Consider the following 72089-nt stretch of genomic DNA (forward strand, 5'->3'; position numbering starts at 1 on the left):
AAAATCAACTCATTATTAGGAGTAATTCTATAAAAATATCTTTCAGAGAATATTTTGACAGGTTTTCTAGTAGAGATAGGGAATAAAACATGGACAAAGATAGAAAGGATTATGGTTAGATGAAAAGGAACTTTGCAAAGTATCAGAAATTTTAATCATTACAACTTGTTACAGTAGAATCTTATGAAAACGTGATATGGTTTAAAAGTCTATCAAAAATGTTTTCCTAATGTTTCATAATGTATGTATGTTTATCAGCAATTCATAGCAATCTGTATTGGCAAAGTATAAATATGAAGATATCACAATCATCTTAAAAAGCTTGGAATAACTTTCACTGTTTGTTGTTATATTTGGCACTACAACATGAAGTTTATATTAACATTCGTGGTGCCAAAGCTTTTTTGCAGGCAGATGAGATAGCATTATGTATTTAATGATATCTTGAAAGTATATTGATGATTGCATAGCAACATTTATATGGGGAGACAAGCATTTTTAACCTGCTGTCAGATTAAACCAGTTGAGGAAAAAATGTGCTTGAGTATTCCACTGTTACTTTGTTATGTCTTTGACATCGAGTTTCTGAACAGCAGAATTCAGTGACTTATAGCCTGCTCTATTTTAGATGTTTGTAAAGAAATATATGATTCAATTAAGTTTCCCAAAGCTTATTTTTGTAGACAAAATACATTATCAATTGCTGGATGTCTGTCAACACAAGTATGAAGTCATAGTTATAGTTCACTCTCACTTGCACACGCCAGCTCTTTTTTTTTTTAAGGATTTTATTTTATAGAGCAGTTATAGGTTCACAAGAAAATTGAGCTGAAGGTACCAAGATTTCCATGTACCCTGTACCTCCACACATGCATGGCCTCTCCCGTTATCCACATCCCCCCACCAGAGTGGTTCATTTGGTACAAGTAATGAACCTGCACTGATACATCATTATCACACAGAGTCCATAGTTTACATATAGGGCTCACTCTTGATCAAACATTCCATAGGTTTGGCAATGTACAACGACATGTATATAACATTATAGTATCTTACAGAGTAATTTCACTGCCCTAAAAAGGCCCTGTGCTCTGCCTCTTCATCTCTCCCTCCCCTGTACTAACTCCCTTTAAAGGGTGTAAAAAATAACATGATAATCTTTCACACAGCCATGGTACAAAAATAAGAAAGATAAAATGGACTAGGAACCAAGATGGCGGAGTCTCACTCCCTCTTGCAAGAACACCATAATCACAACTAGCTGCCAGACGATCATCGATAGGAAGACACTGGAACTCACCAAAGAAGATACCCCACATCCAAAGACAAAGGAGAAGCCACAACGAGATGGTAGGAGGGGTGCAATCACAGTAAAATCAAATCCCATAACTGCTGGGTGGGTGACTCACAGACTGGAGAACACTTATACCAGAGATGTCCACCTACTGGAGTGAAGGTTCTGAGCCCCACGTCAGGCTTCCCAACCTGGGGGTCCAGGAACGGGAGGCGGAATTCCTAGAGAATCAGACTTTGAAGACTAGTGGGATTTGATTGCAGGACTTTGACAGGACTTGGGGAAATAGGGGCTCCACTCTTGGAGGGCACACAAAAAGTAGTGTGTGCACTGGGACCCAGGGGAAGGAGAAGTGACCCATAGGAGACTGAACCAGACCCACCTGCCAGTGTTGGAAGGTGTCCTACAGAGGCGGGGGTGGCTGTGGCTCACCATGAGGACAAGGACACTGGCAGCAGAAGTTCTGGGAAGTACTCCTTGGCGTGAGCCCTCCCAGAGTCCACCATTAGCCCCACCAAAGAGCCTGGTAGGCTCCAGTGCTGGGTCGCCTCAGGCCAAACAACCAACAGGGAGGGAACTCAGCCCCAACCATCAGCAGTCAAGCGGATTAAGGTTTTACTGAGCTCTGCCCACCAGAGCAGCAGTCAGCTCTACCCACCACCAGTCCCTCCCATCAGGAAACTTGCACAAGCCTCTTAGGTAGCCTCATCCACCAGAGGGCAGACAGCAGAAGCAAGAAGAACTACAATCCTGCAGCCTGTGGAACAAAAACCACATTCACAGAAAGATAGACAAGATGAAAATGTGGAGGGCTATGTACCAGATGAAGGAACAAGATAAAACCCCAGAAAAACAACTAAATGAAGTGGAGATAGGCAACCTTCCAGAAAAAGAATTCAGAATAATGATAGTGAAGATGATCCAGGACCTCGGAAAAAGAATGGTGGCAAAGATCGAGACGATGCAAGAAATGTTTAACAGAGATCTAGAAGAATTAAAGAAAAAACACCTAGAAGAATTAAAGATCAAACAAACAGAGATGAACAATACAATAACTGAAATGAAAAATACACTAGAAGGAATCAATAACAGAATAACTGAGGCAGAAGAGATAAATGACCTGGAAGACAGAATGGTGGAATTCACTGCTGTGGAACAGAATAAAGAAAAAAGAATGAAAAGAAATGAAGACAGCCTAAGAGACTTCTGGGACAACATTAAATGCAACAACATCCACATTATAGGGGTCCCAGAAGGAGGAGAGAGAGAGAAAGGACCAGAGAAAATATTTGAAGAGATTATAGTTGAAAACTTCCCTAACATGGGAAAGGAAATAGCCACCCAAGTCCAGGAAGTGCAGCGAGTCCCATACAGGATAAACCCAAGGAGAAACACACTGAGACACATAGTAATCAAACTGGCAAAAATTAAAGACAAAGAAAAATTATTGAAAGCAACAAGGGAAAAATGACAACATACAAGGGAACTCCCATAAGGTTAACAGCTGATTTCTCAGCAGAAACTCTACAAGACAGAAGGGAGTGGCATGATATACTTAAAGTGATGAAAGGGTAGAAACTACAACCAAGATTAATTCTATCTGGCAAGGATCTCATTCAGATTCGATGGAGAAATCAAAAGCTTTACAGACAAGCAAAAGCTAAGAGAATTCAGCACCACCAAACCAGCTCTACAACATATGCTAAAGGAACTTCTTTAAGTGGGAAACACAAAAGAAGAAAAAGACCTACAAAAAACAAACCCAAAACAATTAAGAAAATGGTCATAGGAACATACATATCAATAATTACCTTAAATGTAAATGGATTAAATGCTCCAACCAAAAGACACAGCCTTGTTGAATGGATACAAAAACAAGACCCATATATATGCTGTCTACAAGAGACCCACTTCAGACCTGGGGACACATACAGACAAAGTGAGGGGATGGAAAAAGATATTCCATGCAAATGGAAATCAAAAGAAAGCTGGAGTAGCAATACTCGTATCAGATAAAATAGACTTTAAAATAAAGAATGTTACAAGAGACAAGGAAGGACACTACATAATGATCAAGGGATCAATCTAAGAAGAAGATATAACAATTATAAATATATATGCACCCAACATAGGAGCACCTCAATACATAAGGCAAATGCTAACAGCTATAAAAGAGGAAATCGACAGTAACACAATAATAGTGGGGGACTTTAACACCTCACTTACACCAATGGACAGATCATCCAAAGAGAATATTAATAAGGAAACAGAAGCTTTAAATGAAACAATAGATCAGATAGATTTAATTGATATTTATAGGACATTCCATCCAAAAACAGCAGATTACACTTTCTTCTCAAGTGCGCACAGAACATTCTCCAGGATAGATCACATCATGGGTCACAGATAAAGCCTCAGTAAATTTAAGAAAATTGAAATCATATCAAGCATCTTTTCTGAGCACAACATTGTGAGATTAGAAATGAACTACAGGGAAAAAAACTTAAAAAACACAAACACATGGAGGTTAAACAATACATTATGAAATAACCAAGAGATCACTGAAGAAATCAAGGAGGAAATCAGAAAATATCTAGAGACAAATGACAATGAAAACACAATGATCCAAAACCTATGGGGTGCAGCAAAAGCAGTACTAAGAGGGAAGTTTATAGCTACACAAGCCTACCTCAAGAAACAAGAAAAATCTCAAGTAAACAATCTAACCTTACACCTAAAAAAACTAGAGAAAGAAGAACAAAGAAAACCCAAAGTTAGCAGAAGGAAAGAAATGATAAAGATCAGAGCAGAAATAAATGAAATAGAAACAAAGAAAACAATAGCAAAGATCAATAAATCTAAAAGCTGGTTCTCTGAGAAGATAAACAAAATTCATAAACCATTATCAGGACTCATCAAGAAAAAGAGGGAGAGGACTCAAATTAATAAAATTAGAAATGAAAAAGGAGAAGTTACAACAGACACTGCAGAAATACAAAGCATCCTAAGAGACTACTACAAGCAACTCTATGTCAATAAAATGGACAACCTGGAATAAATGGACAAATTCTTTGAAAGGTATCTTCCAAGACTGAACCAGGAAGAAACAGAAAATATGAAGAGACCAATCACAAGTAATGAAATGGAAACTGTGATTAAAAATCTTCCAACAAACAAAAGTCCAGCACCAGATGGTTTCACAGGTGAATTCTATCAAACACTTAGAGAATGTTTGAGCTAACACCCATCCTTCTCAAACTCTTCCAAAAAATTGCAGAGGAAGGAACTCTCAAACTCTTCCAAAAAATTGCAGAGGAAGGAACACTCCCAAACTCATTCTATGAGTCCATCATCACCCTGATACCAAAACCAGACAAAGATGCTACAAAAAAAGAAAATTACAGACCAATATCACTAATGAATATAGATGCAAAAATCCTCAACAAAATACTAGCAAACAGAATCCAACAACACATTAAAAGGATCATACACCATGATCAAGCGGGATTTATCCCAGGGATGCAAGGATTCTTCAATATATACAAATCAATCAATGTCATACACCATATTAACAAATTGAAGACTAAAAACCACATGATCATCTCAATAGATGCAAAAAAAATCTTTTGACAAGATTCAGCACCCATTTATGATAAAAATTCTCCAGAAAGTGGGCATAGAAGGGATCTACCTCAACATAATAAAGGCCATATATGACAAACCCACAGCAAACATCATTCTCAATGGTGAAAAACTGAAAGCATTTCCTCTAAGATCAGGAACAAGACAAGGATGTTCACTCTCACCACTATTATTCAACATAGTTTTGGAAGCCTTAGCCACAGCAATCCGAGAAGAAAAAGAAATAAAAGGAACACAAATTGGAATAGAAGAAATAAAACTGTCACTGTTTGCAGATGACATGATACAATACATAGAGAATCCTAAAGATGCCACCAGAAAACTACTAGAGCTAATCAATGAATTTGGTAAAGTAGCAGGATACAAAATTAATGCACAGAAATCTCTTGCATTCCTATACACTAATGATGAAAAATCTGAAAGAGAAATTAAGGAAACACTCCCATTTACCATTGCAACAAAAAGAATAAAATACTTAGCAATAAATCTACCTAAGGAGACAAAAGACCTGTATGCAGAAAACTATAAGAGACTGATGAAAGAAATTAAAGATGATACCAACAGATGGAGAGATATACCATGTTCTTGGATTGGAGGAATCAATATTGTTAAAATGACTATACTACCCAGAGCAATCTACAGATTCAATGCAATCCCTATCAAATTACCAATGGCATTTTTTACAGAACTAGAACAAAAAATCTTAATATTTGTATGGAGACACAAAAGACCCCGAATAGCCAAAGCAGTCTTGAGGGAAAAAAAACAGAGCAGGAGGAATCAGACTCCCTGACTTCAGACTATACTACAAAGCTACAGTAATCAAGACAATATAGTACTGGCACAAAAACAGAAACATAGATCAATGGAACAAGATAGAAAGTCCAGAGGTAAACCCACGCACCTATGGTCAACTAATCTATGAAAAAGTATTCAAGGATATACAGTGGAGAAAAGACAGTCTCTTCAATAAGTGGTGCTGGGAAAACTGGACAGCTACATGTAAAAGAATGAAATTAGAACACTCCCTAACACCATACAGAAAAAAATAAACTCAAAATGGATTCAAGACCTAAATGTAAGACCGGACACTATAAAACTCTTAGAGGAAAACATAGGCCGAACACTCTATGACATAAATCACAGCAAGATCCTTTTTGACCCACCTCCTAGAGAAATGGAAATAAAAACAAAAATAAACAAATCAGGCCTAATGAAACTTAAAAGCTTTTGCACAGCAAAGGATACCATAAACAAGATGAAAAGTCAACCCTCAGAATGGGAGAAAATATTTGCAAATGAAGCAACTGACAAAGGATTATCTCCAAAATTTACAAGGAGCTCATGCGTTCAATATCAAAAAAACAAACAACCCAATCCAAAAGTGGGCAGAAGACCTAAATAGACATTTCTCCAAAGAAGATATACAGATTGCCAACAAACACATGAAAGGATGCTCAACATCACTAATTATTAGAGAAATGCAAATCAGAACTACAATGAGGTATCACCCCACACGAGTCAGAATGGCCATCATCAAAAACTCTACAAACAATAAATGCGGGAGAGGGTGTGGAGAAAAGGGAACCCTCTTTCACTGTTGGTGGGAATGTAAATTGATACAGCTACTATGGAGAACAGTATGGAGGTTTCTTAAAAAACTAAAAATAGAACTACCATACGACCCAGCAATCCCACTACTGGGCATATACCCTGAGAAAACCATAATTCAAAGAGTCGTGTACCACAATGTTCATTGCAGCTCTATTTACAATAGTCAGGACATAGAAGCAACCTAAGTGTCCATCAACAGAAGAATGGATAAAGAAGACGTGGCACATATATACAAAGGAATATTACTCAGCCAGAAAAAGAAATGAAATTGAGTTATTTGTCATGAGGTGGATGGAACTAGAGTCTGTCATACAGAGTGAAGTAATCAGAAAGAGAAAAAAAATAACGTATTCTAACACATATACATGGAATCTAAAAAAAAAAAGGTTCTGAAGAACCTAGTGGCAAGACAGGAATAAAGATGCAGACATAGAGGGTGGACTTGAGGACACGGGAAGGGGCAAGAGTAAGCTGGGACAAAGTGAGAGTGTGGCATGTATATATATACACTACCAAACGTAAAATAGTTAGTGGGAAGCAGCTGCATAGCACAGGGAGTTGAGCTCAGTGCTTTGTGACCAACTAGAGGGGTGGGAAAGGAGGATAGGAGGGAGACTCCAGAGGGAGGAGATATGGGGATATATGTATATGTACAGCTGATTCACTTTGTTATAAAGCAGAAACTAACACACCATTGCAAAGCAATTATACTCCAATAAAGATGTTAAAAAATAAATAAATACGTTTTCAAAAAAGCAACCTATTTTTTCTGTAGTCTATCTCCTCACCCTACTTAATTTTTCTATATAGCATTTAATGTTATCCATCACTGTATATTTATTGATTTTATGTCTCCTCACTGGAACTAAGCCCTTTAAGCTAAGGAGTTCTTTTTGTTTACTCTGATGGGACCACTGGATATGATGTAGTAACCACCACATATTGGGAAGTCAATAAAACTTTAGCCAATAAATGAAAGAATTAATAATTGACACAAAAATATAGTTTTTTTTTTCTGTCACTTACAATTGAATTTATTAGAGGGCTCTCATAAGGGGGAGTACAATGTTATTCAATATCTGCAACAGTTTACCTAATGGTAGAATAGTCAGGTTCTTAGAACTGTTTAGTTTAGGATTTATAAGTTTTATTCAAGGTGTAATTTCAAAGCATAACTCAGGAAAAGCCATCCTTTTGTGGTAAGGCATGGGGGAAGTTTATGCAAAACAATGTGATCTAATTTGTGTCTTTATGCAATTCCAGCTTGGTTCTTGCATAATAAATAAATTAGAAGAATGGCTGATGATGCCCTTTATATACTGTCCATAAATTTCTCTCAAAGGGGTTTTTGATCAAAATTTGGCAATAAAAACCTGAGGTTACATTTTATGTAAGGACTTGGGAACTTAAAATATAGTATTAAACCCACTCCAAGAAGAAAATGGATTACAAATCATATAAATATATATGATTTAAAATACTTTCCATAGCTTTGAAGTTTCAAATTCAAACTTAAAAATGATTGCTATCTTTTTAATTGTCTACTATGGTTGAGTGCATTCCCCATAGATCTTAGCTAACTATTCAACAGCAAAGACATCTTTGTAGGAAAGACTAATATCAAAAATGATGTAGACGGGTAGAGGCACTGTATACCTTACTTTATTCCATGTTGGCACTGCTTCTGAATTTTAAATCTAATCTTAAAAGCTCCTCAAAATTCTAAGTATGGAGTCTCTATATAGCCTGGTAGAAGTATGCTTTTTAATTCTAGATTTGATTATTAGAAAAATAAATATAAAATTAAAAGTCACAGATTTTATGAAAAATGGTATTTCTCTTTCCACCTTGCCTTTATACATTTATTCCTGATTCTTTTTTAATATAATAAAGCCCTGAAGGTCAGTATAATATTTATTATGCTAGTTTTCTTATTGTGGGGAGTAAAGAAAAAAGCTGTCATTTTTTCCCCAAATGGCCCTATTTCTGGTTTAGTCAAAGAAGATAAAGCTTTGGAATTTATTCTGACAGTTAAAATGATTATACTTTTAAATCTAGATTAGATAGGAAGTCCAAAGTTTTTCTTAAAGTAGGTTATTTCTTTTACAAGGCAATTAACGCTACAAATAACCTATCAGTATTTAATGGTGGATCCCAATGATCTAAAGAAACAGAGAAATGATGGTGATGTGTGCTGAAGATACCATGGATGATTGCTTTAAATTTTTAGTCAATACAGTCACAATACTAACTTGATATTTTGTTAGTGTGTTCCTTTTAAATAGTACTATTTTTATAGTTAGCAAAAATATTGAAAGTGATTGTATTGTCCACATTTTGTTATTTTTTAAACAGCAGTTTGTTTGTTATGATATTCAATGTAACATCAGTTTCATGAGATGCATCACAAATAAGGACGAACTCTATAAGAGTGGTAATATGTACACTATATTCCTCATTTTGGAGAGTCACCTCTACAGTAGCACGTTAAATGTTATTGAAAGTTATGTAGCTATTCCAAATACCGAAAGCAGACAAACCACTTTACATTTCATGAAAGTTGTTATCTCCATTGCAATGCAAACTGGGAAATGGGAATAAAGAGAGGCTTCCTCTCACATACATTTTTAAAAAATATGTACAGTTGGCCTTTGAACAACACAACGGTTAGGGGCACATTGATTCTCCACTCGCTGGAAAATCTGCATATAATATTACACTGGCCCTCTGTATCCAGCATTCCACACCCACGAATTTAACCAACCTGGAACTAGGTAGTACTACAGTATGCATTTATTTTTTTTACAAAACACATGTAAGTGGACCTGTGCAGTTCAAACTGATGTTGTTCAAAAATCAACTGCATATACACACACTTGTTATACTTGCTGAAGCCCTACTCTCTTAAAAATAAAAACTAAATAATATTGTTTTCTAATAGAGATGTGTATTTGAAATATATAGCCAACAGTAAGAACAGCTACCTCTTAGAGAAAATTCAATGTGCATTAGGTATGGCGCAAAGTTCTTAAAATGTACATCAGAGTTCAATCTCCTTGCAACTCTAACAGATGAAGGAACTGAGGGAAGGGACACTCAGCTACTCATTGACAAAGACTGGATTGATTGACATCAAATTATTATTTCTAAACAGTACAATATGTAATCTCTAAAATCTCAGATAAATCCATTAATTCATCATATGTTTATTGAGTGCTTACTATATAACAGGTACTGTTCTAAGTGCTGAGGATAGAGCAGATGCTACTTTAAAATCTAATAATAAAACTGTGAACAAAATTAAAAACTCTAGTTTTTGTGGCACTTAGTGGGGAGAAAAATACAATATGATGAATAAATACATTGTAGAGTATTTTAGAAGATGATAGAAGCTCTGGAAATGAATAAAGCTGGATAAGGGAGATCAGGAATGAGAAAAGAAGGGTAGGGGTGGGAGGAATGTAATCTGGACCTTAGAAACTTATTATTCTAATTTACAGAATGAAAAGTTAGCAGTCACTGAATCATTCAGGTTACTCTTTCTTATATTATCCCTTATTCTGATAGTAATCTAATTTATGAAGCAAAGAAAGAGCAGAAAAAAGCATAATCTTATTTATTTTCACTGGTAAAATATATAATATAAATTCACCATTTTAACCCTTTTTAAATGTACAGTTCAGTGGCATTAAGTACCTTCACATTATTGTGTAACCATCATCACTATACATTTCCAGAACACTTTTTATCAGAACATTATTATCATCACAGAAATTCAGTGTCAATTAAACAACAATGCACCATTTCCCCTCTCTTCAGTCTTTGGTAACTACCATTTTACTTTCTGTGTCTGTGAATTTGGCCTATTCTAAGTACCTCATGTAAGTGGAATCCTACGACATTTGTCCTTTTGTGTCTAGCTTATTTTGCTTAGCGTCATATCATCAAGGTATCATCTATGTTGTAGCATGTATCAGAATTTCATTCCTTTTTAAGACTAAATATTTTTCATGGAGCTTTTCTCTTTTATTGTCTTCTAAGTTTTATAGTTTAGCTCTGAAGTTTAGGAATTTGATCTATTTTTAATTAATTTTTGTATATAATATAAAATAAGGGTCTAAATTTATTCTTTGTAATAATATACCCAGTTTTCCTAGCAACATTTGACTGTGGTTTTTTTTTTTTTTTTTTGCAGTACGCGGGCCTCTCACTGTTGTGGCCTCTCCCGTTGCGGAGCACAGGCTCCGGACGCTCAGGCCCAGCAGCCATGGCTCACGGGCCCAGCTGCTCCGCGGCATGTGGGATCTTCCCGGACTGGGGCACGAACCCGTGTCCCCTGCATCGGCAGGCGGACTCTCAACCACTGCGCCACCAGGGAAGCCCTGTTTTCCCTTTTTAATTATCTTGGAGCCTTTGTCAAAAATCATGTAATTATGTATGTGAGGATTTATTACTGGGTTCTCTATTCCATCCATTCCATTCATCTTCAAAGTTGTCTTTATGCCAGTACTATCCTGTTTTGATTACTGTAGTTTTGTGAAAAGTTTTGAAACCAGGAAGTATGATTGCTTTCACCAACTTTTTTCTTCCTTTTCAAGAATATTTTGACTATTTAACATCCCTTGAGATTCCATATAAATTTTAGGATGAGCTTCTATGTATCTGCAAAGAATGTCATTGGGATTTCAATAGGGATTGAATCTGTAAATCCCTTTGGGTAACACTGACATCTTAACCATATTAAGTCTTCCAGTTCATGGACATGGGAATGTCTTTCCATTTATTCATTATTTACATTTAATTACTTTCATCAATATTCTGTAGTTTTCATCATACAAGTTGTTCACTTCCTTGATTAAATTTATTCCTAAGTAGTTTGCTCTTTTTGATGTTCTTGTAAGAGGAATTGTTTTCTTAATTCTCTTTTTGTAGTTTTCATTGTTTGTATAGAGATGCAACTGAATTTCGTGTGCTGATTTTGTATCCTGAAACTTCCTGAATACATTTCTTAGGTCTAACTATTGTGTCTATGTGTGTTTGTGTGTGTAATCCTTAGGGTTTTTTTATGTGTAAAATCATATCATTTGAGAAAAGATAATTTTACTTCTTAATTTCCAATTTGGATGCCTTCTATTTATTTTTCTTGCCTAATTGCTCTTTTTGAAATTGCTGATTTTAATTGTCATGAAATGCTTGGAGAGATCATGACTCAACTGCTTTCCTTGTTTCGAAGGAAGCTCAGCCTGACAGCCTATCCTGCAAGTTTTGGACTTTGTCCCCATAACTGTATAAGCCAATTGCTTAAAATAAATCTCTCTATATAAACACATCGTATTGGTTCTGTTTCCCTGGAGAGCTCTGACTAATACAAGCTCCAAATTTAGACTGGAGGCAAAGTGGACAACATGACAGCATAATCAGGGCAAATAGTAAATGCAGAGACAATTCTGCGAGGCATGGTGATGCTAATACAGAGAGCAAGAGGTGATAGTAGTAAACTCAGACTAAGGTGGGAAAGGACAGCAGGCTGTGTAATGTAGGCTATTACAGCAGGCTGGAGACTAATTGGTGTACTTGTGACAGTACTGTTCAATTAAAGAGTGCAGAGAAAAGTCAATTTAATACATAAAGCAGGATTATCAAATAGAATAGTGGCTTATAGATTTGATACAGCTAGAAACTGAGTGAGTTTATTATATGCTCAGCAGGTAAATTCTCCTATGTAAGTAAAAAGGATATTAACAGGATAAACAAAATGATGAGAAGCAAAGAGTACATTCAGAAGATCCAGTACCTATATGAGATAAATTCCAGAAAGAAAGCATAGTGTAGATGGAAGAACGTAATTGTGAAAGTAAAATTTAGAAAAACAAATTAATGATCTGAAAACCCCCACGAACCTACAAAATGAGAGTCTACCAATTACAAGACAATTAATGGAAAATAGTAAATCCTTTCCAGTACACCCTCCTCACAACTTACACACACACAAGCAGTGTAAGAATTTGCTGAACATTTTATTTTTAATTTTAAGGATAAAGGAAAAATCCATAAGGCTAAAATATACACACGGTGACTTTATTTCATTGTGAAGAAGTCACATTTGTATATAAAGTTGAAAATAATATATAATGACTCCAATATTCAAGTGTTCCTAAAATACTGGTTTTAAAATTTTGTCTTTTTCATTATCTAGTTATATCTACATCTCTATTTATCTAACTTTGTAGTTTGTTATTCAGTTTCACTTTATTTTTCTTTTCTATTAAATTCCTAAAAATGATATTTAGTAAATATATATATGTACATATATTCCATACCCAAGAATAATCAATGTAGGCAATATTCATGAATATTGTTTCCTGAGCAAATAGAAAGGATTTATTTTCTTTTTATATTTCTCACTATTACTTATTATTATGATCATTATTTGCTTATTATTTCACATTTTTTTTATTTTAAGCATTTATTCTTTGTACAAAAACAATTAAGTCATTATTCTTTGGAGGAAAATGTCTTATTGGAGAAAACCAAAGTTTTACTCAAAAAAAAAAACTTTATTAGTCCATAAAGAAGAGACTAAGAATGAAACTTGAGAAGCTACTTTTTATTCTTTTTTTTTTTTTAAATATTATTTATTTTGGCTGCACCAGGTCTTATTTGTGGCACGTGGGATCTTCATCGCAGCAGGCATGCCTGCAGGATCTAGTTCCCTGACCGGATAGAACCTGGGCCCCCTGCATTGGGAGTACGGAGTCTTACCCACTGGACCACCAGGGAAGTCCCTGAGAAACTACTTTTTAAGTAACAAAAATCATAACAAAAATATAAATGATAATACTATACATAAATATCATAGTAAATTATTTAAAGTATAGTAAAACAGCAAAAATAAAACAAATCTTACAACTGTTTCTGAAAAGGCTAAAATTTCTCTAAGGCATAACAAACCTAAAATATAAAAATAACTGTAGGAATTTTAAAAAATCAATGTGATAATTTCTCCTCAAAAAAGTAAAAACGTCAGTGATTTTAATGATTCAAGGGTAAAGTCTTCAATATTTTTAATGTATGAATTAATCTGGTAGTCAAATTTTAACAGTGCCAAATAATAAGAGAAGGAAGGAAAGCATTCCTTTCATTTAAGGTAGCATAAATACCTCCAAAACTTGTCATATATTGTAGAGACAGGTAGAGAAATAGACAAAAAGAGAGCTACAGAGAAATGTCCTCAAAAATTCCCAAAAATATGAAAATAATAGTTCCCATATGATCTTTTTAAATAATTCAATAACAGATCAACAGACAAAATAGCATGATTATCTCAAGAACTACTGTCAGGGTCTGTCATACCTGTCCTTCTGTAAACCCACCTACTTACTGGTATTAGTAATGATTTCTTGTAGATGTTAATTGAAATTTAATTTTGTGGAATTTTCAGGTAAAAACGAATAGTCAAACAAAATGAATATGACAAACAAAAAACCCTTTTGTTTGTCATAAGTGAATAAAATGATTTTTCTACATTGTTAACATTGTAAAGTTGGGATCAGTAAAAATATAAAAGTCAAAACTAAGTCAGGTCTAAAGTAATCAGGTGAACCATATCAGCTAATGATGATGTGATCCAGGGCACAGCAGAGATGTGTTTCTTTTCACTCCTGCATAGTATTCCATTTCCAACTGAGGCCTCATCAGAATGACCTTTACTCTCCATAGGTCTACCAGCAATCTATTCATGACCATTTAGGTACTCTCCAAGAAGCCTGAGACTTTCTATAAGGCTCTCCTCCTCTCCTTCTCAGCCCTCATGAGAATCACCTTTTACAGTTTATTCATGGCACTGGAGCCTTTTCCTAGCATGTGCCTCAAAACTCCCTCAGTCTCTGCCCATTACCCAGTTCCAAAGCGGCTTCCACATTTTTAGGTCTTTGTTACAGCACCTCCACTTTTCAGTACCAGTTTTCTGTCTTAGTCTGTTTGGGCTGCTAAAATAAAACACCACAGACTGGGTAGGTTATAAACGGAAATTTATTTCTCACAGTTCTGGAGGCTGGGAAGTCCAAAACCAAGGCTCCCAGCGTGGTCACATTCTGGTGAGGGCAGGGCCTTCTTCATTGTTCATAACTGGCACCTTCTTGCTTTGTCCTCATATGGTGAAAAGAGGTTAGCACGCTCTCTGGGTCTCATTTATAAGGGCACTAATCCCATTCATGAAGGCTCTACCCTCATGACTTTAACACCTCCCAAATGCCTTACCTCTTAATACCATCACATTGGACATTAGGATTTCAACATGTGCATTTGGGGGTGCAGGACTCAAACACTCAGACCATAGCACACTGTGAATGTATCACAAATCATCTATCCCTTGTATTGGTGATGGAGACATTGTTGTTTTCAAGCTGGGACATCTGTGAATTACACAGTTATAAACATTACAGTTCATTTCTCTTATTTTGTACAAGAAATTGCTGGTTCCTCAAGTCTACATACGTAAAAATTAGTAGATAATGTCAGAAAGTTCCCCAAAGCACTTATATCAATTTACACTCTTATTACCTTTGTATGAGAGTTATCTTTGCTTGTTTACTTTGGGTATTTCCAACTCTGGGGGGAGATATTCTGGTTTATATGAAGTTGTATCTCATAATTAATTTGCAATTCCCTGATGAACAACGAGGTTGAGCACCATTATAACATCTTTTTTGACCATTTGAATATCCTCTTTTAGAAACCATTTGCTCCCATCTTTTGTTCATTTTTTTTCTGTTGATTTTTCCTTTACTGATTTACAGGTGTTGTTCAGAGAGGATGGGTTATATTTTGTGCACAAATTCTTTACAGCTATTTATATTTAAAATATCTTCTCCAAAATGTAGTTTGTATTTTTACACTCTAATGGTCTTTAAAAAGGAAAAGCAATAGCTTTACTGAGATATAATTTATATAACATCCAATTCACATTTTTAAAGTACACAATGTAATTCTTTTGTAGTATATTCACAGAGTCCTGAACCATTATAACAATCTAATTTTAGCACACTTACATCTCAAGACAAGAGATGACCATTTTGGCTATTATGGCTATTGGCTATTTGGCTATTATCTTTGGCTATTATGAATAATTCTGTTATGAACATGTATGCACACATATTTTTGTGGGCATATATTTTTATTTCTCGTGGGTTAAACTTTTAACTTTAACTTTTTGAAGAACTGCCAAACTTTTTCAAAAGTAAGTGCACAAAGGCTGTCAGGATGGCCGAGTGGTCTAAGGCGCCAGATTCAAGCTAAAAAATAACTAAGTGCATGATTTTGCATCCCCATTAACAACATATGAGGTTCTAATTTCTTTGTATCCTTACCAACACTGACATTTTGACTGCTGCCTTTCTAGTAGGTGAGAAGAGGTATCTAATTGTGATTTCAACTTGCATTGTGCTAATGACTAAATATGATGAATAAATTTATATATTCATATTATATACCTTTTTGGAGAAATGTCTATTCATATCATTTCCCATACTTAATTAAGGTGTTTATCTTTTTATTATTGAGTTGTAAGAGTTCTTTATAGATGCTGGATACTAGTTCCTTATCAGATAATATGATTTGCAAATATTTTCTTCCATTCTGTGAGTTGTCTTTCACCTTTTGATGGTACCATTTGCAACATAGAAGTCTTTACTTCTGGAAAAGTCTATTATATATATATACAGTTTTATTGCTTTTGCTTTTGGTGTTACTGCAGCTATGTAGTAGGTTTGAAATCAGAAGTGTGAGGCTCCAATTTTGTTTTTCTTTTTTTTCTCTTTTTCAAGATTGTTTTTACTATTCTGGGTTCCTTGCATTTCTGTATTAATTTTAGGGTCAGCTAGATAATTTCTGCAAAATTGGCAGATATTTTGAAAGGGATATCATTGAATCTGTAGATAATTTGGGATGTATTGCCATCTACTAACATTGTCTTCTGAACCATAAACATAGAATATCTTTCTACTTATTTAGGTTTCCTTTAATTTCTTCAACAATGCTTTCTAGTTTTCAGTGTAAAGTTTTAGACTTCTTTTGTTAAAGTTGTTCCAAATATTATGTTTTTGATGCTATTAGAAATAGAATTGTTTTCTTAATTTATTTTTAGGTTTTGCATATATTGAGTATATAAATGAAATTTTTCATATATTCACTATGTATCTTACAAGATCCTACCCTTCCTTGAAACCCACAATTCTACATATCCAAATCTGGACATCATATCCAGAGCTTATACCTAATTTATTGCATGTATTATTAGTAGAATTTCTTTCTGTATGTTTTCAATAAGTTAGCTGCTTCTAATTTATCTCACATAATAGGACAGATGCATATGCAAATTAATGTTGAAAATAGAAGTGTGAATGAAGAAATAGAAGAAGGGAACCATAAATTAGTTGACAACTTGAGAACAGGTCTTATACATCACAATACACGTAATACATACTAGCTTCCCTCTTTCATTCTTAGCATCAACTACTTTCTCTAATCAAATGGTTCTCTAGGGTAGATGACATAAAAATAATAAATTGATTTTTAATTTATCGAAATCATTACAAATAAATCAAGGAGACTGAAAAAATACGTAACCCATATTTTAGTCACTCCTCTCCCTTTCAGAGGTCATGTTCTGCTGATATATTTTTGGAAAAAAATCAGGGCTACTATGTTCTTCTCCTGATTTTCCCAGTGGAAATGGCTCTCTCCAGACTCTGTCTTTTCCACTGAGGGCTGCTCAGTGATGTTACCGTCTTGAGTTCTGGAACAAAATCCCCTTGATATGATGTCATAACTCCTTTCACTATAGAGCAGCAGATAACTGAATATGTGGGTGCCCAGAGTTGCTTGTTGCAGTATTGCTCAGACTCTTTAGTCCCACAAAATTAGTACACAAGAATGTTTCAGTGTATAATATTTTACTAAAGTTTTAAATGATGATGTACATTATACTTTAGGGAAAAATTGTAGTAGCTGTATTTTTAAAATACACTATGTCAAATTATCCACTCAATCCAAGGAAAAAGTACCTAAGAAGTTAAATCTTTTATAGGAATCAACGTTTCCTAATTGAGCTCTCTTAACCTAAGTCATATATTCTCTCTGGGTGATTATCTTCTTTTAAACTCTACCACTAGTAATCATGACATTTAACCCTTAGATAAAAATTGAGCTCATCTCAGGATTATCCCCCTATCTTTGAGTCTCAGTTACTCAGTATAGATTAAAGTCTAAAGAAGTTCAAGTTAAACAATGCTTGATAGCTTTTGGTGCTCTGACAATAAGGGAGAATCATCTTATTTTTTCCCTTCAATGTCTGCCCTCTTTGGTACAGAGCAGAGAGGAAAAGGTCCTGAGCAGGTCTATGCACAGTCCCTCCCTAGCCAGGAGTTTTTGGGAAATGAACGACCTTGATCGGCCATCCCTTGACACACAGTGATAGTATTTACAAAGTGGAAGGCCATGTGTATAAAATGTTTTTATAAGGTTAAACAAGTATCTATTTAGATCTTTTATGGAAAACAAACCTGAAACTTATAGATTTATGGAGTATGTAGAATAAGGGTGGTCACATAGGCTGTGTAATTAATGGAGAATAAAATGAGGATATTGCAAGACCAAAGTATCTCCCCTCTATATCAGTGGATCTGCATACATAATTTTAAAAATTGTCTGTTTTTTCCCAAAGTAAAAAAAAAAAAAAAATACAGAGAAAAAAGACAGCTTTTGAAGGGAGCTTCAGCATATTATTTTGGGGTTTCTCCAGGAAAAATATGTTATATCTGTTCATAGTACATGCCTGCAACTTTGGAATTACTGGTAAACCTTTATATAGGGTAAGATCTATAATTTTCCTGAGTTAACTTTAACAATTCAACTCTGTCAACACACAGAAATGCATTTCCCACTGTTCATGTTTCCTTGAGTTAGTGTTAAGTCAGCTGTAAACTCATATATACCCTCTCTTAGGATAAACGTAGTTTCAATGATACTCTAAATACTCTAAATCCAGTAAGGCAAATCCAGCTTGGCATAGAGATGATGATCAAAAGAATAGAGTCTTTTTTAGAGATACATAAGTTAATGCACATACACAATTATCCACTTACCTGGGAAATCCTAGCACTTTGGTGACGATAGATATTAGCAGTAGTAGTGGTGGTAGCTGTCTTTATATTAATAAAGACAGATTCCAAATTTCAAATCTCGGCCTTGAGACAGACCTGGAAACCATCATTAGTCTACTATAACCTGTGGTGCCTCAGAGGTTAGCTGCTGGTGAACTGAATTAACACCTCTTCCTTTGCACTTACATCATAACCATGCAACGATTTTAACATAATAGGTATTCTAGTTTAATGCTATTTAGTTAGCGTATACACTAGCATTTGATTAAACAGGAAAAGTCAATCTGAACCAATACACTAATCAGTGCATTTTTTTGTTTGTTTTTGATTGTTTGTTTGTTTGTTTGTTTTGTGGTACGCGGGCCTCTCACTGTTGTGGCCTCTCCCGTTGCGGAGCACAGGCTCCAGACGCGCAGGTTCAGCGGCCATGGCTCACGGGCCCAGCCGCTCCTCGGTATGTGGGATCTTCCTGGGTCGGGGCACGAACCCGTATCCCCTGCATCGGCAGGCGGATTCACAACCACTGCGCCACCAGGGAAGCCCAATCAGTGCATTTTAATAGTTGAAAACACAGAATTACTAGCCAGAGAAAAAGAGAATCACCTCCTATATATATTCATGATAAGACAATTTTCAGGATTAGGAGGTGTATCAGGCACTGCATAGCATGATAAATAACAGTTAACATCCATAAAAATTCTGAACGTACGATCAAGCACTAATATCTTGCCCACATTTTTTTTTGCAGATTTGATTGCTTTCCTTTGTGCAGTGTAAAATTCTATAAACATTTCAATTGACTGGGCGACATTTGCAGGAATAACAAAATTAATTCAAATAGCCTGAGATTTCAGGGGGGAATAAACCAGCTATCCATTTGTGTCTAGGCTCCTGAACTCCTTTTAATAGATAACAATAGAGTTTTTTTATAGTTAGTAATATGACAAGACAAACATCTTTCACACAAGCCATTCTTTTGTTAGGTATGTCATTATACCTACTGCATGTATTGTTTTAAAAGATACATTTGTAGAAGTAGACATATTTCTAAGATACTACAAAAAATACTTAGAATTATGTTGGTAGATATAAAAACCTAACCTCAGTTGTGATGCATTACCATCAGATCCTTGTAAAAATTTATACACCATCCAAGAGGTAAGTAAATAGAATTTCAGATATTTTCACAACTGATTATGTCTTATTAACATAGTAGAAATTTCAGATTTTTTCCTCTTAATGGAAAATCCAGATATTTACTCACTATGAATTTTGGATATTTTTCCACTTTGCATTGCAATAATTTATATTGATTGCTTCTTTTCCCAGTGAGTCATCATTAATCCAGCCACTGATTTGCAGAATACTTCTAAAAAAGTACATTTTCCATATAAATGAAACAAAATATTTTAAAATGTATAATGGACATTTCTTATGAAAATATCTGCTAAACTAAATCACATTTTCACATGTAATAACCCCCAAAGTTAAAGATAGATACAAATTAGAAATTTCAACTATTTTCATTCCATTTCAACAATTCTATAATGCATAAAATAAAAATATTAAGTACCTTAACTTCCCATAAGAATATACCTTGCAAGATATCCATTCTGGAATCAGAGCTCAAAAATTACATTCCCAGTGGCAGGTTAAAATACCAGTATGTTTGTTAGACAGTTTGTATTTTAGCACTTTTCAACTTTCCTGTTTCTTCTGTATTAGCTTTCTTCTGGTAAGCGTCTTTAATTATAATATCTGTAGATAACTTGTTTAAGCTCAATTATCCCATTATTGAAATTTAACTGATTGTACACAACTCACATAATTTACCAACACTAGGACTATTAGTCATTGTAAGTAATTTTGTTTTAGGCAGGGTATCATTCATGTAAGTAATCTAGCCCAGAGCTTGGCATAGAGATGATGATCAAAAAAAGTTCAATTTCTGTTTTCAACTTATGATCAAACAAGTTATACATGCTGGTAGTCTATATAGTAGGCCCTGACAATATTTTCTCAATCTCTGCCCACATAACACTGATTAATAAGATGATCAGGGAAAAAGTTACTCTGTCATAATTGGTATTAATATGAAAATTATTGTGATTTTTGGTAAATAAGATGTGAATCAATGTAAAGAATTTTTAATAAAATTTTATAAAAATATATTAGTGAAATTTGGAAAGTAGGCCTTTTAGAAATATAAAAAATAAACCTAACCTGTCTAGGTCTACTTATCCATTTACGTATATACCTACCTAGCTAACTAAGTAAAATCTGTTTAGAATGAGTGTTAGTCATAGCTAACAGTGCTTGTTGCATGCCAAGTACTCCTCAAATAGTGCTTTACATGCTATACTTACTTTAGCCCAGTGAGGTAATTACTATTAGGATCCTTATTTTCTATACAAGGAAATTGAAGCAGGGAAAGGGTAAAAGCCTTCTAAACAATCACATATGTAAAGAAAAAAAATCACACATGTAAATGGAAATTGAGGTAGTTAATATTAAGGTCCTAATTTGGGGTAAGGAAATAAAGCAAAGTGAGGGTAAATAAATTTCCCCAAATCACATATGTAATAACAGGGCTACTACTCTTCGAGTCTAGAGTTGTAACAATCACACTGTACTGCTTCTGGATGAAATTTGCCTTATGTATTCCTTATTTCAGTAATAGAATTATTCTGTGCAACACCACCTTTTACTGATGACTTGTTACTCATGATAACACCTTCTAAATTTTGTTCCCCAGAGTTCATCTGTCCCAAGTCCCATTTTCTTAAATTTCTTTTGATCCATCATAATGGATTGGAGAAAGTGCAGATCAAGTAAACTGAACTTTGGTAGAAAATTAATCTTCCACTTATAATGCAAAGCTCTCCATCAAATCCTGTAGTGCCTAATGTAGGTTATTTCAAGCAGTATGGCAGGCTTGAGTCAGGTGATCTAAAGCCTCTTTAAAACATGCTATGTAAGTCTCTAAAGAATATATAACAATAAAAAATCTTAACAGGTTATGAAAGTTATATATTCACACATTCTGGGGAGGACACAGAGTGATGGGCTATGTTTATTTGTTGACATCTGAAAAAAAATAAATTGTGCTTAATGCTATTCTAGGAAAACAAAACTCTGGAAACTTCAGTAGGAACAATGGAGACTGTTTTCTCTAAACAGACAAAGTAAATTTCACTATAGAAATGTGCTTGTCTGGGAATATTGCACACAATGTATGGTCATTTCTGTAATAAATGAAACGAATAGAAAATGCATAGACTCTGGCACATAATAAACATTGAATATATGTTAGCTACAATGACAATGATGATGTACACATAAAATTTGAATCTGTTTTGCAAGTGTCTAAATCGTTCTAAGTAATACACTAAATCCATAGAGAAATTTTGGAAAGGATCGTGATGTTTGTGCTGGGTTATGGCTGTTTTCTTCTGTGTTGAAAGTCATATTTTGTCTTGCCATACAACCTTTGCAACAGGTGGGTCCTGATAGCTGAGTTTCATATAAAATAAATATAATGACCCCTCTTTACTCTCATATATTTTCTATCTGCAGTAAGTTGCACAAATGCATTTATATGAAGGGCTTTTAACCAGAAACAGTATCGTAAGGTCCTTCCTCCTCTATGTATATAGAATGTTTAAATGCATTAAGCTTAACTTTCAACCATGATATCTTTATTATCTTAGAATCCATGTCAAAATTGTAAGAGAAACTTGGAAGGATTCTGATGTTTCTTGAGTGCTGTGCCAGGCGACTTTCATATGTTGACATGTTCTATCATAACAACAGTTTTACATTATGATTACTCCTATTTTTGATGTTTAAAAAATGGACGTCAAGATTAACTAACCATTGATTTCTAATATTTATAATTGCTTATTGAAAATTAGCTTTAATTCTCAGGCTTTAAAAACTATGAGGAAGACTATAAGGTCTGTTTGTATATTTCCCCAGGAACTTTCATAGTGTTTTCCAAGTGCAGAAAGTCTAAAAGTATTTATATATTGAAAGAATGGACGAAAACCACATAGTTGAATGAAAATATAAACCCAAGTTTATGCTCATTCTGGTCATTACTGGAAGTCAAAACTTTACGTGCAAGAGATGAAATCAAACTGTTAAACATACAATGGGAGTGGACATTTTCCACTATTCCGATCAGTGAAATGATAAGCTAATACTGCTCATCCCATCAATTCCCCACTCCCTTATAAAATTCCAGCTGCCTGCTTAGAACTTAATACCACTATCTCCAAAGTCTACATGCCATCATTCTCTTTTTCTTGGTGTTGTAAATTAGATTTCCAGGAAACAAATTCTGGGATTCTGAGATTTTTATTCTGAAGGTTAATTGGAATGTTCTCTAAGGAAAAAAGTCTGTGAAGGTTGAAGGAAGCAACCATCGGGGGAAGTTGAACTGTGATACAGTTTCATCTAAAAGGAGCTTTGGACAAGTTGGGATGGTCCTTCAGAGTGATCTCAACTGGGGAAAGGGTTTCGTGGGATTTTATAATCTACCAACTATTAGTCTGGGTTGGGTTGCTCGTCTGGGTTGGGTTGCTTGTCTGGGTTAGTCTGCTCTGGGTTGCCTCCAAAGAGGGGAGCATGACTTTGGAGAGGTGGCTCACTCTCTTAGGCTGAGGATAACCCTGGAGAGGGACTTAACAGAGAATGAAGTCCACGTACGTAACACAAGATACCCATGGATTTTTAGTGACCTATTAAACGACAAAAGTTGTTGACCACAGCAGCAAGTTCAGTGGAAATCATGTAAATTCTTAGGGCACAAAGAGATGTCACTATTTCTGGGCAGTTCTTATAAGAAGCGCTGGATGCTATCAAAGAAAAATGCCTCATCATCTCACTGTGGGAAATAGACTTTATGCAGCTGCCTGGGAGCAGGTTATGTATATGGTAATCTTTCAAGATGGTGCTTGAAAGTCTCCAGGAAACATTTCTCAACTTAACTTGTAGAAGTTGTTAAAGGAAACATCCTCACTGGAGTGGAAGCTGAGTCGTCTGTTGGTGATGACTCCAGACTTAGCTCCAGAACACTGCCATTTGTTTTATCTTTTCTACAAGGTCCCTGATTCCTATTTCTTTACTTGTTGTCAGAACTGTGTCTGACCACAATCATAATGAAAGAAAGAAAAACTGATTTGGGTGGAAAGCTAGCAGTTCCCCTGGCAAATTCACTAGTGGCTTTCCTAATTTCATCATCTGCCCTTTTCTTTCCTTTAAGCCAGGCTCAAAGTAAATATTTTCTAGTCTCTGAGGGAAGCCACACTCTCTTCAAGTGATAATTATAACAAATACTTTTCTATGGATCCCATCCTTGGTATTCCCAACATGAGGAGAGTACTGGGGAACCGAAATCAGACACCTGTCTTTCATGCTTTGTATCCTGTGACCTCTCTTATTCTGAATCAGCAACCCAGCTTTTTGAATGAGAGGGATAGTAGTAAGAAGAACAAGGCTGAAGAGACAAAGGGCAAACAAGTTAGTATTACAAAAGCATTGTCCTGCTATAAAACTCCATGAGTTCCCAAGGTTAGAGATGCACTCCAGTCAATCAGTGATTTTAACCAATAGTGTGGAAAGAGAAGAAAATGGCGGGAGAGAGGTTCCCACTAGTAATGCTCAAACTACTTGTCTGCAACCCAAGAACACTGAGTGTATCACATTCTGACTCCTGCTTCTTTCTCTTTTATTATCTTTGGCTTGACTATACTTACATAGATGGAATCCTCTTTAATATAACATCAAATTCATAATTCATAAAAAGAATTAACTTTGCATAGGCCTGTGTCCTATGACTAGAAAAATATTAATTTAGACATCCTTATCACTCTGTATGAGCTGGTTCCAGTGATTGAAAGTATTCGAGTTAACTTTATTTTTTTTGAAATGACAAGATATTTATTCTTTCTCCATTTGTACATCAAATATTAATAAAATACATTTTCTAGAAACAGTGCTTCTTCCCACCCTGACTTCTCTCTCTCTCTCTTTTTTTGTTGGAGTATAATTGCTTTACAATGTTGTGTTAGTTTCTGCTGCACAGTGAAGTGAATCAGCCATACGCATACACATACCCCCTCCCTCTTGGACCTCCCTCTCCCCCATCCCACCCAACTAGGCCATCACAGAGCACCGAGCTGAGCTCCCTGTGCTATACAGCAGGTTCCCACTAGCCCTAGCTATCTATTTTACCCATGGTAGTGTATTTATGTCAAACTTAATCTCCCAATTCATCCCACCCTCCCCCTCCCCCTCCACCAGTGTCCACACGTCCGTTCTCTACATCTGCCTTTCTATTCCTACCCTGCAAATAGGTTCATCTGTACCATTTTTCTAGATTCCACATATATGCAATATGTGGAATCGAGTTAACTTTAGATAATAGAAAAGATCTTGGGGATTTTTCAGCTAAGCGTCCTCATTTTAAACATTGGACAAGTTGTTAAATAGTTTGCACAATATCACTTAGCTTATTTATTTCAGGTCAGGACTGGAACCTTGGCCTTCTGCCTCATTCTCATATTCATTCTAGTATACCTCATTGCCTTTCCATTCTCTTCCTCTCTTCTTTTTCAACATAATTATCCTTGTCACCACTTTCTAACCATCTGACATTTTAATTAACTTTTCTAACATCAGAATCTAGAAGCTCATGAGCATGCCATTCTTTTTTTCTGTAATTCAGTCTGCTTTAAAGTGGTATTTCCCAAAGTATGTTCAGCTCAACTCTAGCCTCGTAGAACTATTCTATATTACATACATTTCTGGGAAATTAGTTTGAGAAATGTGCATTATGACTTCTCTGAGATGTATAATAGGCAATAGTGAAATAAATGCTGTATGAAATAAATCTTTGGAATAGAAAATGGTTTAACTTTGCTTAAGTTAAAGAAACAGCTTTTTTTTCAAATTTCTATATATAATCTCTTTCCCCTGTCTGCCTACACCACTCAACTACTCTGTGTCCTATTTGGGAGACTTGCCTAGGAGTCATGTACCATGACTACTAGGAAGTTTCTCAGATTGAAGGAATGATCAGTTAGGAAATAGTGTTTCATATATTGAGACTTCCAGGTAAAGTCTGTTGTCAGAATTGCAGATGTCTGTTCAAGGCATTGATCATTATTTCAATAAAAATGTTTATGTCCTCTAACAACTACTAAATTAGAATATCTGGGTTTAGGCTCAGTAATATTTTTTTAAGCTCCACAGATAATAGTGATTAGGATGTCCAGAGGAATGAAACTTGGCAATAAATAATTTTCTCTATTTTAATTAGAAATACATTTTAACCAACAATTCATGTTTCTATATATCTAATTCACAATAATTTTAATGTGAATTATAATAATTCTTTTCAACATAAAATTCTAAATGGATAATCACATATTAAAAAATCAGATATCTTTGTTTATAGTAGGTAGAAAAAAGATTTTATCCATGTATCTCAAATAGATAAAAATAGTACTATATTTTCATGTTTATTCAACATTGAATTCTTTTTCTTTTACGTCATTTTAGCATATTATTTCTATAATGCAAGCATGGTTTCCCTGATTCATATTTGCTATGTCTGAAGACTAAACTGCTTAGCAAGTTCTTTTCACGATGTGATGAGTCAATCCGTCCCTAACTTGCTCTTTTGTCCATCCCATCCTTCATCAGTTTCAGCACTTCAGTAATAGGGGGTTTCTTTAAGTTTTTCTAATGCAATGTTGTCCTTCTTTTTTAATCTAATTGACTACAGTTTTCACTTTTAATTGAATAAGTAATAACAATGAATTAAATCTACATATTTTTACATGATACACCAAAAATATATATCAACACACATACTTAGAGATAAACCAACACAGCAAAAAATGAAACAAATGTACATAAATACAACTTTTTAAAATTTAACATATTTAAATATGTATTGATTGATAACAATGTTGAAAAGTTCATGTGATGTTTGAATAAATCAGGCTTTGGTGTTCAGTTTTTATGTCTTAAAACTGGGAATATTTTAATGTGATTTTATATTTTCCTCCAGGCATCTTCTGTTGGTTTATCTGCTAATGCTAAAAAGTGAATTCGAAATAAAAAATGTTGCTACAGCGTATGCTTAAGATTTCAGCGATATATATCTTTATTTTCCCCTAGAGCATCTATCATATAAATAATATCTGAGATAAAACCAGAAAAAAGATTAAATGAAATAATAAACATTGAGATTTTGTTGTTTGTATTTGGAAACTTTATTTTTATATACATCAAATAGAATTAATACTTTTCAGCTTTCAAATCCAATTAAGGCTGAGAAACCATGAAGCTAGTGATTACTTTCTTCCATGTGTTTCTAGATAAAAGTTGTTTTATGAAGCATATTTGCATATTTACTATATCTTTTAAGGACTATGTTAAGGTTAACTTATTCTAAAACTTGTCTAGTGTCTGATATCTTGGATATTTTTTAAAGAGCAAAGAGGCTAGTGAAAAAGATTTCATTCATTTCAGTGTTACTTCAGAGTGTATACAAGATCTAAGATTGTGAAAATGGTTTACTAAGAATCTGTAGCTAGAGATGCTTTAAAATTCAAGGATGATCAGAGCAAAGCTTCAGGCGCAAACGTTAAACTACCTGAGCAGCTTTTGTCCACCATTACTCTCAATTAAAGGAAAAAAACCTGTCACTGCTGACTCACAACCTTATCATCCAATCTTCTCTTCATTTATAATCACCTCAGGAGTGAAATCAAATGTCAGTTACAAAGTTAGGCAAAATTCAAAAGATACTTCTCATGCAAACAACATAGAAACTCTTACCAAGACCATTTTAATTATGATCCAAATGTTTCTATTTCACTTCAAATTTAAAGTGGGTCTCAACTTCACTTCACTTTCTTGATCAAAGTGATTTCTTCTCAGCTCTCCATCGAAACACTTCTTTACAACCTTTGGGAGGCAGCTCATTTTTATCTTCCCAAGGTCTTTGTCTGTCCCTACTGGACTCACTATCCTCTTAATTCCTATAACACAGTAGCTCATATTGCACATGAAATACACTCAGCTTTTAAAACTGTCCTTTTGTTTCATGTTTTTAGTCTTCTATCTCCAACTATTGAGGAGGAATTTTAATGACAGCAATTGTATCTCTGATCCTTCTCCAATCCTAAAGCTACCTAATAGAACTAAATAAGTTCTATTAGGCCTACACCTAGCATGATGATTGGGAAAGTAATATGAAAAACATTTTTATTAGGAGCATCTGAAAAATAATTATTGGTTGCAATAAACCTATTGCCTTTTATATACTCTAAAATCCTAAGTGATATTTTTCATTCTTTTTCTTCTTTTATAAATGACAATTTTTCTATTTACCTCTATCTTGCCTATGACATCCCTGCAACTTAGATTGACTTATATCCATTTGTTCGATGAACAGCATTGAAAGCTAAAGAGTTTACTGAAATCTTGATGTATATACTTCAAACTGGGTAAATATATAAGTAGAACATATTTCTATTATCCATGTTATGAAGCAAATATAAGTAAATGATACAAAAATAGCCACTGGAATTAGTTATTTTTAACCACTCCTTTTGCCTTTTGCTCTTTCTCTCCCAATGACTTCATTTATTAAGATATTATGTCAATCAGGCTGGATTTGTCAAGAAGTAGATAATTAACTTTCCTTGTGTTAGTATTGTTATCACTCTGAACCAATGTAAATTTAAACCAGTGCAAATGAAGTGGGTTTTGTTTCCCAGGAGTTTTATGAATAATAGTTTTAACCAGACATAATGAACCAGATGCTTCTGAGAAAGAGTGTTATTATTTTGGAAATAAGTGCTTGGGGAGGCATCTCTTAGGTCACTAGAATACTATTTAGTGCAGTATAATAATAACACTAAATGAGTGTGCTCTCCTAAAAGGTGGATGTACTTTCTTAAACATTTCACTTTCCTTGGTATCCGTGATATATGTGAAGGCTGAGTAGTTGTTTCCTACTGTGATTTGAAGGTTTTGAATAAATGTACAACCCTATGTTTTATATTGGTCACAGCCTATTAATAGGATGCTATTGATTAGGAGGGCCTGGGGTGCTCACCATGTCCTTTACTACTTGTGACAAGTCCCTGAGGCCCCACAGGCATTTCCCTCCCTAGAGCCAATTTTGGACCAGCCCTTGTGGCTCTTATTATGACTGAGAGATGTACCTTAGCAACAACCTTTTATGCCACTTGGAAAAAATAAGATTTATTCTTCACAAGTTCTGGAGGGTACACAACACTCCTGGGGCCACACAGTGAGATCACAGGTAGAGAGAGAAAGACAGTGCGGACCTGACTTTATTGAGGTAGGGGACGGGGTGCCTAGGTTTTGTGGGTTTATTATTTATTGGTGAATTAAAAACATAAGAGCAGGAATGAAACCATGGGGAGGGAAAAGCAGGGTCACTACAGAGGTCACTTATCTAGGTCACCCAGGGCTTTCTATAAAGGGAACTTCATGGGTGGGGTCGCCAGGATCTGTATCTAGTTGTGTAGCTGGTAATGTCTTTATTCAAGATGAATGACTTTGAAATGGATGCCTTGGCAATCAAAAGCTTAATGTCCGGCACTTACACTGTACCCTATCTGATTTTTGGTACCTAAAATTCTTTTAGCAAAAGAAAACTTCCTTCAATCTCTATAAAGATATGTTTTCTAATCTAAATATCTTTGTAACAGATAATACATTGAAAATGTGTAACAAGGTGTACATGGTATATCAGATGGGATTAAGAGCACATTTTCATAGTAGAGGGAGTGGAGAACAGAGAGATGAAAAGAACATGAGAGGCTGGAATACCTGAAGGACAGAACAAAGGAGATGCACGAAAAGAAGAACGTAATTTTAAAGGAGTTGAATTCATTAAAGATGTATCATGTCAATTTTAAAATGTTATCTTTGGTAGAGGAAATAATGTAATTACGGTTTAGAGAAATAATAAATATGATTTTAAATCTTTCAGTGAATTGATAAAGCTAATAATCATTTTTTATTACTATAGTTGTCTTTTTTAATGTTGACTACATGTCAGTACTATGCTTTGTGTTTTGAATAAATTATGTAATTAAATCATAATGTCATTCCTGGCTCTAGGTCTTATTACTATTTTTACTATATAGATAAATATATTGGCCCTTAGAGTTCTTAGAAAATGTATGTTAGATTACCATTTAGTAAGTGGCAGAGCAGCAATGTGAAATAGGTATGATTGATTTCAAAGTTTATACTCTTTACTATACAAATAAGCACTTTTTAAGAGAAGTTTTTATAGGACATTTAGAAAGAAAATTTAGAAAACCTTATAAAGTGGGACGATGAAAAATATTTACATGAGCTATATTGAGTAACAAAGTGAAGACATGAGTGCCACTAAATATTTTTCTGAGGAATGTAAAGTATCATCAGCATACTGATACTTCAGTAAGTCCCAAATCACATATTGGCTTTTAGACTTCTAGAAGCCAAATATGCATAGTCCTGCACTGGGCCCCTGGGGATGAAGCTCTTCTTAGATCCTGATGTTCTACATATTTGAAGAGACAGGGACTGCTTCCTAGAGAGGAAGTCCATGTTGTTACCAGAGGGCAGGCTTTCTATAAGACATCGCGAAAAGTGTTAAGTTTCTTGACTGGAAAAAATACAAATGTTGTTAAGAAAACAAATATGTTATTTATAGTTTTATTACTACATTATTGACAGGTAGAAACTGGAGTCCTGAAATCCTTTCCCAACTAAGATAAAAATGGCAGCATAGAAAGCTAAAATCTATTCCAAGCTTTCTAAGACCAGTCTTGAAATTCTTTAACCTCCCATTCCAGATCTTAGCTCTCTTCCAGGAAATGGAGCTGTGATTGTATTGAAATGACTCAGCATCAATAAAGCAAGCTGAATAGAGGAGGAGAACTTGGATTTGTCTTTTGTCCCTTCCTCTGTGAAGGACTAGTCATTTATTTGATCACCATACATAGGTTGAGTTTCCTTGGAGACAGACTTTGAAGCTAAGGGATGTTTCTTGGAGAGGAATTTGGGAAAAAAACACTTGTGAGGGAGCAAAGAAAGGAGGACTGTACTGATGGAGAAGTTGAAAGTCAGCTGGGATGCCCCTTCAGAGATGTCTCAAACAGAAACATGACAGACGGGCCTTTGACTTGAATGGACCAATCACTGGATGAAGGCCACATAGGAGAGGAAGAGGGGAAGGTCACCTTGAACAAGGCAGCTTCCTCTTAGAGAGGATAGTCTTAGGGAGAGTCTCCACTGTGAGCTATCAACAGGCAACACTCCAGCACCCAAAGAAATGATTTCTGAGACGGGATCTTTGTGGTCCACTTAAATACCCACAGCAATGAAGAACTAGCAGGTGAGTGTGTGTGTGTGTGTGTGTGTGTGTGTGTGTATGTGTGTGTGTGTGTTTGGGAGGGGATTTTACAAATATCTAATAATATTTATTGGAGTCCTGTCCATTATACAAAAAATGTATTTGTTGTCATATTCAATTTGATTTATGCTGAAAAGATGACACATAAAAGTAATTTACAGTGTGTGTGGCTACCCAGGAAACAGTGAAGAATCAAACCACTAAGTTTGCACCAAAATAGCTCAGTATTGCCAAATAATGGGGTTTGTGGGTTTTTTGTAATCATAGGTCCCTTGACTGTATCTGCAGTTTTAATTTCCCTGAGGTGGATTCTTCCAAATCCTGCTAACGTTCATGTTGTGCAAAGTGTGCTTGCTGCCCTGAGGCAAAGGGTGAAAGAGGTGAACTGAATATTAAAATGTCGACAGTAGTCAGTTTTGCTGCTTATCAGTCCCTCCTGGAGAAAAAGGTAGAAAACAACAGTTGCTGAGGCTCAGCAGTTAAACTAAGGAATCAGCCATATTCTGAAGTGGAGTAAATTAAATTCTGGGATTTCGGTAGATAAGCTAATTAATGACTGTCTTAAAGGATCTACATTCTTTCCTGCCCAAAGGCTTTTCACATCTTCAACTTACGTTTTCAGTAATGTTTATGAAATAAGTTTTATTTGAAATGCAAAACATTGTATCTGTCATTCACTCCAGACCAAAGGGACTCTTTTAATTCCTTGTCCATCTTGTACACCGCTGTTTATAGAAGATAGAAATGTTACCTACACTGATGATTTTTTTCAGGAATGAATAGGTTTATCTTCTCATATTACAATTACAGATCCTTCATGGTCTTTAAACATATGCATAGTATCAATGAAATCACAATGCTCAATGTGGTTAATTTACATTCCCATTTCTGATTGTTGGAATATTCCATCCATACTTGTATAGCAAATGTATGAACCATACTTTTTTAAAGTCACATGCATTACTGAAGGGCATCTGTAATATCCATGTCAGCAGTGGGAAGCAGAATATCTTGCACAGAAGAGTCATAATAATCATGGAAGAAATAACACTGGATTAAAAATTTCAAGAGAAAATAGAATGGATCATACAATAAGTTTTCTGTACAAAATGCAAACTTTTCCCATTGAGTAAATTAAGGGAGATACTTAGCTCTACTTATATGTTAATGGGGAATAACTAAATATTTTATAATTGCAAAATACCTTAAATTTTTGGATAGACACATAACAAAAAGCATTTTTGCCCTCTGTGTATATTCCCATCACTTTGTAACAATGTACAGAGGTCTCATTGAATCTTACTCCTAGGGGTTCATTGGAACCCACAATAGCATGCACTGCTACCATTCTGCATTTAATTCTCTTGAAGGAAGTGTTTGTGACAGCTTAGGGGCTTCTTAGCTGCTAAATCAATTCCAAAAGTTGGCATTGCAGTGACATGGAAACAATAATAACTCCAGAGAAACATGGTCATAGACAATGGCATCCTGAAATTGTAAACCATGCAAATGGATCAGCAGGAATACATAGGTACACAGGGGAGGCCAAAAAAAGACAACAAATAAAAAATAAAGCAATCCACAAAATTATAATTCCATAGTATACTTCCTGATATAGTAAATTGAACATAGTTGTTGAATGACTTTAATAAAGAATAACTAATTTTAAAAAATCAATTTCCTTCAGGGTGGGTTAAAAAATACTTTAAAAATTAGCATTTTTCCTTCCACAGCCATGGATCTACTGGCATATTTTTTCCTTAAGGATAAACATCAAATATTTGAGCATTCCCATATTTTTAGGTATTGGCTGCAATATCAATTTCATGTATTATATATTTAGATAAAAAGTACTTTATATGGTGCCAAAAGCCCCGAGAAAAATAAAGAAAATCTGTGTTCTATACATTTTTAAATATTCATTTAGCTGGTGTCATACAAATAGCCACCTAGTTTTTAAAATATTTTCAATAGACACATTTTTTTAATTCAGATACTGTCTTAATATATTAATATTACTTTAATACCTTGAAGAAGCCATAGGTTAAAAGGAAAGAAAATATACACATATATACTTTATAGATTTGGCTTCCCAAGCTATTATTTTTTCACAGAGAAAAAAACATTTTATAATATTTTAAGCTTTACTTAGAGTACAAATATAACATACACATAAAATTCTGAAAGAGCAAGAGAGGATTTGGAAAAATTTACATATATTCAACTAATTATGCCATTTCAAAAGTTTATCACACTGATCTTCCTACTTGTAGAGAAAAGTTACATTTGTCATATGTGGTGATGTTCTATGACAAAGGCTTCAATCATGCAGAAAGCTGTTTTCAAGCTTCCATTAAAAAAAAGAAAAAAAGCAGGCACCATTTACATGATAAATTACTGCTAGACCAGAATCTCAGCTGACTACCCAAGTGCTTGATTCTGTTATCACTGATTTGTCCTTCAGGCTTCAACAGAATGAAAATGAAGGACATAACTAATCGTGCCAGGAAACAGAGCTAATTTCCTTATACTGCCAAAAAAAAAAAAAAGGCAGTGTAAGCCATTAAACTTGAGAGCGAATAATATCATGAGCAATAACAAAGTATTATTAATGTCTTTATTGTCCTACAAAGTGTCTTGATTGTTATTCTTAAGTAAATTTTCTTTTGGAAAGTTCTACAGATTTTGCTAAGAACAATGAAAAACAGGTTTCAGTTAATAAAGCAGTTTAAAATTTTCTGAAGAAACTTTAAATTTTTTTCGTTTTAATTTGGAAATCAAAAGCCTTTCTGTATAAGATAAATAGAATTTACTGGCATAAATTTTAACCCTTTATTTGAAGATATATTTTAAAACTTTTAACTGAGAATCACTTTCTCTCCACTTGTTTAACCTGATTAATCATCAGTGAAATGAAAATTCAATCCACAATGTGAGTCCATTTTATACATGCCAGATTGGAAAAGATTAAAAATTAAGTAAAAACAATGTATTGTGAGTAATATGGAACATTGGAGTTTCTCATCCACTGTTAGTGGGAGAAACCATTTTAAAATACATTTTCGCATTGTAGAACCAAGCTAAAATGGATTCACTTATGTCAGGGGCAAAATGGAGACGGTCAGTGCAGGCACATAAAGGAAATTTAACCTAACTTTACAGGAATTTAGAGCTCTTCTCAGAAATCAGCAGAAGACACCAGTTACTTCCCAAACTCCAAGTCTGTTCACATCTCTGGACTTCCTTATTCCCCTGACTTAGCTACCCTGATCCAAATAAGTAAGAAGACCACTAGGCAACCAACCAGCTGAAAAAGACAAATGACTTCTGTGTTTACTCCATAAAAAATCCCTTAGTCGGTGAGCACCTCAGAACTCATTGCTCTTGTAGCCTTGAGTTTCCTGGTGTGCAGATCAAAAGCCTTGCCATAAACTCATCTTTCTGCTTTGTTTTATTCAGTGTGTGGAGTGGTTCTTGACAGCATTAACCAGTGTAGTTAAGTGTGACTTAATCATAATTATCCCCTTGTAGACTTAAAAAAATGCACACACACACACACACACACACACACACACACACACGAAAAAAAGCACAACTTGAGAATTGTGAGTCAAGTTTTATTTGGGGCAAAATGAGAACTGTAGCCCGGGAGACAGCATTTCAGATAGTTCTGAGAAACTGCTCCAAAGAGGTAGGGGGGAAGGTCAGTATATATGTGATTTTGGTGAAGGGGAAATACATACAATCGAGCACATATTTTTTTGCAGAAGGTTTCTGCTAGTCACGAGGAGCATTCATCACCATGAAGGATTTTAATACTTTTCTAGATACAAGGAGATAGAAGAATTGGGCTCATACAATCGGCTCCTGAAAATATCTAACTGTCTGAAGACCTGTTCTGCCAGTTTTCCCAGAACACAGATTGCCTCCTTCCTGCTGTCCACCCTGAACTCCTTTCAGGGGGTGTTGAAAATCAGCAGCACCTTGTAGAGGTAGTTGGCAAGTGCCAGTGGCGAGTGCCAATTTGTTGTTGACACCATTAGGAAGAGAACCTAAAGAATCTCTTGAGCATATGCAGAGGGACTTGCAAATATAAACTTTTTTTTTAATTTATTTTTTAAATTGGGCTGTGGCTACAGTTTTTTGTTTGATTTTCCTTTAAACTGGTCAGATAATTTTCACATACAAAATGTATATATTAATATAATACATGTAACAACAACAGACATTTATCTTCCTTTCCTTTTCCCTTTCATGTTAGGCTAGAGAGCTAGTTTACTGATACTCCTCCAGTGAAAACAAAGGTAACTGGCCACCTGGAATCCTCAGCTGTAATCGTGTCCTTGATTAGGAGGGGTGCAAAGCAAGACAGTATGCACCTATATTTTAAAGTTTTAAAGGATAACCATCTTTATTTGTAAAATATTTTGTGCTATAGATGAATATATTTGAGCTATTTATTACTTATGCAAGCATATGTATTTACAATGGATTATATTGCAACGTTAGCATTATTTGAAATTTTATTAACTCACTAAGAGAAAAGTTTCCAAAAGAAGATTGCCTGCTGGCCATTCCTATATCACAATTTATTCCAATCTATTATGACCATCACAACCTTCCTTCATGATTATTTGTCTAGAGGTTAAAGTGAAATGGCACGGCCCCTGAATGCACATTGTTAGAAACAATTTTTTTCTAGAATCTTTCCAGCTGAGTTAATGTGTCTGAAGGGATCTCCTCTACGAGGAGACAGACTCAAAGATCTCTCATTGATTTACATTCCTATCTCTACCTTCCTTCAGATTTATTTACTGCAAATTACACATACAATCTACCCAGTAAAGTCTATCTCAAATGCAAAACTAACTGAGTGACATCTTTCCTCTATGAAGGTAAGTAACTCCAACTTTGATTATATAATCTCCATTTATCATCTGTGCCGTTTGTCCTCTGACACACACATTCACGCTGAGGTGACAGCCAATGTTGTTAAGGAGTCTGGACATTATCAAATCTCCTTATTCTTGAGGACCATCAGTGGGGGCGGGGGGGAATTCCCTGGAATATTGCTCCCCTCTTTCTTTTTATTTTTTTTAACAATTTTATTAGAGTATAATTGCTTTACAATGGTGTGTTAGTTTCTGCTTTATAACAAAGTGAATCAGTTATACATATACACATGTCCCCATATCTCTTCCCTCTTGCATCTCCCTCCCTCCCACCCTCCCTATCCCACCCCTCCAGGTGGTCACAAAGCTCTGAGATGATTTCCCTGTGCTATGTGGCTGCTTCCCACTAACTATCTGTTTTATGTTTGGTAGTATATATATGTCCATGCCACTCTCTCACTTTGTCCCAGCTTACATTTCCCCCTCCCCGTATCCTCAGGTCCATTCTCTAGTAGGTCTGCATCTTTATTCCAGTCTTGCCCCTAGGTTCTTCTGACCATTTTCTTTTTTTATAGATTCCATATATATGCATCAGCATATGGTATTTGTTTTTCTCCTTCTGACTTACTTCACTCTGTATGACAGTCTCTAGGTCCATCCATCTCACTACAAATAACTCAGTCTCATTCCTTTTTATACCTGAGTAATATTCCATTGTATATATGTGCCACATCTTCTTTATCCATTCATCTGTTGATGGACACTTAGGTTGCTTCCATGTCCTGGCTACTGTAAATAGAGCTGCAATGAACATTTTGGTACATGACTCTTTTTGAATTATGGTTTTCTCAGGGTATATGCCCAGTAGTGGGATTGCTAGGTTGTATGGTAGTTCTATTTTTAGTTTTTTAAGGAACCTCCATAGTGGCTGTATCAATTTACATTCCCACCAACAGTGCAAGAGGGTTCCCTTTTCTCCACACCCTCTCCAGCATTTATTGTTTGTAGATTTTTTGTTGATGGCCATTCTGACCGGTGTGAGATATCTCATTGTAGTTTTGATTTGCATTTCTCTAATGATTAATGATGTTGAGCATTCTTTCATGTGTTTGTTGGCAGTCTGTATATCTTCTTTGGAGAAATGTCTATTTAGGTCTTCTGCCCATTTTTGAATTGGGTTGTTTGGTTTTTTTGGTATTAAGCTGCATGAGTTGCTTGTATGTTTTGGAGATTAATCCTTTGTCAGTTGCTTCATTTGCAAATGCTCCCCGCTTTCTAAGATATCTGCTACACATGAGAGAAATCTTCTTCCTCATGTCTTCACTGGGTATTATATATCTGATCAACAGCAATACATTTCTTAGTAATTTTTTCAATCATTTATTTGGTTTTTTTTCAATATTTATTGGCTTTGTGTGACTGTGACTTCCTGTGTGCATTCTTTTCCTACATTCTTTCCTTCCTTCCTTCCTTCCTTCCTTCTTTCCTTCCTTTCTTACTTTCCTATAACTCTATCTATTTTTCTATTGGATTAGATTCATTGGTTTCATACTATTTTGGGGTCAGATCTTTCTTTCTATATTTGTTATTGTATCATTTTGGGTTCTCCAGAGAAACAGAAATATGTGTGTGTATATATATACACATATATATAATTACTTTAAGACTTTAAAAATTATATATATGTGTATGTATATATATATATATATATATATAATTACTATATACTATAAGAAATTGGCTCATGGCATTATGGAGGTTGAGAAGTACATGATCTGCAGTTGGCAAGCTGGAGACCCAGGAGAATCAATGGTATATTTCAGAGGCTGAATCTGAAGGCAGAAGACAGATGTGCCAGCTAGAAGACAATCCAGCAGAGAGAAATAATTTTTTCTTACTCAGACTTTTATTCTATTCAGGCCTTCAACAGATTGGATGAGGCCCACCTACACTGAGGAGAACAATCTGCTTTACATATTCAAATTACTTATCTAGGTGATAATTATTTATTCAAATGTTAACTTAAATTGCTTATTCAAAATTAATTTCCTCTGGAAACACCCTCACAGACACATACAGAAATAAACTTTAACCAAATATCTGGGCACCCAGTGACCCAGGCAATTTGACACATAAAATTACCATCAGAGCTATAACAGCTGACTCAAAAATACTTTCCTTGCCTCTTTTTTAGTTTTCAACTTTATGTTGCTTTTTGCCCAAAAGTAATTTATTTTTTTAATCTATAAAATATTTCAGCTATTGCATTATGACTTCGCTAATTGCTTCCTTTGCTTAAGAATATCATAAATGGTAACCGGTTTGGGATTAGCTCTGCATATTCTATCAGTGCAGTTACATATCAATAAACTAGAGAGTTATAATTTGGAATTCATCAAACTGCATGCATATTTTTTTTCTTAGTCCCCAATCCCTTTACATCATTTCTTCCCATTGTCCTGTTAAGGTAAACATGGATATTGTTTAATGCTTTGGGCAATATTTAAAGCTAACCTGGGATTTAGCTAAGTAAATTGGGTATTCCAAAAAATTGGAGAAATTTACTCTTAGAAGTTAATTAAAATATAAGCTTTCATTATATTTACTACTAAAGAATAGGGTTGAATGAGTGCTTCCTAACTGGTGATTTGTGAAGACCCTGGGCCATATAATGATTTGAAAATATGCCACAGGCATATGTATGCCACATACATACTCTTATGGCACTCACCAAGCTACAGTACACACAGGTTACTATAATTTCTTTCCAGCAAATAAATTCTAGTGACATTCTGTTCTCCAAATAGCCTCCATTATTATTATATGCATAAAGTATAAACAAATCAGGTTTATTTTGCAGTCTGTCCTTTTTAATAGATCCTGACTAAAAGCTACAGCCAAGCTAGATACATAAACATGTCAATATTTTAATATATATTTGGAGTCTGCAAAACAGTGGTTTGTTGTGAAAATATGTGGCAAAAGTCCTTGGCGCTGTGACCACAAACATTCCAAGTAAATCAGATATTCTCCTTAGTTTTCTTGGCTAAAACAATAGAGCTTTTTTTCTCCATTGCTCAGCCCAAGTCCTTACCCTATTGTGCTGAGGAAAAGAGAATCACATAGAAATAAGAAGTTGGGTCTTTGCATTGTTTGGCTTCAGCGTATATGCTACTGTATTACTGAAAAGGAACTAGGAATGTAGTTATGAATTAATTTTTCTGAAGGACAGCTATTTATTATTTCTCCCTCTCTGATTTTTCCCTAAAGTTTCACCCCATTACCTAGGAAATTAAGAGACAATTCAGCTCTAGAACTTGCATATTAAGGAAACTGCATACCCCTCTCACTTTTATTTCTCACTAAATAACTTCACAAAACTTATGATTACTCTAAGCAAAAGTACCCAGATACATGTATGATTCTATTCATTGTTTTTCTGTCTTTGATCTTTGGGCTATTACAAATAATGTGGCAATGAACATTCATATACAAATCTTTGCATGTACAAATGTTTTTATTTATCTTGAATATATACCTAGAAGTACAATTGCTTGCTATTACGGTAAATCTATGTTTAATATTTTAAGAAATTGTCAAACTGTTTTCCAAATATGCTACACCATTTTGTATACCCGTCAACAATATATGAATATTTTAGTTTCTCCATATACTCGCCTACTTTTACTGTCTTACTTTAAAAAATTATTTTTATTTTTTAATACAGATTTAGGTTCACAGCAGAACTGAGAATGTACAGCGATTTCTCCCATACCCATTCCCCTACACATGCACAGCCTCTCGCATTATCAACATTCTGCAGCAGAGTGAAACATTTCATACGATTGGTGAACTTACACTGACAGATCATTATCACCCAAACTCCACAGTTTACATTAGGGTTCACTCTTGGTGTTGTACATTCTGTAGGTTCTGACAATGTAAAATGACATATATCCATCATTACAGTATCATACAGACTATTTTCACTTCTCTACAAATCCTCTGTGCTCTACCTATTCATCTCTTCCCACTCTCTAACCCCCAACCCCTGACAACCACTGATCCTTTTTAGGGTCTCCATTGTTGAAATCCTACAGTTTGTAGCCTTTTTAGACAGGCTTCTTTTACTTAGTAAAATGTATTTAAGGTTCCTCTATGTCTTTTCATGACTTGATAGCTCATTTCTTATCATTGAATAATACTCCATTGCCTGGCTACACTACAGTTTATCTATTCACCTACCAAGGGGCATCTTGATTGCTTCCAAGTTTTGGCAATTATGAATAAAGATTTTATAAATATACTTGTGCAGTTTTTTATCTGGACATAAGTTTTCAATTCCTTTAGGTAAATACAAAGGAGAAGAACTGCTGATTGTGTGGTAATTTTAAATTTAATTTTAATTTGCATTTTCCTAATGACTTGTCTGATTTTTTAATTACAAACATTCTATTAGGTATGAAGTGGTATCTCATTAGGTTTGAATTTGCTTTTTCCTAAAGATTATTTATTTCTGAACTTTCTTTCATGAGCTTTTTGGCCATTTGCATGTTAACTTTAGAGAAATGATTTTCCATATTTTTGTGCCAGTATTTATTTGGGCTATTTATAGTTTTGAGCTGTAAGACTTCCTTATAAATTCTGGATATTTGATTGCAAGTATTTTCTGCCAGTCTGTAGCTTACCTTTTCACTTTCTTTATAGTGTTTTTTGAAAAACAAAAACTTTTCATTTGGATGAAGTCCATTTTATCAATTTTTAATTTTAATTTTTGCCATGTTTATGTGATACCTAAGAAATATTTGCCTAAACCTAATTCAGGAAGACTTACTCCTAATCTTGGAAACGTAGACTTCCTTAGAGTTTTATAGTTTTATCACTTATATTTAGGTATATGATTTATTCTGAGTTAAACTTTTTGTACAGTGTGGGGTAAGAATCTAAATTTATCCTTTTGAATTGTACATCCAGTTGTCTTCAGATGATTTGTTTAAAAGACTATTCCTCTCCTCATTGAGTATTTTTGGCATCTTTGTTGAAAATTAATTGATCATACAGGAAATAATTTATTTCAAAATTCTCAATTCTGTTTCACAAATCCATATGTCTTTCCTTATATCATAATCACCTTGTCTTCATTACTGTTGCTTTGTACTATATTTTGAAACCAGGAAGTGCATTTGCTCTCATTTTTTAAGGTTGTTTTGATTATTGAGTCCTTTGAATTTCCGAAGTATTTTATAATAAGCTTGCCAATTTCTGCAGAATATGTCAGTGGCAATTTGGGTAAAGATCACACTGAATTGATTAATTTGAGAATTATTGCCATTTTAAAAATATCATGTCTTCCTAACCTTGTTCATAGAAATTTTCCAGTTTATTTTTATCAGTTCTTGCTTTATTTTCTTTAAGCATTGTTTTATAGTTTTTAGCATAGAATAATTGCACAACTTTACTAAATTTTGTTCCTAAATATTTTATTTTTAATGCTAGTGTAAATGGGATTTTCTTGGTTCTGTTAAAAATTTATATTTAATCTTTTAACTTGAGACTGACGGAGCTCATAGTTGTGTATGCATGTGTGTAAGTATGTATTTCTTATTATTTTCTGCAGACAAGATCATGTTGTCTGTGAATAAAGTCAGTTTACTCTTTCCTTTTCAATCCATCCAGATTTTATTTCCCCCTCTCGTTTTTTCTTGTTCTTGCCTGGATACTGGCTAAAACCTCCAGTAGGATGTTGACTAGAAGTGCCAAATGGGCAGAATCTTGTTGAAGAACTTAAGAGAAAAGCATTTAGTCTTTCACCAGGATTGTCCCAGGTGTGCCTAGCTTGGTGGTCGGTCTGTGACTGGTCAGAGGCTGTGCTTAAAAGTTGAGCCATAAGACTTTGACCCTTTGGATTAGATCTGTTTGTAGATTTGGGAATACATTCAGTTTAGAGGATGTTAAAAGTCTGCTCTACATTTAGCCAGGGCCAATTGCTCACAATTTTCTCCGGTGTTTCCTGAACAGGCACAGCCTTGCACATGTGCACAGACTTCCAGACAAGCAGGTTGGAGTCTGACATTAGGAAAACCCTCTATGACTGAATCTATTCCCAGCTCTCCCTGTTAAATTTCTGGACAATCTGCCATTTCTCTTGCCTCCCCTTTGATCACAGTAATATTAGCTCTCCCAAATTATTCACCACTGTGATTTGTACAACTTACCCTTGAAATGGATTTTTCCATGCTGTGCTCTACATAACGTCAAATACTTCAGCTGGATCCATGAATACAGTTTCCTTAATGTAGTGCTGGTGGTGAGGATAATGTGAAGTTCCTATCTTCACAGCCACAGAATACGATCTCTGTGCACTGGAGCAACAACTGGGTGCAGGAGGGAGTAGAAAAGGACCTCCTATTTTTCATGTCGTTTCATTCTTGCCTTGAGTGGATTTGCTGCAGCATAGAGTTATAGCGCAATGATGGAAACTGGGAGCACCTCCCAGCACATAACATCCCCAGGTAGTTACTGGGGGTAGAAAGAAGCAGCCCCTGGATTACATGTCACAGACTCCAGCTGCTTTTTACTGAGAATCAGTACATTTTCTTGAAAAACAATTTCAACTTCTATTCTCTTTAGTCAATTTCCAGAGATTTTAAATGGCTGTTTTCGATTATTTTGTCCACTTTTATTGTTGCTTTATTTTAGACAGAATTTCTCAACCTCCCTACACAAACATTTCAGAAGATCACCCATATATTACTTTTTAATAATAAAAGTGATATCTTAGGAAAATATCTGTATAAGCATCCATGCAGAACAAACAGACTATCTACAAAACACTTATTTGAAACTCAACTGATAGAAGCAATGGAATAAATGCAAAATTATTTTTACTTTAAAAGTTTTTAATCAAAGTCTTATACTCTTTAGTTCATTATTAAAGTTTAAAGAGAACACACAGATATTTTACAACATACAAGGACTGAGAACATCTCATATAAAATAATTTTTAAAGACATGCTCTAAGAAGAGATGAATTACAATAATAAATGCAAGACTATCCATTAGAGAATGGTTAGATACATAAGACACAAAAGTAACATAGATTACTGCTTGTCTTAAGAGATTTACGTATAAGCATCATAAATCCTATTCCAGGTCTGTGAAATACTCAATAGTTTTCTCTAAAATTTCTTACCCATTTTGCTTTCATATATGTTGCCCCTAAATGCTTGATGTTATCCACACCTTCTCTTATTATCGCTCCACAATGAATTCAAATACAGGACATATCCAATTTCTTTGATTTACCTACCAAATATTGCTAGCATAGGTTTATGAAGTAGGGTATAATATTATTGGAAATTTGGGGGGTAACTTTTATATAGGTTACATTAATCACAGTAGAGAAGTTAAAAGATAATAAAAGAAAGTATTATAGATTTCTACCTTCTAAAAAAACTTCAGCTTTCTTCAACACTTGTAACTGCACAACGTAAGAAATATATCTAAAAGTAAAATGTAAACTCAGAAATGTATGATCAAAACAGAAATGACCAATGGAAACACTATTTTAAAAGTTTAAAGTAACAAGCACCAAGCAATATAAGGTATTTATATGAATAAAGTTATAGTTTAAAAAAGAGGCCTGTTATAAAGGTTTTGTGTCCACAATGGCATATCTAAATATGAAAATCAAAAGTATTTAGAAATGAAAATAGAAACGGAACCATAACCTACATGGGAGACTTCCATAATTTGTTTTGATATACATAGTAGGCAGAAAAGAGGTGCCTAGTGGATGATTTTATAATAATTTCTCTACTTAAGGCAACAAAATGTCTTAAGGATTTTTATTTTATTCTCACCCCCCTAAACCAATGTAAGCCTTAATAAAACACAAAGATAATCAAATATTTAGCCTGTCTCAGATGCATGAATTTTCAGTTATTTTATTTTGTCTATTCATTGTAGATTTAGGATTTACAAAGAGATATATAAATTAATTTGTTTCATAAGATGGTGAAAAGCATTCATTTTTATTTTCTTAATTTTAGAAGGTTTTGTTTATTTTTCTCTTAATCTATGCCACACAGCAACAGTAAAGGAGCTACTAAGATCATGCTCTATGCCAGTGATGTGGTCTCTTGTGTACAGACTTCTCCAAGGCTAGGAGCGCCCAGCTGTTTACCCATTTGGCTCATATGTAAGAGCAAGTAAGAAACCATGCTTCTACTTTGCCAAAGTAATTCCCACTGCCAGGAATACACAGCCAGTGATGCTGAGGAAACCATAAGGTAATGTTTGAAGGATAATTCAGAATATGTTCTTTCTACATTCTGGTGTGTATGCTGTTATTTCCTAGAAGAAGGAAAAAACACAAGAGTGAAGGACATGCAAGAATTCAGTTTTTCACAGGGGTTTTAATTTTTGAAACTTTAAAAGGCATTGTATTTGGCAGGTTCCGCAGAGAGACCATTAGGAACCTAGCAAGGAAAATAAATATAAACCCTATTACTTGGATTTTTAAAAATATGTTTTTAAAATATAGTGAATTTAGAAAGAAAAACTCATTTTAAAATGTACATGAACTGATAAGACTAATTCAAGTAACATGTAACAAAAACATCATCCTTATGGAAAAATGAGGTGTCAGGAACATGACGAAATCAACACACTTTCAAAACAATTTGGGTATTATCATGTAAAACTTAAGGTAACCTAGGCCTCATATATATTAGAAGTCATATACATAATAAATTTATTCAGTGGGAAATACTGTGTTTATTTGAACGGAGAAGCATGTTTATTAATACTTTACAGAAGTAAGTACAATTTTCACACCTTAAATTTCAATATTAAGGAAGCAATCATTTCAAAAGTTGTGAAGAAATTCCAAGGTAGGGGGAAAGGACTCCTGGATCTGAATAGCACCACAGAAGCTGTACTGGAGTGGATCAGAGCAAAGCTTCCACATGCTATTTTTAACGTGGTGAAGTGGCAGTTCCAGGGTCCTTCTGTGACCCCTGAAAGTAACTCAGTTGAGAAGGAATTAAGAACACTGGACTCAGGAACAGAGGCCAGACCAAGTGTTAGTGACTTTTTTAGTTAGTTACCTGTTCTTCTCCCCCTTGCTCACTCCATGTCAGCCACACTCAACTCTCTGCTGTTTCTCAAACATGCCAGGCATACTCTAACCTATGGCTTCACATTGGCTGGACCCGTGCCTGGAATATTCTTCTCTCCATATATCTGTTGGTTCAGTTTTACTCTGTCTCCGAGTCTTTGCTCACATCCCATCTTCATGTTGATTCCCTGTAGAATACTGCAACCTGCTCACGACTGGTGCCAGGGGGCCCAGTTTGCTTTACCCTATGGCCCTTTTCATTTTATATTTATATGCTTTCCTCGTATATAACTGTGTCCTCTCAATACACAATTTACTTATTTCCAGTGTTACCTGCCCGTTTTGACCCCATAGGATATATGCATCCTGAGGTCATGTGACTTAATTTTGTTGACTGAGGTTTACTGCGTAGAATAATGCCTGGGCATCATAGGTACTTGGCAAATATTTGCTGAATGAATGACTGGTGAGCACATCTTAGGGACTGAATTCTAAACAGCGCAGTAAACCACCAGTAGTACAATTGTGTAAATCAGTGTACAAATATAACTATAAATGGGCTCTTTATTTAATGCTTAGTTACCATTTATCCAATAATTAGTGGAAATGATATCAGGAATAATTTTAATTGCATCTTGATTCAAATCAAAATTCTCCCCCTTTTTTTAGTTTTCCAATATTGTGTTACTCTTTGGCATTTCTATACCCCTAAATCTGGTTTTTCCTTTATTCTTACCTCAAATATTTATTCTAAGCAATTTATATCTCTCATATCAGTAGTTAAAAGATCTTGAAATGTAGGTATCCTCAATAGAGTTTTATTCGCTGGTTATTTATGTAAAATTTTTATTCGGCTCTAATGTGTATAAGTACTAGAATAGAGAAGATTAGCCAAAATTAAGAAAGAAAGAAAAAATACTGCTATATGCTCACCTTCCCCAAAGCATTCTAGATTCACGGTATAAGGGTTTTATTGATTTCTGTGGCTTTAGGTGGGACAAAAATAATTTGTGTTGATCAGTGGCTGAGAAAATTTCCTTCTAATTCCATCTTGGATATTTCTAGTCTCCCTTCTGATGTCCTGTGTAATGTTTGTCAAATTGTCCACACCTACCTTCTCCAAAACCCCTTCTCTTAGTGTGGTGTCTGAGATTAAACACTGAGGTAATGCTATCTCCTTGTGAATTCTGGTATGTGATATGAAGACATAGTTTAGTTAACATTGTTCCTTACTAGGACAGTTAACAAGATTGAATACAAACTTTTGATTTCAATTTGATTGCTTTGCCTCTGTGACTTAGGGTAAGTCACCTAGTCATCATTTTTTTCTGTTTGCTTTCCTCATTTTTAACTGAAAAGAATTAATGCAAATCATCTTTAAAACCTTTTCAATTTATCCAAACTTCTCTAATTCCAGCATTCCTTTAAGATATGGACTACACTCTGGTGACCTTTTCTTCCATAAGGCCTCATTCAATCGTTATTGGTCGTCAGACCCCTATAGCTGGTCACCCTTATTCACAGAATGTTGCTTTTTTAACTCATGTACACAGACGCAGAGAGCAATTTCCTCTGATAGCATTACATACAGGATGCACACAGACAAACCAAAAAACCTGATAATTTAATTAAAATTTGAAATAAGTTGCCATAATAATATCGTCAAATATTTCCACATCTATAATTTTCCAAATCTATAACTTTCACCTGAACTAAACCAATATGAAGATCTGAAATAGCCAAATACCAAGAATCAAAGATTTTAAATCACAAGTTTAAGGAAACATATATGCATATGTTTGCACATGTGTGATATGTATGTGTGTGTGTGCACATAATTATAGCTAGTTTCTAATTTTAAAAAAGCTTTGAGTAATAAGTTTTATCTGTATATCATAAATTGGTACTTATGCTATATATTTACCGAAGAAGTAAGGGAATCAAACTAGCTAACTGGAAACTCGTCACTTAATAATGTTACTTAGCTAATTATCTAGACATGTCAGCTTCTGGCACTTTCATCCCTGCAAACCAGGTATCAGTAATAAACTATAGATTGCAAGACTTTTTGATAAAATTAAATCAGGTGTTTTGTATTTCAATCTTTAGATATTAAAACAGTGTACTCCACTGTTGATTAAAGATAAACATTTAAAATGACTGCGGGTGGCATAGGAAGGTTATGTCCATCTGCATAATGTTTGTGGAACATCATAATAGAAAGACTTTCTGTAACTTATCATTCTAGCCAAGACATTTTACAATGCGTTTTATATTATAGTCCGTTGTGGTAAAATATGGTCTTTTAAATGACTTATATATTGTTTGTTTTATTAACTTTCTTTGATTTCAAAAAATGTCCAAGATGGGGCTTCCCTGGTGGCGCAGTGGTTGAGAGTCTGCCTGCCAATGTGGGGGACGCGGGTTCGTGCCCCGGTCCGGGAAGATCCCACATGTCGCGGAGCGGCTGAGCCCGTGAGCCATGGCCACTGAGCCTGCGCGTCCGGAGCCAGTGCTCCACAACGGAAGAGGCCACAACAGTGAGAGGCCCGCGTACCGCAAAAAAAAAAAAAAAAAAAAAAAAAAAAAAAAATGTCCAAGATGGAAGGGATCATTTATCTCTCCATCTTTAAATTATAATTCATACAAAAATTTTAGATTAAATATAGCTTAAATATTATTAAGATGTCAATCCATCCTTTTTACTTGTTCAAATTAATTTTTGTGACCTTTGCCAGTGTATGGAGAAATATATGTATATGTGTGTGTATATATATATATATATATATATATATATATATATATATATATTCTCTGGCAGAGCTCAAAAGACCATTCTGACAAATGACCCCCTAATATTTCTTATTGAACTGGTTGTTTTGTTTAAGACCATTAGTCATAACATTTTTCTCTTGCAGTGTGCCATCTGGTGTTAGAAGAGGTGATCAAGAGGATGTGACCTCTGGCTGACTCTCCAGCTGGACCCAGACAATTGGAGGCTCCCTCCTCTGTCCTTGGAACGTACACTCTGTCTACTGTTCCCACACTGGGAGCTGTTCCAAGGACACAGCCTTAGGGTAGTAAGGTGTTGTTGAGACCATCTGAACTGAATACTTGATTGAACCCTACTGACTGAGGTCTCTCTATAAACACTTAAGACGCTGGCAGGCAAGTGCAGAGATCTACTCATCTTGTGGCCTCTCAAGATAAGCCTAGTAAGTAAGTTCTCTTGCTTATTAAAACTGCCACGTGCCAATGTGGCATGGTCTGCTTCTCTCTTCCGTCTCTCCTTGCCTGTGTATGAGACCAATTTGTGGTTTACTTGAAGGCTATGTGGACCTTTTTTAAATCCCCATTCTTGCAAGAAGCAAAAAGAAAACATCACTACTGATGCTTCAAAACTTAATATTTGGAAACAAAATGATATGAGTTACTCTTCAAAATAATTAACATTTGCTAACTTTATTTTATTTCTTGTGGACTTTATAGTAGATCACATAATATGGGATCCTGAAGTTAGGAACATCATTAAGTCATTTATCTTAATCATACCTTTGGAGCCAAAAAATGTAAAATAAGTGTTTAATGTTTATATATTCCAAAGTTTTATTAGCATTCAAATACATTTAAGGGAAAAAAAGAGAGAGCTAATCACAACAGAAACAGCAAATTCAAAGCAACAAAATAAGGATGGAGTTATAGAGAATCAAAATGAAAAGAAATGTAATGGGGACCGAAGTGAATGAGTTACAGAAATTGACACAATAGATAAAAAATGTACTCAAATCATGATATTATAAATGTTTGCACTTGGGACAAATTATGGTGTATTTTACATATTTGTAAAATTACTATCATTTATTGGTAATTGTCTTGCTGCAAAATCAGGTTAAATTAAATCTAACATTGGGTTCCTTCTATAGTTCCAAGATTTCCTTGCAAGCAGGAAAAACTGTAGATACCTACGGTTAAAAATTATTAGTTAAATGGGCTTTCAATTTCAACTCGAAGATATAAAGAGTCTGGAAGCTGACATTAGCAAATGTTGGGCAAACTCAAAATCAATGATTTTTCTTGGATTCATCCAAGAATTGAGGTTGCCTGGCCAACTGCCATCCCAATATTTGGAGAGATGAAGCACACCCAGAGAGAGAGAGCAACGAAGATCTGCTTACCTGAAGCCAGCACTCCTGTCTCTGATAATTGCCTGTGCTGAAGTTGGCTGATGTATCCAGCCCAGAATATTAAATGCTACCATACAACCATTGTCAAGTTCGAGCATTCATCAACTCATCCTGTCACAAAAGAAGCAGGAGAGACAAATATCAATACAACCACAGGCTATATTTCTTAAATAGTGTCCTGATCAGCAAATTTTTAGCGATGGTGAAGTTGTTTATATCATAGGTTGATGCCCTGCAGCCTGAATTTATTTGTCTTTGGGTAGAAAAGGGGGGAAGGATATACAAAAATATGGCTCTGACAGTCAGGAACTGGCCTGTTGTTGCCAGCAGTTAACCTGCCATTCACAGCTAGGTAATTATAGCTAGGCTTTGTGTTCTACTGAATATAAAAATTCTCATAATACAAACAATAGATAAGACTACTCTTTGAGCTTTATGAGTTGAGACAAAAACAAGCCCGCTCCATAGTCAGGGAGTGAACTCATATAAAATAACTGAACTCATATAAAAATAAACCACAGTAATGGCCAGCATTCACCTATCCTGACTAATATAAATGGCCACTGCTTCTTCACCAGTTAAAGGTCCATCTGTCCATAGTTCCCCGTACATTATTACCCACACTTCATTCCTATCATTTTCTAAATAAAACTTAAGATACCCAGTCAAAGAATTACCACCATTTCCAGACAACACCCATTCCAGAGCAAAGCACCACTTTCTTTAAACTTCCCTTAAATCTAATAATATCTTTTATCAAGTAACCCTACAGTTCTCCACGGTGTTTGTTTCCTTTCATTGCAATGAGTCAACAGTCAACTTTTTAAAACTCTATGTGTGTTCATGGTAATCTTCAGCTAAAGGGCACTGATACCTGGAATAAGAAAGATTTTACTCTGATATGAATAATCAGCTATTATTTCACTGAGAGGACGTTATCTTCCAATTTGAATGTAATTATAATTTCCACATCAATTGTCTTCTCTCCTTAAAGTTGTCTTAAACCTTTTATTCTCTTTAAAATGTTATGTCCCCCTGAAGTCCTTATGTGTGGTCAGGCCATGCATGCCCAGACTAAGAGACCCCAGAGAGCCTGGCTGCCAGGCTGAGGTGGGAGCGGAGCACGTACATGCACAGTTCACTTGCAGTGCACCTGCCCTCAGGTGTCCAGGACCTTTAGGGCTTTGTGCACAGGAGCCACCAAGCCCATAATGCTGTCTTCTGAGAACGTTGATTCTCCGCACTGCACCCTAGATGTAGAGCTTTGTAGGTCCTTTGAGTCAGATCCCTTATGGCCCTGTGCTGAGAAGATACACAGGGCCTCCTTGGGAGTCAGTTTACCCAAGAGTGTCTAATCAGTGGCCTCCTTGGCATTGCCCTGGTTGGCAGGGTTAAGGAGTTCCCTTGAGACCTGGGGACAGGGGAACAAAATTCTGTCTGGCAGAGGGCTGGACCTTAACAGCACTGTGTGCCCTTCCCCTAGAAATCCCATCTCTGGCCCATTATATCCCTACAGGGGCAGGAACCAGGGCCAGACCCTATAGGGCCTGGAGGCTGAGTCATGCCTCTATACATTTTTAAATGGGTTTTAATTTTCTCTCTCAATTTTTATCATTATCTTCCTCATTTTAATCTCTTTATTCTTACCCTTATACTCTGAGCAACCTTTCAAAGTTTGCCTCTCTTTGTTCTTTGGTTTTTCTTCAAATAACAAATATACATGGAGTACCTCTAATATTAATTTTAGTTAAGCTTTATAAATTTAGATACATGTCAATGCTTCCTTTTCACCCTCTGCTCCATTTAATTTGCTTTTTTTGTCCTTGTATCTCTTTCTGTTCCTCCCTAATTTCCCTCCCTTTCTCTACAACCTGCAATTGTTAATTTCTGTTCATGATTTATGTTTATTTTATTATTTTGAGAATCTCAACCATTGTCTTTTTTGTTTTGTTTTGTTTCTTACAGAAAGTCAGTTTAAAAATATTTGTTTGTTCTTGTTATTCTTCAGAATGGAATCTCTACTTCCACTGGTTCACTAGTCCTTTTCAACTGTTATTTCATACGTTATTTTTCTTTAGTAATATTTTCCCTGATACAAATATGTCAACAAGGTGATAGGGATAGAGTAGGATAATCAAATAGTTAGCTCAGAAATCCCATTAGGGGATTGTAGATAGACAGGGAACTTTAGGGGGCTTTGTGAGACCACAGTAAATTAATGATCACTCAAGAAAGCAGGTTTGCTTAACCATAAAACCAAGCAGGCTTGCTTAGCAACAAAACCATGCAACAGAAGCATGAGACATGCCTCAAAACAATAAAACAATGGTGGCATGAGACCCACATTCTGTCCAGTGAGCTCAGTAAGTTAATGATCCCGAGGACATGCTCTCTGTACAAATAAAAAACAATAATTTATGGAATGGTGACATTTCAAAGTGAAAGACCCTCATTGTACTGAGACCTGAAATAATTTTTCCATAGTGCTGTGACAGTTTTGGCTTGACCATGGGGATAAGAAAACTCCCTTGCCCAACCTGGAGGAGAAGCTGATGATGGAAGTGTGATGTCTACTCAAGAATGAGGAAGAAGGTAGTCTTTTCCCGCTCCCTACTTTTCTTTTGGTTATAAAAATGTATTCCATTAAGTACCTGGGGCAGCGCAATGCTTGCTTGCCCACTTGTAAACTTCACAGGCGTCCTATTCTAATAAATCACGTCTTATCTATCACTTTGCCTCTTGCTGAATTCTTTCTGCACTGAAACATAAAGGACCAGAGCTCCTTGGAGCCCCCTGACATGCCACCTAGCGGTTTCAAAGTTATGAAGGGTTTTTTCTGGGTGTGTTCATTGACCAGTGTATGCTAGTTGAATTTTCTTTTCATGGTGTAGTGTAGGTTCTAGTATAATTAGGGAGGTATGGGGCATCTATCTGGTTTGGCTCCTGTCTTGCCTCAGCTCCCTGTTTCTGTGAAGATTCAGAATAGATAGGTTATTTGAAATGCTTCATACTCTTGGCATGCATCCTATCAGAGATTTTTGTCACTATACTAATACTTTTCCTAATTGAGCTCTATATGTTAGCATTGCACCTTCAAAAATGCATGCTTCATCACCTTCGCTCCCCATTTCCTGCCTTAGTATGTTCTGGGCAGTTTTAACTCTGTATCGTGTGTGTGTGTGTGTGTGTGTGTGTGTGTCTGTATACATGTGCCACTGGGAGAAGAATGGTAGGTTGTCTCTCAATCAACTGGCTTAAAGCCCATTTGCCAAAATACAATTCACCGAAAGTCAATTCACTGAGTGGTATTATTCAGTAAATATCCAATTTGTTTAGTAACATATTTGCTAAATAAACAAAGCTTTCTTCATATTATTTACCTGAAGGCTTATAGCAGTTCATGGGAAAAAAATGTGTTTATTTTCAAAGTATATATGTATCAACACGTTTTTTCTGGCTATATATTTGATGCTTCAATTTTGCCAAAATTGGATACATTTAGAGCACTTGTATGTTTTTAAAAGTCATTATAGAATGAACATTTCAAAGTCATAGTAAAAAGAGTCGAGTGGAAGGGTAGTTATTTTAGATGGAATTATGAATAGGTATTACAGCACACTGTGGAGATAAATGTGGTGTGTGGCTTCATAGTGCGGGAATGTTGTCTTTTTCTGTGTGTCCAAGCACTCCCTCTCCCTCAATGTCCATTAAATTTTCCCTGTAGTAAAGAACACCACTTGATGGGTTTGTTTTTGCTTATTGTTCATCTTGTCTACACTGAAATATAAACTCCCTAGAACAGGGGCTTTGTTTTGTTCCCTGCTGAATTCCTAGTGCCTAGAAATAGTGTACGCTCAATGATAAAACTAATAACTGTGGTAGATAGTAGTAATTCCAGTATGTATTCACTTTTCCCTCAGCACACCGTCTGTAGGAGAATTATACTTCCTTACTTCTTGGTACTAGGTTTAGTTACATGATTTGCTTTGGCCAAAAGAATGTGAATAGATGGTTGGCTGGCCCATACTAAAAGAGGTTTTAACTGATTCATAGGCCAATGAACAAGAAATAAATATTTGTTGCTGTAAGTCAATGAGTTTTGGGGTAGTTTATTGCATGGCAGTATCACAACAAAGGCTGAAAAATACCATAATTCATACGTATGTTTCCTATAAGACAGATACTATTTATAGTACATTACATATTTAACGTATATATGTATGTATACATATATGCACACATTTTCAACCTAATAGTAAGGTAGATACTATTATAAGCTAAGTTTTACAAATGAAAACTCTGAGGTGCAGAGTTTAAGTAACATACTCAAGTCCATATAAACTACCAATTGCAGAGTTAAGATATGAATTAAGCCTTTTGGCTCCAGAATTAGGGTTGTCAGATTTAGCAAGTAAGAATTACAGGATACTGGCTAATTTGAATTTCATATAAATGATGAATAACTTTTTTTTTAGTATAAGTTTGTTCCAAGTACTGTAAAAGTGCCTTGTATTTTATCTGTAATCTTATCCAGAGTCATTTCTCTTAACCACAGTGTGGTGTTGTTCTTTTATAAATATTTATACAGTCTGTGTTAGTCCATCCATGCTGCTGTAACAGAATACCACAAACTGGATAGCTTATAAAAAACAGAAATGCATTTTCTACTGTTCTGTAGGTTGGGAAGTCTAAGATCAAGGTGTTGGTGGAGTCAGTGTTTGATGAGGTCCCATTTCCTGGTTCATAAACAGTCATCTTCTCATTGTGTTCTCACTTAGTGGAAGGGGAAAGGGAGCTCTGTGTGGCCTCTTTTATAAGGACACTAATCTCATTCAGGAGGGCTCCACTCACATGAATTAATGACCTCCTGAAGGCCCCCACCTCCAAATATCCTCACACTGGAAATTAAGTTTCAACATATGAATTTTGTTGGGGGGACATAAACATTCAGTCTATAGCATGTTTCAAAAAAAAAATTAGCAAAGTCTTATAATGGATGTCCAAGTAGTGCTTTCTAATATAAAAAGGGGTAATATTAATTATTCAAGTGGTTTTTTTGCATTTACAAATTCAAGTCATTTAGCAATTCAAAAGCAGCTGTAAAAGAAAATAAAATAGCATATCTGCTTATTTTATAGCCAAAAAATGCTCAAGAAAAAAAATGGGATCGTGATAAATTGATATTGTTCTTGACTTTTATTCTGATGTTGGATATCTCTGTGTGTAACTACATTAGGTCCAAGTACAACTTTATGTACTACATTTACAGAAATAAATCTCATTAAGTAATTCATAACTACGTACTCTATAATCACTACTATAAACCAAATAATGAACAGATGTAGTTCACTTATTCATTTTTTCATCCAAAAAATACTTTCTAAAAACTGTTTCCTATGGGCAAAACAGTACTTTATCGGCTGAAAATATATCTTTCTGTTCTCAGAGAGTTCTAAAATAATAGTCATATTACCTACCCTCAAATATGTGACTTGAAGAAATATATGCATGCACATGTATTTATATTAAAATGTATCAGATGATAAAAGAGGTATTTCCAGAGAAATTTGGAAAGTGGGGCAGAACTAATTGCCTTGGTGAATTAGAAAAGAGTTTACTGATAAGCTGATACATGAATTTTATCTTTAAGGAATAGCGCATGTTGAGAAGTTAAACAGCATGAAACTTACGGAACACAAGTTCATGTAACTTACAGTGAGGCCAAACAAACGGAAACATTGGAGTCTGGAGCAGAGAAAGGTGTATTGCAGGGCTAAGCAAGGAGAATGGGTGACTGATGCTCAAAAAACCCGAACTCCCCAATGGTTTTCAGGGAGTTTTTATAGGCAAAGTTTGGGGTGAAGGCTGCAGGGCGTGTGACTTTCCTCCAACTGGTTGGTGGTGAGGTAACAGGGCGGTGTTCCAGGAATCTTGCACTCAGCCTGAAGTTACCATCCTCCATCTGGGTGGGTGGGGCCTTAGTTCCTGAGAAAGAACTCAGAGACACTGTTCTGTATATCCCTTGAACAGGAACCAGAATCCTGCTTTAATTGCTGCACTATTGTTTCTTGACTGCTCCTCCTTTTGTTCATCCCCTTCCTTCCCTGATTAGTAACTGTTTGAATCTGTCCTTTGGTACTCAGGGAAGGTCTGGGAGGCGAAGCCTTTATCCTGCACATAAGAAATGGGGGACCTGGAAAGGCTTTTGTGCCCAGGAGGGCCCCCTAGAATCCTGCGTGGTTCCATCATGTCTGAGAGATGTTAAGAAGCTGGATGGGCTGCAGTAAAGGAAGTTTCATTTGAATTGGGTCTTGAGAAATTATGGATAATAAGAAAAAGAAGCAGCTCAAGGGCGGGAAAGGAAGTTGGCCCCAGGCGGCTGGCAGGTGCTCCGAGTTTCCACAGGCCGTGCCATTAGGTGGTAATCAGCTGAGAGGCGGGAAAGCGAGGGCCCGCCTGGGAGGCCCGGGGAGGTGGGGCATGGCCCATTGGGCTTCATCTGCGGCTGCGCCTCGCCCTCCCCTCCCCCTCAGCGCTGGGGCCTCTGAAGTGCCCACCAGCGGCTGCAGGAGATCTGGGCCGCGGATGAGGCTTCGTGATCCACTTCTTGGGTGCGAAGGGGCTGCTGGACTGGGGCCAAGGCGGGCAGCAGCCCTCGGAGACCGTGACGCAGAGGTGTTTCTGCCAGGTAAGTGGTTACTTGGATGATTATACCTGTGATGTTGAAACCATTGATAGATTTAAGAGCTACAGGCTTTTCCTAAGACTTTCGAAACTTCTGGAAGGTCACTACTTTAGCTATTACAAGGTAAACCTGAAAAAGCCATGTCCTTTCTGGAATGATAAGGGACTGTGCTGTCGGGCTTTGTCAACTGGATGAAGTTCCTGTTGGGGATAAATCTGCGAGCTACAGGTACTCTGAGGAAGCCAGTAACCCCATTGCAGAATGTGAGCAGACCTAGCGCCTTGCAGCTGAGGATGAATCAGGGCGTGAGGAAATGCAGAAGGCTGCTCTTCAGTGGTCCAAGCATGATGACTCCTCAGGCAGCTTCTGTGAAACTGATGGTATAACTTTTTTTTTTTCTTTCTTTTTGTGGTACGCGGGCCTCTCACTGCCGCGGCCTCCCCCGCCGCGGAGCACAGGCTCCGGACGCGCAGGCCCAGCAGCCACGGCCCACAGGCCGAGCCGCTCCGCGGCATGTGGGATCCTCCCGGACCGGGGCACGAACCCGCGTCCCCTGCATCGGCAGGCGGACCCCCAACCACTGCGCCACCAGGGCAGCCCTGGTATATCATTTTTTATGCTGTGCGTATGGTTTAAAAGCGTGCCTAAGGAACAAAAATTCTTTTAAAATAATTTTTAAAAAGCCCTTCAGTTTCTAACAGTTTGGCAGTTCCTCAAAAAGCTAAACACAGAAATACCATATGACTTAACAGGTCAACTCCTAAGCATATACCCAAAAAGACCGAAGACAGGGAAATGGATACTTGTACACCCATGTTCACGGCAATAGCCAAAAGGTGGAAACAACCCAAGTATCCACAGAGGTATTTTGCATAAAGAGCTAAAAGGTAGAGATTGCAAAAACCTGCCTTTGTTAGATTGGCCTTGGATTGTTAAATATTTTCCTAATGATGCTCTGTGTTATTTTTGAAAAAGAAAACGAACATCTAAAATTAAGCCAGAGTACTGGTACTCTTAACATCTAGGAGCCCTAGAACCCATTAGAAGCATTTGATTTATGGATTTATGAATTTACATTTATGGATTCTCCTATTCTTCCTTTTTTTTAGTATCTCCTTTTTTGTAAGTTTCATTGTTAGCCTTTTAATTGGCTAAACAAAATCAAACCAGATTGAGTTTTTGTATCCTTTGATTCTTTTGGAACAAATTAATGATCTTTTAAAATATCGATGGAAAGAATGATACAGATCATTTTAGTTACAAGCAAAATATGAATTCTGCAAACCTACCACCCCCAACAAAAAAAGAGGAAGAAAAAGGGAAAGTACTTATGGTTAACTTGTGGCTTTATTTTGGAAAAAAGGAAAAAAGATACATATGCTTTCCTTAATAAAAGCCATGACCATATTTTGGCAGATATATATCTATAATCCTTTATTCTTAATTCCCAAATTTGAAAATGAACATTTTTCTCTTTAAGTTTAGTACAGATTCATTCAGTGTGAATATTTATGTGTTTTACTGAAGAAATACTTATGTGTTCGATTAAAGGTTGCTACCCCACTCCCTGATGGGATAATATTCAACATATGTTGCGTGTACTGTTATTACCTTTCTAAAGTCTGAGAAGTTCTGGATTCCAAAACACGTTTGGCCCTTGGGGTGTTGATTAAGGAGCTGTGGACTTATATCTAGCTTTAGGCCAGTAAAGAAAGGGGGATAAAATGCTCTCCCAACCATCCTAACTTTGCCATCTTTTCTGCAAGGATTCTTTGGCCTAAACATTGCTGTGTGAGATAGAATTAAGAATAAAAAATGAGAAGCAACACCTTGTTTGTAAAGAGATAGATAGATAGATAGAAACATTTAAATAATTTTTTCTAGAGTTGATGGGAGGCACCACAGTTCCATAAGCAAGTATGTGTCATTCTTATATTTGTGTTTTGGAGGGAAAATGTCAAATATATCATGGTACTTCATGCTTTCCCTCTGGAAAGATGTGAATCCCAGAATTAAGGAATACAAAAAAAAAGTCTTCCTAATTATATCAGTTTAGTAGCCCTGAATAGAGTTTAATGATGAAAAAGATATTTCTCCAACTGATAAAAAGACTTATATGCTGCAAAGACTGGAATATTCTGTGTCTATATCACTAACAGGAGTAAAGGCCTTCCATGTAGAGGTAAAGCATAATCACTGCTGTGGCTGGAGCTGAATGAATTCCTGGGGTGACATCTGGTCTGGAGAGTGTAGTCTTAGATGACCTCTGCTGTCGGGATTTCTTGGGCACTCTTTTTTATATAAGATTTTTTTTTTTTTGATATGGACCATTTTTAAAGTCTTTATTGAATTTGTTACAATATTGTTTCTGTTTTCTGTTTTGGTTTTTTGGCTGCGAGGCACGTGGGATCTTAGCTCCCTGGCCAGGGATCAAACCCGCACCCCCTGCATTGGAAGACGAAGTCTTAACCACTGGACTGCCAGGGAAGTCCCTCTTGGGCACTTTTTTTTTTTTTTTTTCTGGCTGCGTTGGGTCTTTGTTGCTGCGTGCGGGTTTTTCTCTAGTTGCGGCGATCGGGAGCTGCTCTTCGTTGCGGTGACCGGGCTTCTCATTGCGGTGGCTTCTCTTGTTGCAGAGCATGGGCTCTAGGTGCGCGGGCTTCAGTAGTTGTGGTACGCGGACCATAGAGCGCAGGCTCAGTAGTTGTGGCGGATGGGCTTAGTTGCTCCGTGGCATGTGGAGTCTTCCCTGACCAGGGCTCGAACCTGTGTCCCCTGCATTGGCAGGTGGATTCTTAACCCCTGCACCACCAGGGAAGCCCCCCACCCTTGGGCACTCTTAAACCTGGACATTGATTTGTTGGTGGGGTTTATAAGGTAGGGATGAAAAATCATCACCTTAAGTAAATGTGAAAAATTCTGTTGTTTTGAATAGTTAGTTGCTTGGATTCAGTCAAAGAAGTGGAATAAATAAGATTCTTACCTCCTATACACATTTTATGCAAACTATACACATTTTATGCAAACTTTAAAGGACCAATGAAAAAATATGTGTTCATTTAGCGAGTACTGTTACATAGAGTAAGTAATGAATTAATAAGTAGATTAGATAAGTCTTCCTTAAATATATTTTAATAAAAATTTATTAGTTTTAAAATACAATAACAGTCTTTGGGTTGAGAATGTAGTATTAAAGACATTTCTTAGGCACTCCATTCTCTGAAACCAATTGAAGACAAGAATATCATGGAAGAGTAAAGGATAAAGTTAGTGTCAGTGAAACTAGAAAGCATCTCAGATTCCAAATTTCAAACTAAGAAGAATACTTTAAATACAATACTTTGTATCTATAATGTATCAATACTTTGATTCAGGTAGTATTTTTCTAGCATTTGGGATATATTAGTGGGGGAAAGAGAAAAGCAGGTAAAAATTCCTATACTTGCAAAACTTGCATTTTAGTAGAAGTTAGACAATGAACAATAAACATAAATAAATAAATTATATAAAATATAAAAAGATGATTAATGATGTGAAACAGAGAGAAAATATAGCAGGGTGAAATTGGACGGGGGATTTTTAATGGTGTCAAAGAGAAATTGCACCTGACAGAGTTAAATGGTCAAAGAAGACTTTATTCAAAACTGTTGCTGTGCATTACATTCCCAGTAGTGAAGGGAGGTTGAACTGAACTGTGCTGAAACAAAAAGTGGGAGAGGTTTTTTTTTTGTTTAATTGAAACATATGCGATTTACAATGTTGTGTTAATTTCTGCTGTACAGCAAAGTGATTCAGTTGTATTGTACCTATATATACATTCTTTTTCATATTCTTTTCCATTATGGTTTATCACAGGATATTAAATATAGTTCCCTGTGCTACACAGTAGGACCTTATTGTTTATCCATTCTGCAAATAAGAGATTGCATCAAAAAGTGGCAGCATTTTTAAGAGCTGGGCTGAGATAGTGGAAAATTGCTGGAGGATATTAGGGGGGGATGTAGGTCAAAGTGATTAAGCCATCTGTGTTTGCTAATTGGCACTGATTGAAGTTAGGCTCCTACTCTCCCTCTGAGACTGGAAGATAGAGGCACTGTTTTCTTGATCATCAAATTTCAAAGAGATGGCTCCCAGGTCCTTGACAAAGATATTCCTGGGTTGTAAAACTAGCAAGAGGCTGGGTGAAAATTTACATCTCAAAGGAGCAGAGAAAGAATATACAAATGCAAGTTATCTAAAGTAAATGCTCAGAGAAAAGGGAGGTCAGGGCCTCTTTAAACTTGTCTAAAGTTTAGTCAAGCTGAGAACTTCAAGGCTCTCTTGGTCCATGGTGGGGAGTTGGGATGCAGGTTGTAATCATCATTAACAGGAAAAACACCGAGAAGAGCACAGATACATGCCCTTGGAAGAGAGGTCTCAGCAGCTGTGGTAGGGAAATTTAAAAATTATCTGTATTAAAGATGCCTGTGGAGCCTGCTTGTTCTCCCTGTCCTGCCCTTACACTACAATGAGCAAACCAGAGGCCCAGAGAGACTTGGCCTCAGACAACGTGAAGCATAAAGAAACAGCAAGAGCCACATGCATAGAGACACAAAAAGAAAATTAAAGTTATAAAAGGATATAGCGAACAATGTTGATTAAAGCATACACAGACAAAAGGAGGTCTTAAAAATGTAGAAAATGTTTCTGACAAAAATTCTTGGTATTCTCAAAGAAATATTGTGGTTTGTTAGCTGAGAGACAAGGTGCAGTCAAAAAAGAAATGAAAGAAAAACCAATTGTTAATCTCATTCCATAAGTAAGGAAACTGAGAGTTTAGGTTAGGTAACCAATATCACACAAAAAGTATGGATTTTTATCTTATAAACGTGAAACTCCAGGTCCAGTGCTCTAAACCACTGTTCTGTATAGGCTCATCTATTCTTTCTGATGAAATATCTTGATAAAATTCCTCCAATAAAAAATTGAATTAAAACAGAGAGCTCAAGATTGGAGAAACTGTGGTATTTGAAATGACCAATGGTATTAAATTTGGTTACATCTAGAGAACTAAGGTTAATAACTGAGAACTATGTGTTTAGAAAAAAGTTACCGTAGCAGGCTTAAGGCTACTAATTTTAGAAAAGCCTACTTGTCAGTTTGGCCCTTGGCTGGCATATGGAAACTTGGATTTCAGGAGTATTCCAGCTATTCCCCAAACAGATAGGAATGTATTTGAACTATGCCTAACCTGTTTGTAAGCAATATGGTTTTATAGTGAACACCTGCTTTCCTTCTGGGAGTCTTGATTTTTGGTTCTTCCTAGGCAGAGAGTGCCTATGTGATCAGACCCCAAGAAAAACCCTGGACCTTTCACACATGTGCTGTGTTGTCACTACTTCTTACTGGCAGAATTAAGCACTTCCTTTGTGACTCAACTGGGAGAAGCTGGCACTAATTTCCTCTGCACTTTGTCCCATCTGCCTTTGCTGATTTTATCGTTTCACTGTAATGAATCTTAGCCGTGAGTGTGACTATATGCTGTGTCCTCTGAATACTTCTAGTGAATCATCAAACCTATGGCTGATTTTCAGGACCTCAGGCACACTATAGTTTACCTAGTAAATTACTAATGCTATAAATCTTGAAAATGTAAAAGTACAATATTAAAAATAGTGAACACATATAATATTTGTGAGACTACACCACATTCTTTTTGGGAATCAAGGTGACCCCTCTCCTTGTCATATTGATACATACGAGTTTATCAATCACAACATCCTCTAACATTATTCTTGCCAATAAATGGGAAAGTAACCTAGGTCAGGCCAGTTATAAAACTGTATGAATGACTATAAAACTGTATGAATGACAAGTATAAGAATTCAGCAATTTTCCAAAATTTCTTATTTTAATCATTTGGAGGTATGAGACCGTCTTGCATGTATCACAATGAAAAACTGTCTGAAGAAGCAGACAAATAATCCACAGTTTTATAAAAACAGATAATTATCAGCCAATGTAGAAAGAGCAAGAGGAGTAAAGAGAAAGATTGAGTTTGAACTTTTAGTTAAAAGAATAAAATTGACAAAATGCAAGTTTAGGGAAAGAGGTGAAAGGAATGTAGACAAGATGATTGCCTCATTTTTTTTTTTTTTTTTACTATAGGGCATCAATAGATACTTTCTGAAACTTATAAATAAAACATGAGATTTAAGATATAAATTTAAAGGCAAAAAAATAAGCACTAGATTATTTGAAAACCAAACTTGTAGGTTTCCAAAGAGAAACACACAGGCACACATAGTGCACAAATGTACAAATGCATAAGGTAAAAGGAGAGATTACATTGCAAAAAAGAATCCAAAGAAATATTTTAGAAAGTTATGTGGTATGTGGAACGCATTTGCTTATCTCTACTTCCTCTATACAATTCAGTGAAATATGAAAAAGACATTTAGCATGTAGAATAGAATTGGTTATCCCCACTTGCCTGATTAATCAACTAATAATATGGCAAGAATAAAAATACATAAAACCCACAAGTATGAAGAAAATGGAAGAGAAAATGATAGGAGATGAGCAACACTAACAATCGTTGGAAATGGAAGAACAAATGGTAATTTTGCAGAATGAAGACAGTGACTTCATCTACTACAGAAAGACAAGCCAACAAGTCTTAAATAGGACTCAAAAAATGCCAAGAAGGGCTTCCCTGGTGGCGCAGTGGTCGAGAGTCCGCCTGCCGATGCAGGGGACGCGGGTTTGTGCCCCGGTCCGGGAGGATCCCACATGCCGCGGAGGGGCTGGGCCCGTGAGCCATGGCCGCTGAGCCTGCACGTCCGGAGCCTGTGCTCCGCAACGGGAGAGGCCACAACAGTGAGAGGCCTGCGTACCGCGCAAAAAAAAAAAAAAAAGCCAAGAAGCCTCAGAAATTGAAGGTACAAGTAGCTTTAAAAGTGAAAGATTTATGGATTTAAAAGCAGAGTTGAACTATTATACAAGGAACACTATACCCTTAGATGCTCTCCTTTATTGTTTTGTGTCAAGACTAAAACCCCTTTGCAATTGTGGTTTAAGGTAAGGGATTTCTTTTCTGGAGATACTAATCCATAAAAAGTAAAACAAAACAATATTTTAGATGTAAGAATACCAAGAAAATGGGGAAACTAGATCTAAGTAACATTTTACTCACCTGTAGGATGTATTCCTATATTCTTCAGTAAGTGAAAATCTACATACTCTTTATTCCCTTTCTTTCCACTGGGGCCCCAGAAATGAGCAGCCAGTTCAAACTGGCCAATTAGGAGGACACACTGCCATAGTGAGCTCCAGTGAAACAGTCACCACTTTATTTGAAAAACTAGATTGTAACCCTCCAGCCATTTCATCTTTCTCATGCTTCAAAACAGTTTTTAAGGCCCTCAACTGAAAGTATAAAAAAGAAAAGAATGAAAAATAAGAGTTTACCGTGAATTTATAGAGATCAAAACATAAACAAAAGCTCCTAAATTAGAGTTAAACGTCAACAAAAAGCTATAATTCATATCACAATTATGGGAAGATACTGTAACCATGAATAGAAACAGTGCTATATAAAAAAGGAAAGGAAGTGTTTCATGAAATAAATACGTCTTGAAAACTAATTGTGGTGTTAATACTTTGGAAAAAATCACAATAATAATTGAAAGCTACTTGCAAATAGGAGGGTAAAATGAAGATATTTTCAGCCATAGAAAATGCTTCATACTTCTATTCATTGAAAACTGCTGAAGGATGTGTTTTATTGAAAGAAATAAGAAAAAAGAACTTACATGATTCAGAGAAAAAAGAGTAGAATAGGGTCAAGAGTATTTCTTAGGGGAAAACGTGTGTGTGTGTGTGTGTGTGTGTACAAATCTGAACATCTGCAGAATTGTGGCTACATAAACACTAAAGAATAATTTAACTGAACATTATGAGTAAAGTCTTTTGAGAGGTTTAGAGGAGTACAAGTGTTTTCTTCAAGTGAGGATGAGAGTTTAAGAAACTAACATCCTCATTTAACATACTAGAAAAATTTGTATCTAAAACAGAAAAAAATAATGTGTATTACTCTACAAATGTATTTTTAAAAACACATTTAAAAGGTAAAAGAAAAGATACATTGTTCAAAATAAATTTTCTTCTAATTTTTAAGTACATTGCAGCAAATGCTGTCTAAAATTCCTGAATATTCAATCCAAAGCTCTAATTTTATTTAATGACCCCCCTTATTCCCAAACACTTCCTATGCTTTTAACATCTCTTCAAAATTAAAAAATATTATATGGGATAATCATCCCTAACATTTTGATCAGATACATTAAACTATAATAAAATAAGTTTCCAAAGACAACCCTCAATTTACCTAGGCCAAAAAAAAAAAGAAAAAAAAAGAAAGTGGGGGGTATATTCTTATTTTCAAAATAAACATCACTGCTGTCGTTTTATTCAGAACTATTTAAATTGTTAAAAATCATTGGCTCCAGTACCATGCCATACAAGCTTATAAATTTATAAACAGTTTACACTCATACATAGAGTTTCACTGTCGGTATTTGTAAACTGTAAGACAGAATAAGTAAGTCACAGAACATGTTCATTCACTGAAGATGGCTTGCAAAGTAATAAATGCATAAAGTGTTTACAAATAACTTTTAACTGTAATGAAGCCAGCCAACTGACGTTTCACAGTGCAAAATCTATGCAGAAATTATGTGCCCTCAGTGACTTCATATGTGCTCCCTGAAGAGAGTGCATGCAATGAGCCAACAGATATGTGTCCACATTTACTTGGATTAGCATACATTTTAATTCTCTCCTAAACTATACTATTGCTATTTTACTTAGTGAAAGGGCTCATTGAGCAGAACAATTGAATCTGAGGAAGAAGATATACTCTCCAGAATAGCAGGATTTTACTATTTTATATTCAACAAAATCTTGAGCCTTCTTGAAAAAGGAGGATATAATATCATTTAACGTAAAGTTTGATTTTTCAAAATGAATTTACCCATGAAGAAATATGTATTCATTAGGCAATCATATGGCTCTAATCTCTTACTGTACTCTATTTACAACTCACCTTACATTATTTTCATTGTTTTTGAAGGATATTTAAAAGTTTAGCCTACTGTGTCCCACTTTAATATAATTCAGGGAAGTATCAAACAGGTAGCTGAGTTAACCTTTTAGGGAATGGTCTTCCCAGAACTCATAAAAATACATCACATGGGCTGGCTACACCTATTTACTAAGCCAGTTCCTTATGAAGCTTTAGGGAAATCATCCCTGGACAATAAAAAGTAGCATTTTTGACTGACGCATAGAGAAATTCCATAAATCTTATACAGATTTCCCTGTTTTCAGGAAGCAGAGCTTTCCTATGAGACCTTTTGTAAACTGAAATGGCATAAAGCAAAGAAGCAACTACCTTAGGCCACATGTTCGTAATAGATGCACAAAATAAACTGACATAAAGCACAGATGCCCACAGATACACGTCTAGGCTATGGTGGCTTGATGCTGAGATGCTGAGTGTACTTCCCGGGGAAGGAGCTTGGTGGCGCCACTCTCACTGCTCAGGGTGCATGTTGCCTCTATAATGGCTCCTGCAAAACAAATGCTGAATGCAATTTCCCCTTTTCACCGAAGCAAAAATCCTCTTCAGATTTCTCTCCGTTAGCAAAACCAGGTACTAATGTGGGTCTTTCGTAAAAGTGTTGTAAAGCAAACTTTTGAAAAGGGAGGTATACCTGTATTAAAATTAACTTAGACTGTGGTCATATATTTAGTCTTTGAGTCTAGATACAAAGTAATCCAGTTCTCATATATAGGTCTATGATTTTTTTTTCCTTCAGATTGCTTTAGTAAATGGTACTACAGTGATCTAAAAGTTGCCTAATTATGTGTTCTTCTAATATTTGGCTTAATACTTAGTATACAGTAGGCATTCCATAATTTCTTGCTTAATCAAATAAAATTAAGTTACTAGCAGGAAATTAAGTTACTGGGGAAGTTTTTAAAAAATTATTAAGTGTCCTTCTACCATTCCCAAGTTAATTATTAGTACAAAAGTGTGTTCAGTATCAAGACGGGGCTCAACTACACTCAAACTCTTATTAATCCTCCATGGCTTGTATAAAGGTTTAACTTTAAAATGGAAAAAGGTAGAAAGATATTACTTTAACATATGATTGAATAGTGGAAACCCAAAATTACAACATGGCTCTTTAAGATTTAAACAAAGCAATTTCTTGTACAGTGACTGCAATATCTTCAACTTAAAAAAAAAAATCCTGCAAATTTCTAACAAAATGTTATTTTTATTTACCATTTACACTGAAGGATATAATCACAGGGAAGGATTAACTCACAACTGAGTCAGACATTTCTATTTAATATGTGCAAAAAAATAATTGTACTTCTCACTTTAGAAAGTTTTTCCAAATAAATTCTGCCTTTTCAGTCTTACAAGTAATTTGCTGCATTCTAATCTAATAAGGTTTTGCCTTCTACATTGCCACTTCATTTTTGATGGGCACTTAGGTTGCTTCCATATCCTGGGGCTATTGTAAATAATGCTGTAATTAACATAGGAGTGCCTCTATGTTTTCAAATTAGTGTCTCTGTTTTCTTCAGATAAATACCCAGGAGTAGAATTGTTGGATTGTATGGTAGCTCTATTTTTAATTTTTTGTGGAATCTCCATACTGCTTTCCCTAGTGGCTGCAACAATTTACATTCCCACCAATAGTGCACAAGGGGTCTCTTTTTTTCCACATACTCATTAACGTATGATATTTCTTGTCTTTTTGATAATAGCCATTCTGACAGGTGTGAAGTGATATCTCATTGTGGTTTTGATTTGCATTTCCCTGAGGATTAGTGGTGTTGAGAATCTTTTCACGTGCCTGTTGGTCATCTGCATGTTTTCTTTCACAAGTGTCTACACAGGTTCCTCTGCACATGTTTTAATCAGGTTCTTTGCTTTTTGACCTTGGGTTGTATGAGTTCTTCATATATATTGGATATTAATCCCTTATTGGATGTATCATTTGCAATCATCTTCTCCCATTCAGTAGGCATATTTTACTTTTGTTGATAGTTTCCTTCAATGTGCAAAAGCTTTTTAGTTTGATGTAATCCATTTGTTTGTTTTTGCTTTTGTTTCCCTTGCCTGAGAAGACATATCCAGAAAATAAAAAATATACTACTAAAACTGATGTCAGAGATCCTACCGCCTATGTTTTCTTTTAGGATTTTTAGGGTTTCAGGTCTTACACTTAAGTCTTTATCTATTGTGAGTTTGCTTTTGTATATGGTGTAAGAAAGTAGTCCACTTTAATTCTTGAGCATGCAGATGCCCAGTTTTCCCAGCACCATTTACTGAAAAATGGTGCTGTATATTGTATACAATTGTATATTCTTGCATCTGTTTTCTTTGATGAATTGCCCATATAAATGTGCATTCCTTTCTGGGCTATTTCCATTTATCTTTGTGTCTGTTTTCATGCCAGTACCATACTGTTTTGATTACCATAGCTTTGTAGTATACTTTGAAATCAAGGAGCTTAGTATCTTCTGTTTTGTTCTTTTTTCTTAAAATTGTTTTGAAAATTTGGGGTCTTCTGTGTTCCCCTATAAATTTTAGAATTATTTGTTCTAGTTATGTAAAAAATGCCATTGGTATTTTGATAGGGATTGCATTAAATCTCTAGATGGCCCTGGGTAGTATGGTCTTTAACAACGTTAATTCTTCCAATCCATGAACACAGTATATCTTTCCATCTTCAGCTTGTGTCATCTTCAATTTCTTTCATCAGTGTCTTATAGTTTTCCAAATACAGGAATTTTACTTCCTTAGTTAGATTTATTCCTAGGTATTTCACTCTTTTTGATGTGATGGTAAATGAATTTGTTTTCTTAATTTCTCTTTCTGATAGTTAATCGTTAGTGTATAGAAACACAGCAGATTACTGTATACTAATTCTGTATCCTGCAACTTTACCAAATTCATTGGTGGTTCTAGTAGTTTTTTGGTGGTATCGTTAGGATTTTCTATGTATAGTGTCATGTTATCTGCAAACAGTGATAGTTTTCCTTCTTCCTTTCTAATTTAGATTCCTATTCCTTCTTTTTCTTGTATGATTGCAGTGACTAAGACTTTCAATACTGTGTTGAATAAAAGTGACATGAGTGGGCATTCTTGTCTTACTCCTAATTTTAGAAAAAAATGCTTTCAGCTTTTCACCTTTGAGTATGGTGTTAGCTGTGGACTTGTCATATATGACCTTTATTACGATGAGCTATGTTCCTTTTATACCCACTTTATTGAGAATTTTTATCATAAATGAATGTTGGATTTTGTCAAAAAGCTGTAGAATTACTTTGATAAAGGGTTTGAAATTTGTGAAATCTTTAATTCATATTGATTTCCCATCAGGAAATATAAATTCAAGTCCCACCAAAAGTTTATAAAATGTATATTTCCTTGAATCTTTGCCAAAATAGCTATTATATATAAAGTCTCAATTTGTTAGAAAAATATCAATTGCAATTAATGTTTACTACATTTTAAAATTTCTTTTGTATTTTATCAGATGAGTTTATTTTATTTCTTTTTCTCCCTGTGCTGTTTCATATTTAAACACTTTTAAAAGTTGAAGGCTTACAAAATGCTTTAGCTCAACAAGATAATATTTGTTAAGTACAAAAGCAATACTCTAATAACAAATATCTTTTGAAGCCCCTAGGAATACCTATATATACCCAAATCCAAAATCAAGAGACTCATCCTAGACTTTGTGAATCAAACATCTACAAGTACAGCACACATACATTTTCATTTTATAAAATCTCTCAGAGAATTGGATGCATGCTTTCAAAAACCATTTTAATTTTGGATACATTTATGGGCTGTCTGACATGCATCAGTAAGTAAATAACTAATGGTAATAGATAAGTAGGACTCTTGTAGTAATTTAAATAGATTCAATATATTAAACCACAAGCAAATATATGATATGGTTTCCATTTGAATGCATTTGTTAAAAGAGGCTTTTGACAGAAATGGAACTCAGAATATTACACAATGGGAAATTATGTGATTAAAGGAATATTAATTGTGTAATCAAATAAGCACACATAAGGTATCCATATTAAAATGCATAAGGAGATTATTTAGAATGATCTTGGTAGAATTATACTATTTTTCTAGGCAAAATTATGTGCTATGGTTGAGAGTCACAGATTTCTTTTGATATCAAAGAGAAAATATTAGAAAATTAAAAGCAGACGCATTTAGGAAAAGACATAGAAAAGTACAAAAAGACATACTAAGAATTTTTTTAAACATGAGCGATATCAACATTTCCCTCTATATTTTTAGAGCCCCTTAGAGAATTACTATGGACAGTTTGTAGTAACCACGATTATGTGCCTTAGCTAATTCCCATAATAACCAGTAAAATCAAGCAAAGTGTTTATGATCAGGTTAGCTTTTTATTATAGGGCCAGCTACTACACAAAACTATTAGAAAATCTTGCTTATCATTTTTTATAAACAGAGGTTTTCATAAGACTGTATTTTGACCCTTTGTTTTATGAAAGCAGTTCATTGGTTTTGCTATATTTATCCTATAATAATAGTTCGAATGGAATATTGAAATCGTTTAAGACCATTTTTATGATAACAGAGAGTGCGTAAAAGAGATCAAGAATTAGTTAAAATGCTTATATGATCATTTTAAATCTAATAAACATTTTTACTGAAGTATTAGATTATATTTTGAGTCTATTTTATCTTCTTTGCTTTAAAAGATAATCTGCTACTTTAAGAAAGTTCTGATGCCTTTTAGTCTTATTCAGCATTTTGGCATCATATTCAAGATCAAAATTTTTGAAATTATTATTGGTTTACCCTACTATCCCCAAGTTACAAAGTCTCCAATGATTACCTCATATGAATGATTTTTATTTGAAGTATAAAAAATACAGTTGTTTTTGCAATTCTCATACTTGTTAGTCAATCACTTTGTGTAGAAAAAAGAAAAATAATGACATACATATTATTTACTTTGGGCCCTGTGAGTAGAAATCAGGAAAATCAATAGAAAGTTGCATTATTATTTAAACATTAAAATATCCATGGCAAACAATTTCATCTAAAATAATTTTTTATCAGTGAAATAAAAATTTTAATGATTTTTTAAACTTGTTCTTATCTAATGAGCCATCATATACTAGCATGACTGCAGTATCCACTATGATAAACATCCTTATGCTTAGATGGATTTTAAGCACATGCTTGAGTTGACCAAAGAAGGAACTTGCCACTCTTGTCCAACTACAAACCTCCTCTTTTAACGTAATTTTAACAAAATCTTTTTGCAATGACTCTGTTAAGAAGGACGGGAATGTCCTAAATTATTATACTCATTTTTTTTTTCTGCACCGTATCTCTATTTGTGACCTCTGAATTAGCCCATATATGGCTGTTATTTTGTTCTACGTCAATAGTAGTTTCTACACTTGTCCCGTGTATCTCTTTCCACTGTTGTCTTTGTCCTCCTAATTTGAAGGGCTTTCTTAAATCTGTTTTCCATCTGCACCATAAGATCTTTTAAGCTAAATTTCTCTTACTCTCTCAACTCTCTTGCTCTCTCTTTCTGTCCAACTTCTGTCTCTGTTTCTCTCCCTGCTCCCTCTCTCTCAAACAATCAGTACAAGATATGACACAGATTGTTTTCTTGCCCAACAGATATTTATTGATTGCTTACCACTGTTCTACATCTGTAGAAAAATAGACAATAACCCATATCTCCATGGAGTTTATATACTAAAAGGGAAATAAGCAAAAGCATTAAGGAAACTATGTTGCATGGTCTACAGAGATAAATTCTAAGAAGGGAAGAGGGAAGGGAATATTGGAGAGGGGAATTTTGGTTTAAACAGTGCTTAGGGAAGGCCTCTTTCACAGGGTGCTACGTATAACATAAACACAAGGGTTGCAGCATCACACAACTCCAGACCGTCATTCACACTGTAATCTATGTGAATGATGCCTCTTGAGTTGTGCTGGCCACAGGCTATGCAGCCATCATCAGTAGTGCTCTGGTGAAGACCTGAAAGAGTTAGGGGAGAAAGGCATGCAAATACTTAGAGAAGAGAAGTCTAGGCAGAGGACACAAATGTCTTATTTAAGACAGAAGCGTGCATAGATGTTCGTGTATCATCAAAGAACTCAGTGTGTCTGAAAGGTGCTCAGTGAGTATCTGCATACGATTTAAATATCATCCACAATCAACTGTGTTGATTATGTACTGATCCAAACTGATTTCTCTAACGTCCTAAAACTCTAAAAAGGAAATTATTTTCGGTTTATTTTTCTGGTATTGTATAACTCAAACTTTGTCACAGTTGAACACTTACCATCATGAAGACTTTCATTTTTGGAACAAAATATAGCCAGATAAAATAAATACTGATGATGAATAAATATCATGTATTGACTGGCATATATATTATTATTCCTTTTCGTGTTTGAGAAAAAATTTCTGCAGATTAATAATATTCATGTTGTGGTCTGTGCAAGGAAGTTGCATAATGGTGAATTGGTTTAGACATGCTGAAATAAGAACACACCATTTGCAAATATTAGTGGCTTTGGATTTCTTTCTAGATACTTACATTGTGAAGAATCTTATTAAAAATATTTCTACATTCTGTGCAAGGATGCCCATACTCAGAAAACATCCAAAAGCATCTGCGTAGTGATTGAAAAATAAATAGAGCAGTGTTTCTTTTGAATTGATGCCATGCTTCTTCCCATCTGGGACTCTTAGCTCAATCAGAACAAAAGGTTGTTTTGGAGAGAGTAAAAGAAGTCATTTGAGCTTTTTCAGTTACACTGTCTGCTTTAACCCTTTTCAAGGTACAAGTTTTAGATCCCTCCTCCCCCACACCCAAAAATGTTCTAGGGAAATTGTAATTCTTTGTTCCAGTCCCAGAATTTTCTGTTTTTCCAAAAGAGTGC

The sequence above is a fragment of the Leucopleurus acutus genome, assembly GCF_964270905.1.
Source record: "Leucopleurus acutus genome assembly, chromosome: 4".
Lineage (NCBI taxonomy): Eukaryota > Metazoa > Chordata > Mammalia > Artiodactyla > Delphinidae > Leucopleurus > Leucopleurus acutus.